Source organism: Dama dama, chromosome 15 (assembly GCF_033118175.1).
Source record: "Dama dama isolate Ldn47 chromosome 15, ASM3311817v1, whole genome shotgun sequence".
In the NCBI taxonomy this organism is placed as follows: Eukaryota; Metazoa; Chordata; class Mammalia; order Artiodactyla; family Cervidae; genus Dama; species Dama dama.
In genome coordinates this window covers 294,731-366,819 of record NC_083695.1, presented here as the reverse complement: position 1 = coordinate 366,819, position 72,089 = coordinate 294,731, and positions in this window count along the sequence as shown.

Below are 72,089 nucleotides of genomic sequence, written 5' to 3'. Positions count from 1 at the left end.
CCTATTTTTGACACGTTTTTAAGTTCTTCATATTTTTCACACCATTTCAGGTTCTTCATGTTTTTGAACGCCGTTTCATGCTCCTCATATTTTTCAGACTGTTTCATGATCCTCATATTTTTGACACCATTTGAAGCTCTTCATATATTTCACACATTTTCAGGCTCTTCATGTTTTTCACACCTTTTCAGGCTCTTCATGTTTTGCAACACCGCTTCATGCTCCTCCTATTTTTCAGACCTTTTCATGCTCCTCATATTTTTGACAATTTTGAAGCTCTTCATATATTTCACACCTTTTCAGGCTCTTCATGTTTTTCAACACCGCTTCTTACTCCTCCTATTCTTCAGACCTTTTCATGCTCCTCATATTTTTGACACCATTTGAAGCTCTTCATATATTTCACACATTTTCAGGCTCTTCATGTTTTTCACAACTTTTCAGGCTCTTCATGTTTTTCAACACCTTTCCTACTCCTCCTATTTTTCAGACCGTTTCATTCTCCTCACATTTTTTACACCTATTGAAACTCTTCATATTTTTCACACCTTTTGAAGCTCTTCATGTTTTCACACGTTTTCAGGCTCTTCATGTTTTTCAACACCGCTTCATGCTCCTCCTATTTTTCACACCATTTCATGCTCCTCATATTTTTGAAACCTTTTAAGCTTTCATATTTTTAACACATTTTCAGGCTCTTCAAGTTTTTGAACACCGCTTCATGCTACTCCTATTTTTCAGACCGTTATAGCCTCCTCATATTTTTGACACCATTTGAAGCTCTTCATATTTTTCACACCTTTTCAGGCTCTTCATGATTTTGAACAGTGTTTCATGCTCCTCTTATTTTTCAGAACGTTTCATGCTACTCCTGTTTTTGATACGTTTTGAAGCTCTTCATGTTTTTCAAACCGTTTCATGCTCTTCATGTTTTTCAACACCTCCTCATGCTCCTCCTATTTTTCAGACTGTTTCATGCTCCTCATATTTTTGACACCTTTTGAAGCTCTTCATATTTTTAACGCCTTTTAAGGCTCTTCTTGTTTTTCAACACCACTTCATGCTCCTCCTATTTTTCAGACCATTTCATGCTCCTCATATTTTTGACACCTTTTGAATCTCTTCATATTTTTCACAGCTTTTCAGGCTCTTCATGTTTTTCAACACCGCTTCATTCTCCTCCTATTTTTCAGACCGTTTCATGCTCCTCATATTTTTGACACCTTTTGAAGCTCATCATATTTTTAACACCTTTTCAGGCTCTTCATGTTTTTCAACACCGCTTCATGCTCCTCCTATTTTTCAGACTGTTTCATGCTCCTCATATTTTTTACACGTTTTGAAGCCTTTCATGATTTTCACACCTTTCAGCTCTTCATGTTTTTGAACACCTTTTCATGCTCCTCCTATTTTTCAGACCATTTCATGCTCCTCATATTTTTGACACCTTTTAAGCTCTTCATATTTTTCACACCTTTTCAGGCTCTTCAGGTTTTTGAACACCGCTTCATGCTCCTTCTATTTTTCAGACCGTTTCATACTCGTCATATTTTTGATACGTTTTGAAGCCCTTCATATTTTTCACACCTTTCAGACTCTTCATGTTTTTGAACAGCGTTTCATGCTCCTCCTATTTTTCACACCATTTCTTGCTCTTCATATTTTTGACACCTTTTAAGCTCTTCATATTTTTAACACATTTTCAGGCTCTTCAAGTTTTGGAACACCGCTTCATGCTACACCTATTTTTGACACCTTTTGAAGCTCTTCATATTTTTCACTCCTTTTCAGACTCTTCATGTTTTTCAACACCGTTTCATGCTCCTCCTATTTTTCAGACTGTTGCATGCTCCTCATATTTTTGACACCTTTTAAGCTCTTGCTATTTTCCACACCTTTTCAGGCTCTTCACATCTTTCAACACCGTTTCATGCTACTCCTATTTTTCAGACCGTTTCATGTTCCTCATATTTTTGACACCTTTTGAAGCTCTTCATATTTTTCAAAACTTTTGAAGCTCTTCATATTTTTCATACCTTTTCAGGCTCTTCATTGTTTTCAACACCACTTCATGCTCCTCCTATCTTTCAGTTCATTTCATGCTCCTCATATTTTTGACACCTTTTGAAGCTGTTCATATTTTTCACACGTTTTCAGGCTCTCCATGTGTTTCAACACTGTTTCATGCTCCTCCTATTTTTCAGATCATTTCATGATCCTCATATTTTTGACACCTTTTGAAGCTCTTCTTGTTTTTCAACACCGTTTCATGCTTCTCCTATTTTGCAGACCGTTTCATGCTCCTCATTGTTTTCAGACCGTTTCATGCTCCTCATATTTTTGTCACCTTTTGAAGCTCTTCATGATTTTAAACACCGTTTCATGTTCTATCTATTTTTCAGACCGTTTCTGCTCCTCCTACTTTTGAGACCGTTTCATGCTCCTCATATTTTTGACACCTTTTGAAGCTCTTCATATTTTTCAAAACTTTCACAGCTCTTCATGTTTTTCAACTCCGTTTCATGCTTCTCTGATTGTTCAGACCGTTTCATGCACCCCATATTTTTCAGTCCATTTCACTCTTCTCATATTTTTAACACCTTTTGACTTTCTTCATATTCTTCACACCTTTTAAGGCACTTCAGGTTTTTCAACACCGTTTCATGCTCCTCCTAATTTTCAGACCGCTTGATGCTCCTCGTATTTTTGACACATTTTGAAGCTCTTAATATTTTTCACACCTTTTCAGGCTCTTCATGTTTTTCAACACCGTTTCTTGCTCCTCCTAGTTTTCAGACCGTTTCATGCTCCTCATATTTTTAACACCTTTTGACGCTCTTCATATATTTCACCCTTATTCCTGCTTTTCATGTTTTTCAACACCGTTTCATGCTCCTCCTATTTTTCAGACAGTTTCGTGTTCCGCATATTTTTCAGAAAGTTTCATGCTCCTCATATTATTGAAACCTTTTGAAGTCCTTCATATTTTTCACACCTTTTCAGGCTCTTCATGTTTTTCAACACCACTTCATGCTGCTCCTATTTTTCAGACCGTTTCCTGCTCCTCATATTTTTGACACCTTTTGAAGCTCTTCATATATTTCAAACCTTTTCAGGCTCTTCTTGTTTTTGAACGCAGCTTCATGTTCCTCATATTTTTCAAATTCTTTCATGCTCCTCATTTTTTTGACACCTTTTGAAGCTGTTCCTATTTTTCACAAGTTTTCATGCTCATCATGTTTTTGAACACCGTTTCTTGCTCCTCCTAAATTTCAGACCGTTTCATGCTCCTCATATTTTTGACACCTTTTGAAGCTCTTCATATTTTTCACACCTTTTGAAGCTCTTCATATTTTTTACACCTTTTCAGGTTCTTCATGTTTTTCACACCTTTTCAGGCTCTTCATGTTTTTCACACCTTTTCAGGCTCTTCATGTTTTGCAACACCCCTTCATGCTCTTCCTATTTTTCGGACCCTTTGAAACTCCTCCTATTTTTGACACGTTTTTAAGTTCTTCATATTTTTCACACCTTTTCAGGCTCTTCATGTTTTTGAACACCGTTTCATGCTCCTCCTATTTTTCAGACTGTTTCATGCTCCTCATATTTTTGACACCTTTTGAAGCTCTTCATCTTTTTCACACTTTTTCAGGCTCTTCATGTTTTTGGACACCACTTCTTCCCACTGATTTTTTCACAAGGTTTCTTCCTTCTCATATTTTTGACACCTTTTGAAGCTCTTCATATTTTTCACACCTTTTCATGCTCTTCATTTTTTTCAACACCGATTCATGCTCCTCCTGTTTTGCAGATCGTTTCAGGCTCCTCATATATTTCACACCTTTTCATGCTTTTCATATGTTTCACAACTTTTCAGGCTCTTCATGTTTTTGAACAGCGTTTCATGCTGCTCCTATTTTTGAGACCGTTTCATGCTCCTCATATTTTTGACACCTTTTGAAGCTCTTCATATTTTTCACACCTTTTCAGGCTCTTCATGTTTTTGAAGACTTTTTCATGCTCCTCCTAATCTTCAGAACGTTTCATGCTCCTCATATTTTTGACACATTATGAAGCTCTACATATATTTCACAACTTTTCAGACTGTTTATGTTCTTCAACACCGCTTCATGCTGCTCCTATTTTTCAGACCGTTTCATGCTCCTCATATATTTGACACATTTTGAAGCTCTTCATATATTTCACAACTTTTCAAGCTCTTCTTTTTTTCCACACCGATTCTTGCTCCTCCTATTTTTCAGACCGTTTCATGTTCCTCATATTTTTGACACCTTTTGAACCTCTTCATATATTTCACACTTTTTCAGGCTCTTCATGTTTTTGAACACCGTTTCACGCTCCTGCTATTTTTCAGACCGTTTCATGCTCCTTATATATTTGACACCTTTTGAAGCTCTTCATATATTTCACACTTTTTCAGGCTCTTCATGTTTCTGAACACCGTTTCATACTCCTCATATTTTTACATGTTTTGAAACTCTTCATATTTTTCACACCTTTTCAGCCGCTTCAGGTTTTCAACACCGTTTCATGCTCCTAATATTTTTCAGACCGTTTCATGCTCCTCATATTTTTGACACCTTTTGAAGCTCTTCATATTTTTCACACCTTTTCAGTATCTTCAAGTTTTTGAACACCGCTTCATGCACCTCATATTTTCACACGTTTTGAAGCTCTTCAAATTTTGCACACCTTTTCAGGCTCTTCATGTTTTTGAACACCGTTTCATGCTACTCCTATTTGACACCTTTTGAAGCTCTTCATATTTTTCACACCTTTTCATGCTCTTCATGTTTTTCAACACCGTTTCCTGCTCCTCCTATTTTCAGGCTGTTTCATGCTCCTCATATTTTTGACACCTTTTCAGGCTCTTAATGATTTTGAACACCGCTTCATACTCCTCTTATTTTTCAGACAGTTTCATGCTCCTCATATATTTGACACCTTTTGAAGCTCTTCATATTTTTCACACCTTTTCGGGCTCTTCATGTTTTTGAACACCACTTCATGCTCCTCCTGTTTTTCAGACCGTTTCATGCTCCTCATATTTTTGACACCTTTTGAAGCTCTTCTTATTTTTCACACCTGTTCTGGCTTTTCATGTTTTTCAACACCGCTTCATGCTCCTCCTATTTTTCAGACCGTTTCATTCTCATTATATTATTGACAAGTTTTGAAGCTCTTCATATTTTTAACACCTTTTCAGGCTCTTCATGTTTTTGAAGACCGTTTCATGCTCCCCCTAATATTCAGAGCGTTTTATGCTCCTCATATTTTTGACACCTTATGAAGCTCTTCATATATTTCACACCTTTTCAGGCTGTTTATGTTTTTTAACACCGCTTCATGCTGCTCCTATTTTTCAGACCGTTTCATGCTCCTCATATATTTGACACTTTTTGAAGTTCTTCATATATTTCACAACTTTTCAGGCTCTTCTTTTTTTCAACACCGATTCTTGCTCCTCCTATTTTTCAGACCGTTTCATGTTCCTCATATTTTTGACAACTTTTGAAGCGCTTCATGTTTTTCACACCTTTTCAGGCTCTTCACTTTTCAACACCGCTTCATGCTCCTCCTATTTTCCAGACCGTATCATGCTCCTCATACTTTTGAAAACTTTTGAAGCTCTTCATATATTTCACACCTTTTCAGGCTCTTCATGTTTTGCAACACCGTTTCATGCTCCTCCTATTTTTCAGACCGTTTCATGCTCCTCCTATTTTTCAGACAGTTTCATGCTCCTCATATATTTGACTCCTTTTGAAGCTCTTCATATATTTCACACCTTTTCAGGCTCTTCATGTTTTTCAACACCGCTTCATGCTCCTCCTATTTTTCAGACCGTTTCATGCTCCTTATATTTTTGACTTCTTTTGAAGCTCTTCATATATTTCACTCCTTTTTAGGCTCTTCGTGTTTTTCAACACCGTTTCATGCTCCTCCTATTTTTCAGAACGCTTCATGCTCCTCATATTTTTGACACCTTTTGAAGCTCTTCATATTTTTCACTCCTTTTTAGGCTCTTCGTCTTATTCAACACCGTTTCATGCTCCTCCTATTTTTCAGAACGCTTCATGCTCCTCATATTTTTGATACCTTTTGAAGCTCTTCATATTTTTCACACCATTTCAGGCTCTTCATGTTTCTGAACACCGTTTCATGCTCCTCATATTTTTACATGTTTTGAAACTCTTCATATTTTTCACACCTTTTCAGGCTCTTCATATTTTTCAACACCGCTTCATGCTCCTCCTATTTTTCAGACCGTTTCATGCTTCTTATATTTTTGACTTCTTTTGAAGTTCTTCCTATATTTCACTCCTTTTTAGGCTCTTCATGTTTTTCAACACCGCTTCATGCTCTTCCTATTTTTAAGACAGTTTCATGCGCATCATAATTTTGAAACCTTTTGAAGCTCTTCATATTTTTCACACATTTTCAGTCTCTTCATGTTTTTCCACACCGTTTCAGGCTGCTCCTATTTTTCAGACCGTTTCATGCTCCTTATATATTTGACACCTTTTGAAGCTCCTCATATTTTTCACTCCTTTTTAGGCTCTTCGTGTTTTTCAACACCGTTTCATGCTCCTAATATTTTTCAGACCGTTTCATGCTCCTCATATTTTTGACACCTTTTGAAGCTCTTCATATTTTTCACACCTTTTCAGGCTCTTAATGATTTTGAACACCGTTTCATTTTCCTCCTATTTTTCAGACCGTTTCATGCTCCTCATATTTTTGACACCTTTTGAAGCTCTTCATATTTTTCACACCTTTTCAGTATCTTCAAGTTTTTGAACACCGCTTCATGCTCCTCATATTATTCACACCTTCTGAAGCTCTTCATATTTTTCACAACTTTTCAGGCTCTTCATGTTTTTCAACACCACTTAATGCTCCTCCTATTTTTCAGACCGTTTCATGCTCCTCATATTTTTTCACCTTTTGAAGCTCTTCATATGTTTCACACATTTTCAGACCCTTCATGTTTTTCAACACCGCTTTATGCTGCACCTATTTTTCAGAACAGTTTCATGCTCCTCATATTTTTGACACTTTTTGAACCTCTTCATATTTTTCACACCTTGTCAGGCTCTTCAGGTTTTTGAACACCGCTTCATGCTCCTTCTATTTTTCAGACCGTTTCATACTCGTGATATTTTTGATACGTTTTGAAGCCCTTCATATTTTTCACACCTTTCAGACTCTTCATGTTTTTGAACAGCGTTTCATGCTCCTCCTATTTTTCACACCATTTCTTGCTCTTCATATTTTTGACACCTTTTAAGCTCTTCATATTTTTAACACATTTTCAGGCTCTTTAAGTTTTGGAACACCGCTTCATGCTACACCTATTTTTGACACCTTTTGAAGCTCTTCATATTTTTCACTCCTTTTCAGACTCTTCATTTTTTTCAACACCGTTTCATGCTCCTCCTATTTTTCAGACTGTTGCATGCTCCTCATATTTTTGACACCTTTTAAGCTCTTGCTATTTTTCACACCTTTTCAGGCTCTTCACATCTTTCAACACCGTTTCATGCTACTCCTATTTTTCAGACCGTTTCATGTTCCTTATATTTTTGACACCTTTTGAAGCTCTTCATATTTTTCAAAACTTTTGAAGCTCTTCATATTTTTCATACCTTTTCAGGCTCTTCATTGTTTTCAACACCACTTCATGCTCCTCCTATCTTTCAGTTCATTTCATGCTCCTCATATTTTTGACACCTTTTGAAGCTGTTCATATTTTTCACACGTTTTCAGGCTCTCCATGTGTTTCAACACTGTTTCATGCTCCTCCTATTTTTCAGATCATTTCATGATCCTCATATTTTTGACACCTTTTGAAGCTCTTCTTGTTTTTCAACACCGTTTCATGCTTCTCCTATTTTGCAGACCGTTTCATGCTCCTCATTGTTTTCAGACCGTTTCATGCTCCTCATATTTTTGTCACCTTTTGAAGCTCTTCATGATTTTAAACACCGTTTCATGTTCTATCTATTTTTCAGACCGTTTCTGCTCCTCCTACTTTTGAGACCGTTTCATGCTCCTCATATTTTTGACACCTTTTGAAGCTCTTCATATTTTTCAAAACTTTCACAGCTCTTCATGTTTTTCAACTCCGTTTCATGCTTCTCTGATTGTTCAGACCGTTTCATGCACCCCATATTTTTCAGTCCATTTCACTCTTCTCATATTTTTAACACCTTTTGACTTTCTTCATATTCTTCACACCTTTTAAGGCACTTCAGGTTTTTCAACACCGTTTCATGCTCCTCCTAATTTTCAGACCGCTTGATGCTCCTCGTATTTTTGACACATTTTGAAGCTCTTAATATTTTTCACACCTTTTCAGGCTCTTCATGTTTTTCAACACCGTTTCTTGCTCCTCCTAGTTTTCAGACCGTTTCATGCTCCTCCTATTTTTCAGACAGTTTCATGCTCCTCATATATTTGACTCCTTTTGAAGCTCTTCATATTATTCACACCTTTTCAGGCTCTTCACGTTTTTCAACACCACTTCATGCTCTTCCTATTTTTCAAACTGTTTCATGCTCCTCCTATTTTTGACACCTTTTGAACCTCTTCATATATTTCACACGTTTTCAGGCTCTTCATGTTTTTCAACACCGCTTCATGCTCCTCCTATTTTTCAGACCGTTTCATGCTCCTCATATTTTTGACACCTTTTGAAGCTCTTCATATTTTTCACACCTTTTCAGGCTCTTAATGATTTTGAACACCGTTTCATTTTCCTCCTATTTTTCAGACCGTTTCATGCTCCTCATATTTTTGACACCTTTTGAAGCTCTTCATATTTTTCACACCTTTTCAGTATCTTCAAGTTTTTGAACACCGCTTCATGCTCCTCATATTATTCACACCTTCTGAAGCTCTTCATATTTTTCACAACTTTTCAGGCTCTTCATGTTTTTCAACACCACTTAATGCTCCTCCTATTTTTCAGACCGTTTCATGCTCCTCATATTTTTCACAGCTTTTCAGCCTCTTAATGATTTTGAACACCGTTTCATTTTCCTCCTATTTTTCAGACCGTTTCATGCTCCTCATATTTTTCACAGCTTTTCAGGCTCTTCATGTTTTTGAACACCGTTTCATGCTCCTCCTATTTTTCATACCGTTTCATGCTCCTCATATTTTTGCCACTTTTTGAAGCTCTTCATATTTTTCACACCTTTTCATGCTCTTCATGTTTTTCAACACCGTTTCATGCTCCTCCTATTTTCAGACTGTTTCCTGCTCCTCATATTTTTGACACCTTTTCAGGCTCTTAATGACTTTGAACACCGTTTCATACTCCTCTTATTTTTCAGACAGTTTCATGCTCCTCATATATTTGACACCTTTTGAAGCTCTTCATATTTTTAACACCTTTTCGGGCACTTCATGTTTTTGAACACTACTTCATGCGCCTCCTATTTTTCAGACCGTTTCATGCTCCTCATATTTTTTCACCTTTTGAAGCTCTTCATATGTTTCACACATTTTCAGACCCTTCATGTTTTTCAACACCGCTTTATGCTGCACCTATTTTTCAGAACAGTTTCATGCTCCTCATATTTTTGACACTTTTTGAACCTCTTCATATTTTTCACACCTTGTCAGGCTCTTCAGGTTTTTGAACACCGTTTCATGCTCCTTCTATTTTTCAGACCGTTTCATACTCGTGATATTTTTGATACGTTTTGAAGCCCTTCATATTTTTCACACCTTTCAGACTCTTCATGTTTTTGAACAGCGTTTCATGCTCCTCCTATTTTTCACACCATTTCTTGCTCTTCATATTTTTGACACCTTTTAAGCTCTTCATATTTTTAACACATTTTCAGGCTCTTTAAGTTTTGGAACACCGCTTCATGCTACACCTATTTTTGACACCTTTTGAAGCTCTTCATATTTTTCACTCCTTTTCAGACTCTTCATTTTTTTCAACACCGTTTCATGCTCCTCCTATTTTTCAGACTGTTGCATGCTCCTCATATTTTTGACACCTTTTAAGCTCTTGCTATTTTTCACACCTTTTCAGGCTCTTCACATCTTTCAACACCGTTTCATGCTACTCCTATTTTTCAGACCGTTTCATGTTCCTTATATTTTTGACACCTTTTGAAGCTCTTCATATTTTTCAAAACTTTTGAAGCTCTTCATATTTTTCATACCTTTTCAGGCTCTTCATTGTTTTCAACACCACTTCATGCTCCTCCTATCTTTCAGTTCATTTCATGCTCCTCATATTTTTGACACCTTTTGAAGCTGTTCATATTTTTCACACGTTTTCAGGCTCTCCATGTGTTTCAACACTGTTTCATGCTCCTCCTATTTTTCAGATCATTTCATGATCCTCATATTTTTGACACCTTTTGAAGCTCTTCTTGTTTTTCAACACCGTTTCATGCTTCTCCTATTTTGCAGACCGTTTCATGCTCCTCATTGTTTTCAGACCGTTTCATGCTCCTCATATTTTTGTCACCTTTTGAAGCTCTTCATGATTTTAAACACCGTTTCATGTTCTATCTATTTTTCAGACCGTTTCTGCTCCTCCTACTTTTGAGACCGTTTCATGCTCCTCATATTTTTGACACCTTTTGAAGCTCTTCATATTTTTCAAAACTTTCACAGCTCTTCATGTTTTTCAACTCCGTTTCATGCTTCTCTGATTGTTCAGACCGTTTCATGCACCCCATATTTTTCAGTCCATTTCACTCTTCTCATATTTTTAACACCTTTTGACTTTCTTCATATTCTTCACACCTTTTAAGGCACTTCAGGTTTTTCAACACCGTTTCATGCTCCTCCTAATTTTCAGACCGCTTGATGCTCCTCGTATTTTTGACACATTTTGAAGCTCTTAATATTTTTCACACCTTTTCAGGCTCTTCATGTTTTTCAACACCGTTTCTTGCTCCTCCTAGTTTTCAGACCGTTTCATGCTCCTCCTATTTTTCAGACAGTTTCATGCTCCTCATATATTTGACTCCTTTTGAAGCTCTTCATATTATTCACACCTTTTCAGGCTCTTCACGTTTTTCAACACCACTTCATGCTCTTCCTATTTTTCAAACTGTTTCATGCTCCTCCTATTTTTGACACCTTTTGAACCTCTTCATATATTTCACACGTTTTCAGGCTCTTCATGTTTTTCAACACCGCTTCATGCTCCTCCTATTTTTCAGACCGTTTCATGCTCCTTATATTTTTGACTTCTTTTGAAGCTCTTCATATATTTCACTCCTTTTTAGGATCTTCGTGTTTTTCAACACCGTTTCATGCTCCTCCTATTTTTCAGAACGCTTCATGCTCCTCATATTTTTGACACATTTTGTAGCTCTTCATATATTTCACACCTTTTCAGGCTCTTCATGTTTTTCCACACCGCTTCATGCTCTTCCTATTTTTAAGACAGTTTCATGCGCATCATAATTTTGAAACCTTATGAAGCTCTTCATATTTTTCACACATTTTCTGTCTCTTCATGTTTTTCCACACCGTTTCAGGCTGCTCCTATTTTTCAGACCGTTTCATGCTCCTTATATATTTGACACCTTTTGAAGCTCTTCATATTTTTCACTCCTTTTTAGGCTCTTCGTCTTATTCAACACCGTTTCATGCTCCTCCTATTTTTCAGAATGCTTCATGCTCCTCATATTTTTACATGTTTTGAAACTCTTCATATTTTTCACACCTTTTCAGGCTCTTCATATTTTTCAACACCGCTCATGCTCCTCCTATTTTTCAGACCGTTTCATGCTTCTTATATTTTTGACTTCTTTTGAAGCTCTTCATATATTTCACTCCTTTTTAGGCTCTTCGTGTTTTTCAACACCGTTTCATGCTCCTCCTATTTTTCAGAACGCTTCATGCTCCTCATATTTTTGACACATTTTGTAGCTCTTCATATATTTCACACCTTTTCAGGCTCTTCATGTTTTTCAACACCGCTTCATGCTCTTCCTATTTTTAAGACAGTTTCATGCGCATCATAATTTTGAAACCTTATGAAGCTCTTCATATTTTTCACACATTTTCTGTCTCTTCATGTTTTTCCACAACATTTCAGGCTGCTCCTATTTTTCAGACCGTTTCATGCTCCTTATATATTTGACACCTTTTGAAGCTCTTCATATTTTTCACTGCTTTTTAGGCTCTTCGTCTTATTCAACACCGTTTCATGCTCCTCCTATTTTTCAGAATGCTTCATGCTCCTCATATTTTTTCACCTTTTGAAGCTCTTCATATGTTTCACACATTTTCAGACCCTTCATGTTTTTCAACACCGCTTTATGCTGCACCTATTTTTCAGAACAGTTTCATGCTCCTCATATTTTTGACACTTTTTGAACCTCTTCATATTTTTCACACCTTGTCAGGCTCTTCATGTTTTTGAACACCATTTCATGCTTCTCATATTTTTGACACCTTTTGAAGTTCTTCATGTATTTCACTCCTCTTCAGGCTCTTCGTGGTTTTCAACACCATTACATGCTCCTCCTATTTTTCAGACCGTTTCATGCTCCTCATATTTTTGACACCTTTTGAAGCTCTTCATATTTTTCAAACCTTTTCAGGCTCTCCATGTTTTTCAGCACCATTTGATGCTCCTCCTATTTTTCAGACCGTTTCATGCTCCTCATATTTTTGACACCTATTGAAACTCTTCATATATTTTACACCTTTTGAGGCTCTTCATCTTTTTCACACCTTTTCAGGCTCTTCGTGTTTTTCACAACTTTTCAGGCTCTTCATGATTTTCAACACCGCTTCATGCTCCTCCTATTTTTCAGACCGTTTCATGCTCCTCATATTTTTGACACCTATTGAAGCTCTTCATATATTTCACACCTTTTCAGGCTCTTCATGGTTTTGAACACCGCTTCATGCTCCTCCTATTTTTCAGACTGTTTCATACTCCTCATATTTATGACACGTTTTGAAGCTTTTCATATATTTCACACGTTTTCAGCCTCTTCATGTATTTCAACACCACTCATGCTCTTCCTATTTTTCAGACCGTTTCATGCTCCTCATAATTTTGACACCTTTTGAAGCTCTTAATATTTTTCACACCTTTTCAGGCTCTTCATGTTTTTCAACACCGTTTCATGCTCCTCCTATTTTTCAGACCGTTTCATGCTCCTCATATTTTTTACACCTTTTGAAGCTCTTCATATTTTTCACTCCTATTCAGGCTCTTCATGTTTTTGAAGATCGTTTCATGCTACTCCTATTTTTGACACCTTTTGATGGTCTTCATATTTTCACACCTTTTCAGTCTCTTCATGTTTTTCAATACCACTTCCTTCTCCACCTATTTTTCAGATCGTTTCTTGCTCCTCATATTTTTGACAACTTTTGAAGCTCTTCAAATTTTTCACACCTTTTGAACCTCTTCATATATTTCACACCTTTTCAGGCTCTTCATGTTTGTCACACCTTTTCAGGCTCTTCATGTTTTTCAACACCGCTTCATGCTCCTCCTATTTTTCAGACCGTTTCATGCTCCTCATATTTTTGATACCATTTGAAGCTCTTCATATATTTCACACCTGTTGAGGCTCTTCATGTTTTTCACACATTTTCAGGCTCTTCATGATTTTCACAACTTTTCAGGCTCTTCATGTTTTTCAACCCCGCTTCATGCTCCTCCAATTTTTCAGAACGTTTCAGGCTCCTCATATTTTTGACAGCTATTGAAGTGCTTCATATATTTCACACCTTTTCAGGCTCTTCATGCTTTTCAACACCGCATCATGCTCCTCCTATATTTCAGAGCGTTTCATGGTCCTCAAATTTTTGACATCTTTTGAAGCTCTTCGTTTATTTCACACCTTTTCAGGAATCATGTTTTTCAAAACGGCTTCATGCTCCTCCTATTTTTCAGACCGTTTCATGCTCCTCATATTTTTCACACCTTTTGAAGCTCTTCATATTTTTCACACCTTTTCAGCCTCTTCATGTTTTTCAACACCGCCTCATGCTCCTCCTATTTTTCAGAGCGTTTCATGCTCCTCCTATTTTTGACGCCTTTTGAAGCTCTTCATATATTTCACACCTTTTCAGGCTCTTTCAAGTTTTCACACCGCTTCATGCTCCTCCTATTTTTCAGACGTTTTCATGCTCCTCATATTTTTGACACCTTTCGAAGCTCTTCATATTTTTCACACATTTTCATGCGCTTCATGTTTTTCAACACCACTTCTTGCTCCACCTATTTTTCAGATCGTTTCATGCTCCTCACATTTTTATACCTTTTGAAGCTCTTCATGTATTTCACACCTTTTGAGGCTCTTCATGTTTTTCACACCTTTTCAGGCTCTTCGTGTTTTTCACAACTTTTCAGGCTCTTCATTATTTTCAACACCGCTTCATGCTCCTCCTATTTTTCAGACCGTTTCATGCTCCTCATATTTTTGACACCTATTGAAGCTCTTCCTATATTTCACACCTTTTGAGGCTCTTCATCTTTTTCACACCTTTTGAGGCTCTTCATCTTTTTCACACCTTTTCAGGCTCTTCATGTTTTTCAACACCGTTTCATGCTCCTTCTATTTTTCAGACTGTATCATGCTCCTCATATTTTGACACCCTTGAAGCTCTTCATATATTTCACACCTTTTCAGGCTCTTCATGGTTTTGAACACCGCTTCATGCTCCTCCTATTTTTCAGACTGTTTCATACTCCTCATATTTATGACACGTTTTGAAGCTTTTCAAATATTTCACACCTTTTCAGCCTCTTCATGTATTTCAACACCACTCATGCTCTTCCTATTTTTCAGACCGTTTCATGCTCCTCATATTTTTGACACCTTTTGAAGCTCTTAATATTTTTCACACCTTTTCAGGCTCTTCATGTTTTTCAACACCGTTTCATGCTCCTCCTATTTTTCAGACCGTTTCATGCTCCTCATATTTTTTACACATTTTGAAGCTCTTCATATTTTTCACTCCTATTCAGGCTCTTCATGTTTTTGAACATCGTTTCATGATACTCCTATTTTTGACACCTTTTGATGGTCTTCATATTTTCACACCTTTTCAGTCTCTTCATGTTTTTCAACACCACTTCCTTCTCCACCTATTTTTCAGATCGTTTCTTGCTCCTCATATTTTTGACAACTTTTGAAGCTCTTCAAATTTTTCACACCTTTTGAACCTCTTCATATATTTCACACCTTTTCAGGCTCTTCATGTTTGTCACACCTTTTCAGGCTCTTCATGTTTTTCAACACCGCTTCATGCTCCTCCTATTTTTCAGACCGTTTCATGCTCCTCATATTTTTGATACCGTTTGAAGCTCTTCATATATTTCACACCTGTTGAGGCTCTTCATGTTTTTCACACCTTTTCAGGCTCTTCATGATTTTCACAACTTTTCAGGCTCTTCATGTTTTTCAACACCGCTTCATGCTCCTCCAATTTTTCAGAACATTTCAGGCTCCTCATATTTTTGATAGCTATTGAAGTGCTTCATATATTTCACACCTTTTCAGGCTCTTCATGCTTTTCAACACCGCATCATGCTCCTCCTATATTTCAGAGCGTTTCATGGTCCTCAAATTTTTGACATCTTTTGAAGCTCTTCGTTTATTTCACACCTTTTCAGGAATCATGTTTTTCAAAACGGCTTCATGCTCCTCCTATTTTTCAGACAGTTTCATGCTCCTCATATTTTTCACACCTTTTGAAGCTCTTCGTATTTTTCACACCTTTTCAGGCTCTTCATGTTTTTCAGCACCGCTTCATGCTAATCCTATTTTTCAGACCGTTTCATGCTCCTCATATTTTTGACACCTTTTGAACTCTTCATAATTTTCAGACCTTTTAAGGCTCTTCATGTTTTTTACACCGTTTCATGCTCCTCCTATTTTTCAGACCGTTTCATGCTCCTCATATTTTTGACAGCTATTGAAGTGCTTCATATATTTCACTCCTTTTCAGACTCTTCATGCTTTTCAACACCGCATCATGCTCCTCCTATATTTCAGAGCGTTTCATGGTCCTCAAATTTTGACACCTTTTGAAGCTCTTCATTTATTTCACACCTTTTCAGGCTCTTCATGTTTTTTACACCGTTTCATGCTCCTCCTATTTTTCAGATCGTTTCATGCTCCTCATATTTTTGACACCTTTTGAAGCTCTTCGTATATTTCACACCTTTTCAGGCTCTTCATGGTTTTGAACTCGACTTCATGTTCCTCCTATTTTTCAAACTGTTTCATGCTCCTCATATTTCTGACACCTTTTGAAACTCTTCATATTTTTCACACCTTTTCAGGCTCTTCGTGTTTTTCAATACCTTTTCATGCTCCTACTATTTTTTAGACTGTTTCATGCTCCTCATATTTTGACACCTTTTGAAGCTCTTCTTATTTTTCACATATTTTCAGGCTCTTCATGTTTTCAACACCGCTTCATGCACCTCCTATTTTTCAGATTGTATCATGCACCTCATATTTTTTACAGCTTTTGAAGCTCTTCATATATTTCACACCTTTTCAGGCTCTTCATGTTTTTGAACAACGCGTCATGCTTTTCCTATTTTTCAGATTGTTTCATGAACCTCATATTTTTGACACGTTTTGAAGCCCTTCATATTTTTCACACCTTTTCAGGCTCTTCATGGTTTTGAACACGGTTTCATGCTCCTTCTATTTTTCAACCGTTTCATGTCCTCATATTTTTGACACCTTTTGAAGCTCTTCATATTTTTTACACCTTTTCAGGCTCTTCATGTTTTCAACACCACTTCTTGCTCCTCCTATTTTTCAGACCGTTTCTTTCTCCTCATATTTTTGACACCTTTTGAAGCTCTTCATATTTTTCACACCTTTTGCAGCTCTTCATATTTCTCACAGCTTTTCAGGCTCTTCATTTTTTTTTAACACCAGTTCATGCTCCTCCTTTTTTTCAGACCATTTTTAGGTCCTCATATATTTGACAACTTTTGAAACTCTTCATATTTTTCACACCTTTTCAGGCTCTTCATATTTTTGATCACCGCTTCATTCTCCTCCTATTTTTCAGACCGTTTCATGCTCGTCATATTTTTGACACCTTTTGAAGCTCTTCATATATTTCACACATTTTCAGGCTCTTCATGTTTTTCAATACCACTTCATGCTCGTCTTTTTTTTTCAGACCTTTTCATGCTCCTCAAATTTTTCACACCTTTGGAAGCTCTTCATATATTTCACACCTTTTCAGGCTCTTCATGTATTTCAACACCACTCATGCTCCTCCTATTTTTCAGACCGTTTCATGCTCCTCATGTTTTGGACAGCTTTTGAAGCTCTTTATATTTTTCAAAACTTTTCACGCTCTTCATGTTTTTCAACACCGTTTCATGCTCTTCCTATTTTTCAGACCGTTTCATGCTCCTCATATTTTTGACACCTTTTGAAGCTCTTCATATACTTTACACATTTTCAGGCTCTTCATGTTTTTCAACACAACCTTATGCTCCTTTTTTTTTTTTTCAGACCGTTTCATGCCCGTCATATTTTTGACACCTTTTTAAGCTCTTCATTTATTTCACACATTTTCAGGCTCTTCATGTTTTTCAATATCACTTCATGCTCCTCTTTTTTTTTCAGACCTTTTCATGCTCCTCATATTTTTCACACCTTTTGAAGCTCTTCATATTTTTCACACGTTTTCAGGCTCTTCATGGTTTTGAACACCGCTTCCTGCTCCTCCTATTTTTCAGACTGTTTCATGCTCCTCATATTTTGACACCTTCTGAAGCTCTTCATATTTTTCACACCTTTTCAGGCTCTTCACGTTTTTCAACACCGCTTCCTGCTCCTCCTATTTTTCAGACCGTTTCATGCTCCTCATATTTTTCACACTTTTTGAAGCTCTTCATATGTTTCACACATTTTCAGGCTCTTCATGCTTTTCAACACCACTTCATGCTCCTCCTAGTTTTCAGACCGTTTCATGTTCTTCATATTTTTGACACCTTTTGAAGCTCCTCATATTTTTCACACCTTTTCAGGATCTTCATTTTTTTCAACACCGCTTCATGCTCCTCCTATATTTCAGAGCGTTTCATGGTCCTCAAATTTTGACACCTTTTGAAGCTCTTCATTTATTTCACACCTTTTCAGGCTCTTCATGTTTTTTACACCGTTTCATGCTCCTCCTATTTTTCAGATCGTTTCATTCTCCTCATATTTTTGACACCTTTTGAAGCTCTTCGTATATTTCACACCTTTTCAGGCTCTTCATGGTTTTGAACACGCCTTCATGTTCCTCCTATTTTTCAAACTGTTTCATGCTCCTCATATTTTTGACACCATTTGAAACTCTTCATATATTTCACACCGTTTCAGGCTCTTCATGTTTTTCACACCCTTTCAGACTCTTCATGTTTTTCACATCTTTTCAGGCTCTTCATGTTTTTCAACACCGCTTCATGCTCCTCCTATTTTTCAGAACGTTTCAGGCTCCTCATATTTTTGACAGCTATTGAAGTGCTTCATATATTTCACTCCTTTTCAGACTCTTCATGCTTTTCAACACCGCATCATGCTCCTCCTATATTTCAGAGCGTTTCATGGTCCTCAAATTTTGACACCTTTTGAAGCTCTTCATTTATTTCACACCTTTTCAGGCTCTTCATGTTTTTTACACCGTTTCATGCTTCTCCTATTTTTCAGATCGTTTCATTCTCCTCATATTTTTGACACCTTTTGAAGCTCTTCGTATATTTCACACCTTTTCAGGCTCTTCATGGTTTTGAACACGCCTTCATGTTCCTCCTATTTTTCAAACTGTTTCATGCTCTTCAAATTTTTGACACCTTTTGAAGCTCTTCATTTATTTCACACCTTTTCAGGCTCTTCATGTTTTTTACACCGTTTCATGCTCCTCCTATTTTTCAGATCGTTTCATGCTCCTCATATTTTTGACACCTTTTGAAGCTCTTCGTATATTTCACACCTTTTCAGGCTCTTCATGGTTTTGAACTCGACTTCATGTTCCTCCTATTTTTCAAACTGTTTCATGCTCCTCATATTTCTGACACCTTTTGAAACTCTTCATATTTTTCACACCTTTTCAGGCTCTTCGTGTTTTTCAATACCTTTTCATGCTCCTACTATTTTTTAGACTGTTTCATGCTCCTCATATTTTGACACCTTTTGAAGCTCTTCTTATTTTTCACATATTTTCAGGCTCTTCATGTTTTCAACACCGCTTCATGCACCTCCTGTTTTTCAGATTGTATCATGCACCTCATATTTTTTACAGCTTTTGAAGCTCTTCATATATTTCACACCTTTTCAGGCTCTTCATGTTTTTGAACAACGCGTCATGCTTTTCCTATTTTTCAGATTGTTTCATGAACCTCATATTTTTGACACCTTTTGAAGCTCTTCATGTTTTTTACACCGCTTCATGCTGCTCCTATTTTTCAGACCGTTTCATGCTCCTCATATTTTTGACACCTTTTGAAGCTCTTCATGTTTTTCACACCTTTTCAGGCTCCTCATGTTTTTGAACACCGCTTCATGCTCCTCCTATATTTCAGACTGTTTCATGCTCCTAATATTTTCACACCTTTTGAAGTTCTTCATATGGTCACACCTTTTGAAGCTCTTGATATTTTTCTCACCTGTTCAGTCTCTTCTTGGTTCTGAACATGGCTTCATTCTCCTCCTATTTCTCAGAACGTTTCATGCTCCTCATATTTTTGACACCCTTTGAAGCTCTTCATATTTTTCACACCTTTTCAGGCTCTTCATGTTTTTGAACACCGCTTCTTGCTCCTCCTATTTTTCAGACCGTTTCGTGCTCCTCATATATTTGACACATTTGAAGCTCTTCATATTTTTCACACATTTTTAAGGCTCTTCATGTTTTTCAACACCGCTTCATGCTCCTCCTATTTTTCAGACCGTTTCATGCTCCTCGTATTTTTGACACCTTTTGAGGCTCTTCATATTTTTGACACCTTTTGAAGCTCTTCATATTTTTCACACCTTTTCAGGCTCTCCATATTTTTCAACACTGTTTAATGCTCCTCGTATTTTTCAGACAGTTTCATGCTCCTCATATTTTTCACACCTTTTGAAGCTCTTCATATTTTTCACGCGTTTTGAATCTCTTCATATTTTTCACACATTTTTAAGGCTCTTCATGTTTTTCAACATGGCTTCATGGTCCTCCTATTTTTCAGACCGTTTCATGCTCCTCATGTATTTCACACATTTTGAAGCTCTTCATATTTTTCACACCTTTTCAGGCTCCTCATGTTTTTCAATATCACTTCATGCTCCTCTTTTTTTTTCAGACCTTTTCATGCTCCTCATATTTTTCACACCTCTTGAAGCTCTTCATATTTTTCACCCCTTTTCAGGCTCTTCATGGTTTTGAACACCGCTTCCTGCTCCTCCTATTTTTCAGCCTGTTTCATGCTCCTCATATTTTGACACCTTCTGAAGCTCTTCATATTTTTCACACCTTGTCATGCTCTTCATGTTTTTCAACACCGCTTCATGCTCCTCGTATTTTTCAGACCGTATCATGCTCCTAATATTTTCACACCTTTTGAAGCTCTTCATATTTTCACACCTTTTGAAGCTCTTCATATTTTTCACACCTTTTCAGGCTCTTCATGTTTTTCAACACAGCTTCACGCTCATTCAATTTTTCAGATCGTTTCATGCTCCTTATGTATTTCACATCTTTTGAAGCTCTTCATATTGTTCACACCTTTTCAGGTTCTTCATGTTTTTCCACACCACTTCATGCTTCTCCTATTTTTCAGACCCTTTCATTCTCCTCTTATTTTTCACACCTTTTGAAGCTCCTCATATTTTTCACACCTTTTAAAGCTGTTCATATTTTTCAGACCTGTTCAGGCTCCTCATGTTTTTCAACACCGTTTCAGGCTCCTCCTCTATTTCAGACCGTTTCATGCTCCTCATATTTTTGACACCTTTTGAAGCTCTTCATATATTTTACACATTTTCAGGCTCTTCATGTTTTTCAAAACCACTTCATCCTCCTCCAATTTTTCAGACCGTTTCATGCTCATCTCATTTTTGACACCTTTTGAAGCTTTTCATATTTTTCACATGTTTTGAAGCTCTTCATGTTTTTGAAACGTTTTCAGTCTCTTTATGTTTTTCAACACTGCTTCTTGTTCCTCCTATTTTTCAGACCGTTTCATGCTCTTCATATTTTTGACACCTTTTGAAACTCTTCTTATTTTTCACACCTTTTCAGGCTTCATGTTTTTGAACACCGCATCATGCTCCTCCTATTTTTCAGACCGTTTCATGCTCCTCATATTTTTGACACCTTTTGAAGCTCTTCATATTTCACACTTTTTCAGGCTCTTCATGTTTTTGAACACCGATTCATGCTGCTCATATTTTTGACACCTTTTGAAACTCTTCATATTTTTCACCCCTTTTCAGGCTCTTCATGTTTTTGAACACCGTTTCATGCTCCTCCTATTTTTCAGAACGTTTCATGCTCCTCCTATTTTTGACACCTTTTGAAGCTCTTCATATTTTTCACACCTTTTCAGGTTCTTCGTGTTTTTCAACACAGCTTCATGATCCTCCTATTTGTCAGACCGTTTCATGCTCCTCATGTATTTCACACCTTTTGAAGCTCTTCATATTTTTCACACCTTTTCAGGCTCTTCATGTTTTTGAACACCGCTTCATGCTCCTCCTATTTGTCAGACCGTTTCATGCTCCTCATGTATTTCACACCTTTTGAAGCTCTTCATATTTTTCACACCTTTTCAGTCTCTCATATTTTTTAACACAGCTTCATGCTCCTCCTACTTTTCAGACCTTTTCTTGTTCCTCATATTTTTGACACCTTTTGCAGCTCTTCATATTTTTCACATCTTTATAGGCTCTTCATGATTTTCAACACGACTTCATGCTCCTCTATTTTTCAGACATTTTCATGTTCCTCATATTTTTGACACCTTTTGAAGCTCTTCATATTTTTCACATCTTTATAGGCTCTTCATGATTTTCAACACCACTTCATGCTTCTCTATTTTTCAGACGGTATCAGGCTCTTCTTATTTTTGACACCTTTTGAAGCTCCTCATATATTTCACACCTTTTGAAGCTCTTCATATTTTTCACACCTTTTCAGGCTCTTCATATTTTTCAACACCACTTCATGCTCCTCCTATTTTTCAGACCGTTTCAGGCTCCTCATATTTTGACACCTTTTGAAGCTACTCATATTTTTCACACATTTTGAAGCTCTTCATATTTTTCACACCTTTTCAGGCTCTTCATGTTTTTCAACACCGCTTCATGCTCCTCCTATTTTTCAGACCTTATCATGCTCCTAATATTTTCACACCTTTTGAAGCTCTTCATATTTTTCGCACTTTTTCAGGCTCTTCATGTTTTTCAACACCGCTTCATGCTCCTCCTATTTTTCAGACCGTTTCTTGATCCTCATGTATTTCACACCTTTGAACCTCTTCATATTTTTCACACCTTTTCAGGCTCTTCATGTTTTTGAACACCGTTTCATGCTCCTCCTATTTTTCAGACCGTTTCATTCTCCTCATATTTTTGACACTTTTGAAGCTCTTCATATTTTTCACACCTTTTCAGGCTTTTCATGTTTTTGAACACCGCTTGATGCTCCTCCTTTTTTTCACACCTTTTGAAGCTCTTCATATTTTTCACACCTTTTCAGGATGTTCATGTTTTTGAACACTGCTTCATGCTCCTCCGATTTTTCAGACCGATTTATGCTCCTCATATTTTTGACAACTTTTCAAGCTCTTCATATTTTTCAAACCTTTTGAAGCTCTTCATATTTTTCACACCTTTTCAGGCTCTTCATGTTTTTCGACACCACTTCATGCTTCTCCTATTTTTCAGACCGTTTCATGCTCCTCATATTTTTGACAACTTTTGAAGCTCTTCATATTTTTCACACCTTTTCATGCTCTTCATGTTTTTGAATACCATTTCATGCTCCACTTATTTTTCAGACTGTTTCATGCTCCTCATATTTTTGACAACTTTTGAAGCTCTTCATATTTTTCACACCTTTTCAGGCTCTTCATGTTTTTCAAAACCGCTTCATGCTCCTCCTATTTTTCAGACGGTTTCATGCTCCTCATATTTTTGACACCTTTTGAAGCTCTTCATATTTCTCACACCTTTTCATGCTCTTCATGTTTTTCAACACCTCTTCATGCTCCTCCTTTTTTTCACTCATTTCATGCTTCTCATATTTTTGACACCTTTTGAAGCTCTTCATATTTTTCACACCTTTTCATGCTCTTCGTATTCTTCAAAACCATTTCATGCTCATCCTATTTTTCAGACTGTTTCATGCTCCTCATATTTTTGACACCTTGAAGCTCTTCCTAATTTTCACACCTTTTCAGACTCTTCATGTTTTTCAAAACCGTTTCATGCTGCTCCTATTTTTCAGACCATTTCATGCTACTCATATATTTGACACCTTTTGTAGCACTTCATATTTTTTACACCTTTTCAGGCTGTTCATGTTTTCAACACCGCTGCATGATTCTCCTATTTTTTAGACCGTTTCATGCTCCTCATATTTTTGACACATTTTGAAGCTCCTCATATATTTCACACCTGTTCATACTCTTCATGGTTTTCAACTCCACTTCTTGCTCCTCCTATTTTTCAGACCGTTTCATGCTCATCTCATTTTTAACATCTTTTGAAGCTCTTCATATTTTTCACATCTTTTGAAGCTCCTCATATTTTTCACATGTTATCAGGCTCTTCATATTTTCAACAACGCTTCATGCTCCTCCTATATTTCAGACCGTTTCATGCTCGCCATATTTTTGACACCTTTTGAAGCTCCTCATATATTTCACACCTTTTCAGGCTCTTCATGTTTTTCAACACAAGTTCAATCTCCTCATATTTTTCAGACCGTTTCATGCTCATCTCATTTTTGACACATTTTGAAGCTCTTCATATTTTTCACACCTTTTGAAGCTCCTCATATTTTTCACACCTTTTCAGGCCTTCATGTTTTTGAACACCGGTTCATGCTCCTAATATATATTTCAGACCGTTTCATGCTCCTCATATTTTTGACACCTTTTGAAATCTTCATATATTTCACACCATTTCAGGTTCTTCATTTTTTTGAACACAACTTCATGCTCCACCTTTTTTTCAGACCGTTTCATGCTCATCTCTTTTTTGACACCTTTTGAAGCTCTTCATATATTTCATACCTTTTGAAGCTCTTCATATTTTTCACACCTTTTCAGGCTCTTCATATTTTTCAACACTGTTTCATGCTCCTCCTATTTTTCAGACTGTTTCATGCTCCTCATAATTTTGACACCCTTTGAAGCTCTTCTTATATTTCAAACCTGTTCTGGCTCTTCATGTTTTTGAACACCGCTTCATGTTCCTCCTATTTTTCCTACCGTTTCATGCTCCTCATATACTTGACACCTTTTGAAGCTCTTCATATTTTTCACACCTTTTCAGGCTCTTCATCTTTTTCAACACCACTTCATGCTTCTCCTATTTTCCAGAGCGTTTCATTGTCCTCATATTTTTGACACCTTTAGAAGCTCTTTATATTTTTCACAACTTTTCAGGCTCTTCATGTTTTTCACAACCGCTTCATTCTCCTCCTATTTTTCAGACAGTTTCATTCCTCTCATGTATTTCACACCTTTTGAAGCTCTTCTTATTTTTCACACCTTTTCAGGCTCTTCATGTTTTTGAGCACCACTTCATGCTCCTCCTATTTAACACACAGTTTCATGCTCCTCATGTATTTCACAACTTTTGAAGCTCTTCTTATTTTTCACACCTTTTCAGGCTCTTAATTTGTTTGAACACCGTTTCATGCTCCTCCTAATTTTCAGACCGTTTCATTCTCATCTCATTTTGACAGCTTTTGAAGCTCTTCATATTTTCACTCCTTTTGAAGCTCTTCATATATTTCACACCTTTTCAGGCTCTTCATATTTTTCAAAATCACTACATGCTCCTCCTAATTTTCAGACCGTTTCATGATCATCTTATTTTGACAGCTTTTGAAGCTCTTCGTATTTTCACACCTTGTGAAGCTCTACATATTATTCACACCTTTTCAGGCTCTTCATGATTTTCAACACCGCTTCATGCTCTTCCTATTTTTCAGACCGTTTCATGCTCATCTCATTTTTGACAACTTTGGAAGCTCTTCATATTTTTTCACAAGTTTTCAGGCTCTTCAAGTTTTTCAACAACATTTCATGCTCCTCTTATTTTTCAGACCGTTTCATGCTCCTCATATTTTTGACACGTTTTGAGGCTCTTCATATTTTTCACACCTTTTCAGGCTCTTCATGTTTTTGATCAGCGTTTCATGCTCCTCCTATTTTTCAGACCGTTTCATGCTCCTCATATTTTTGACACCTTTTGAAGCTCTTCATATTTTTCACAACTTTTCAGGCTCTTCAGCTTTTTCCACACCACTTCATGCTCCTCCTATTTTTCAGACCGTTTCATGCTCCTCATGTATTTCACACCTTTTGAAGCTCTTCATATTTTTCACACCTTTTGAAGCTCTTCATATTTTTCATATTTTTGAGGCTCTTTATTTTTACACGTTTTCAGACTCTTCATGTTTTTCAACACCGCTTCATGCTCCTGCTATTTTTCAAACCGTTTCATGCTCCTCATATTTTTGACAGGTTTTGAAGCTTTTCATATTTTTCCCACCTTTTCATGCTCTTCATGTTTTTGATAACGGTTTCATGCTCATCCTATTTTTCAGACCGTTCATGCTCCTCAAATTTTTAACACCCTTTGAATCTCTTAATATTTTACCACCTTTTCAGGCTCTTCATGTTTTTGATAACTGTTTCATGCTCCTCCTATTTTTCAGACCTTTTCATGCTCCTCATATTTTTGACACCTTTTGAAGCTCTTCATATTATTCACATCTTTTTGGGCTCTTCCTGTTTTTGACGACCACTTCATGCTCCTCATATTTTTCAGATCGTTTCATGCTCCTCATATTTTTCACACCTTTAGAAGCTCTTCATATTTTTCACACCTTTTCAGGCTCTTCATGTTTTTGACGACCGCTCGATGCTCCTCATATTTTTCAGACCGTTTCCTGCTCCTCATATTTTTCAGACCTTTTGAAGCTCTTCATATATTTCACACTTTTTCAGGCTCTTCATGTTTTTCAACAACACTTCATGTTCCTCCTATTCTTCAGACCGTTTTATGCTTCTCATAACTTTGACAAATTTTGAAGCTCTACATATTTTTCACATCTTTTCATGCTCTTCGTCTTTAAAAACCGTTTCATGCTCATCCTATTTTTCAGACAGTTTCACGCTCCTCATATTTTTGACACCTTTTGAAGCTCTTCATATTTTTCACACCTTTTCAGGCTCTTCATGTTTTTCAACACCGCTTCATGCTCCTCCTATTTTTCAGACCGTTACATGCTCCTCATATTTTTGACACCTTTTGAAGCTCTTCATATTTTTCACACGTTTTCAGGCTCTTCATGTTTTTCAACACCGCTTCATGCTGCTTCTGTTTTTCAGACCGTTTCATGCTCCTCATATTTTTGACACCTTTTGAAGCTCTTCGTATTTTTCACACCTTTTCGGGCTTTTCAAGTTTTTCAACAACACTTCATGCTCCTCCTATTTTTCAGACTGTTTCATCCTCATCCTATTTTTGACACCTTTTGAAGATCTTCATATATTTCTTACCATTTCAATCTCTTCCTGTTTTTCAACACCACTTCATGCTCCATCTATTTTTCAGTCGTTTCATGCTTTTCATATTTTGACACATTTTGAAGCTCTTCATATTTTTCACACCTTTTCATGCTCTTCATCTTTTTCAGAACAGTTTCATGCTCATCCTATTTTTCAGACCGTTTCGTGCTCCTCATATTTTTCACACCTTTTGAAGCTCTTAATAATTTTCACACCTTTTCAGGCTCTTCATGTTTTTCAACACCACTTCATGATCTTCCTATTTTTCAGACGGTTTCATGCTCTTCATATTTTTGACACTTTTTGAAGCTCTTCATATTTTTCACACCTTTTCAGGTTCTTCTTGTTTTTCAACACCACTTCATGCTCCTCCTATTGTTCAGACCGTTTCATACTCCTCATATTTTTAACAATTTTTGAAGCTCCTCATATTTTTCACACTTTTTGAAGCTCTTCATATATTTCACACCTTTTCAGCCTCTTCAAGTTTTTCAATACCACTTCATGCTCCTCCTATTTTTCAGACGGTTTCATGCTCTTCATATTTTTGACACTTTTTGAAGCTCTTCATATTTTTCACACCTTTTCAGGCTCTTCATGTTTTTCAACACCACTTCATGCTCCTCCTATTGTTCAGACCGTTTCATACTCCTCATATTTTTAACAATTTTTGAAGCTCCTCATATTTTTCACACTTTTTGAAGCTCTTCATATATTTCACACCTTTTCAGACTCTTCAAGTTTTTCAATACCACTTCATGCTCCTCCTATTTTTCAGACCGTTTCATGCTAATCTCATTTTTAACACCTTTACAAGCTCTACATATTTTTCACACCTTTTGAAGCTCTTCATATTTACACACCTTTTCAGGCTCTTCATGTTTTTCAACACGACTTCATGCTCCACCTATCTTTCAGACCGTTTCATGCTCCTCATATTTTTCACACATTTTGAAGTTCTTCGTATTTTTCACATTTTTGAAGCTCTTCATATTTTTCTCACGTTTTCAGGCTCTTCATGTTTTTCAACACCGCTTCATGCTCCTGCTATTTTTCAGACCGTTTCATACTCCTCATTTTTTTGACATTTTTTGAGGCTCTTCATATTTTTCACACCTTTTCAGGCTCTTCATGTTTTTGAACACGGTTTCTTAATCCTCCTAATTTTCAGAACGTTTCATGCTCCTCATATTTTTGAAACCTTTTAAAGCTCTTCATATTTTTCACACATTTTCAGGCTCTTCATGTTTTGAACACCGCTTCACCCTCCTCCTTTTTTTCAGACCGTATCGTGCTCCTCATATTTTTGACAAATTTTGAAACTCTTCATATTTTTCACACATTTTCAGGCTTTTCATGTTTTTCAACACCGCTTCATGCTCCTCCTATTTGTCAGACCGTTTCCTGCTTCTAATATTTTTGACACCTTTTGAAGCTCTTCATATTTTGCACATCATTTCAGGCTCTTCATGGTTTTCAACACCGCTTCATGATCCTCCTATTTTTCAGACCGTTTCATGCTCCTCATATTTTTGACACCTTTTGAAGCTCTTCATATATTTCACACCTTTTCAGGCTCTTCATGTTTTTCAACACCACTTCGTGCTCCTCCTATTTTTCAGACCGATTCATGCTCTTCATATTTTTCACACCTTTTGAAGCTCTTCGTATTTTTCACACCTTTTCAGGCTCTTCATGTTTTTGAACAACGTTTCATGCTCCTCCTATTTTTCAGACCGTTTCATGCTCCTCATATTTTTGACACTTTTTGAAGATCTTCCTATTTTTCACACCTTTTAGGCTCTTCATATTTTTCAACACCGCTTCATGCTCCTCCTATTTTTCAGACCGTTTCATGCTAATCAACTATTTCACACCTTTTGAAGCTCTTCATATTCTTCACACCTTTTCAGGCTCTTCATGTTTTTGAACACCGTTTAATGCTCCTCATATTTTTCACACCGTTTCATGTGTATCTCATTTTTGACACCTTTTGAAGCTCTTCATATTTTTCACACCTTTTCAGGCTCTTCATGTTTTTCAACACCGCTTCATGCTCATCCTATTTTTCAGACCGTTTCATGCTCCTCATGTATTTCACACCTTTTGAAGCTCTTCATATTTTTCACACCTTTTCAGACTCTTCATGATTTTGAACACCGCTTCATGCTCCTCCTATTTTCAGACCGTTTCATGCTCCTCATATTTTTGATACCTTTTGAAGCTCTTCATATTTTTCACACCTTTTCATGCTCTTCATAGTGTTGAACACCGCTTCATGCTCCTCCTATTTTGTAGACCGATTCATGCTCCTCATATTTTTGAAACCTTTTGAAGCTCTTCATAATTTTCACACCTTTTCAGGCTCTTCATGTTTTTAAACAGCGCTTCATGCTCCTCCTATTTTTCAGTCGTTTCATGCTTTTCATATTTTTGACACCTTCTGAAGCTCTTCATATGTTTCACACCTTTTCAGGCTCTTCATGTTTTTGAACACTGCTTCATGATCCTCCTACTTTTCAGACCGTTTCATGCTCCTCATATTTTTGACACCTTTTGAAGCTCTTCATACTTTCACACCTTTTCAGGCTGTTCATGTTTTTCAAGACCGCTTCATGCTCCTCCTATTTTTCAGACCGTTTCCTGCTCCTCATATTTTTCACACCTTTTGAAGCTCTTCATATTTTTCACTCCTTTTCAGGCTCTTCATGTTTTTGACCACCGCTTCATGCTCCTCCTATTTTTCAGACAGTTTCATTCTCCTCATCTTTTTGACACCTTTGAACCTCTTCATATATTTCACACCTTTTCAGGCTCTTCATGTTTATCAACACCTCTTCATGCTCCTCCTATTTTTCGGTCGTTTCATGCTTCTCATATTTTTGACACTTTTTGAAGCTCTTCATAATTTTCACACCTTTTCATTCTATTCATCTTTTTCAAAACCGCTTCATGCTCCTCTTATTTTTCATACCGTTTCATGCTCCTCATATTTTTGACACCTTTTGAAGCTCTTCATATATTTCACTCCTTTTCAGGCTCCTCATGTTTTTCAACATTGCTTCATGCTCCTCCTATTTTTCAGACCGTTTTATGCTCCTCATATTTGGACACCTTTTAAAGCTCTTCATATTTTTCACATCTTTTCAGGCTCTTCATGTTTTTGACCACCGCTTCATGCTCCTCCTATTTTTCAGACCGTTTCATGCTCCTCATATATTTTACAACTTTTGAAGCTCTTCATATTTTTCACACCTTTTCAGGCTCTTCAGGTTTTTACACACCGCTTCATGCCCCTCCTAGATTTCAGACCGTTTAATGCTCTTCATATTTTTGACACCTTTTGCAGCTCTTCATATATTTCACACCTTTTCATGCTCTTCATGTTTTTCAACACCGTTTTATGCTCCTCATATTTTTCAGACTGTTTCATGCACCTCATATAATTGACACATTTTGAAGCTCTTCATATTTTTCACGCCTTTTCAGGCTCTTTATGTTTTTCAACACCCCTTCAGGCTCCTCCTATTTATCAGACCGTTTCATGCACCTCATATTTTTCACACCTTTTGAAGCTCTTCATATTTTTCACACCTTTTCAGGCTCTTCATGTTTTTGAACACCGCTTCATGCTCCTCATAGTTTCCAGACCGTTTCACTCTCCTCAAATTTTTTACACATTTTGAAGCTCTTCATATTTTTCACACCTTTTCATGCTTTTCATCTTTTAAAAAACCGTTTCATGCTCATCCTATTTTTCAGACTGTTTCATGCTCCTCATATGTTTGACACATTTTGAAGCTCTTCATATTTTTCACACCTTTTCAGGCTCTTCATGTTTTTGAGGACCGCTTCATGCTCCTCCTATTTTTCAGACCGTTTCATGCTCCTCATATGTTTGAGCCCTTTTGAAGCTCCTCATATTTTTCACACCTTTTCAGGCTCTTCATGTTTCTCAACACCGCTTCTTGGTCCTCCTATTTTTCAGAGAGTTTCATGCTCCTCATAATTTTCACAACTTTTGAAGCTCTTCAAATTTTTAACAACTTTTCATGTTCTTCATGTTTTTCTACACCTCTTCATCCTCCCCCTAATTTTCAGCCCGTTTCATGCTCCTCATGTATTTCACACCTTTTGAAGCTCTTCATATTTTGCACACGTTTTCAGGCTCTTCATGTTTTTCACAACCACTTCATGCTCCTCCTATTTTTCAGACAGTTTCATGCTCCTCATATTTTTGACACGTTTTGAGACTCTTCATATTTTTCACACCTTTTCAGGCTCTTCATGTTTTTGAACACCGTTTCATGATCCTCCTACTTTTCAAAACGTTTCATTCTCCTCATATTTTTGACACCTTTTAAAGGTATTAATATTTTTCAAACATTTTCAGGCTCTTCAAATTTTTGAACACCGTTTCATGATCCTCTTTTTTTTCCGAACGTTTCATGCTCCTCATATTTTTGACACCTTTTAAAGCTATTCATATTTTTCACACCTTTTCAGGCTCTTCATGTTTTTGAACTTCGTTTCATGATCCTCCTATTTTTCAGAACGTTTCATGCTCCTCAAATTTTTGACACCTTTTAAAGCTATTCATATTTTTCACACCTTTTCAGGCTCTTCATGTATTTGAACTCCGTTTCATGATCCGCCTATTTTTCAGACCGCTTCGTGCTCCTCATAGTTTTCACACCTTTTGAAGCTCTTCATATATTTCACACCTTTTCAGGCTCTTCATTTTTTTCAACACTACTTCATGCTCCTCCTATTTTTTAGACCGTTTCATGCTCATCTCTTTTTTGACACCTTTTGAAGCTCTTCATATTTTTCACACCTTTTGAAGCTCTTCATATTTTTCACAAGATTTCAGTCTCTGCATGTTTTTGAACACCGCTTCATGCTCCTCCTATTTTATAGACCGTTTCATGCTCCTCATGAATTTCACACCTTTTGAAGCTCTTCATATTTTTCACACCTTTTCAGGCTCTTCATGTTTTTGAACACCATTTCATGCTGCTTCTATTTTTCAGACCGTTTCATGCTCCTCATATTTTTCACACCTTTTGAAGCTCTTCATATTTTTCACACCTTTTCAGCTCTTCATGTTTTTGAACTTCGTTTCATGATCCTCCTATTTTTCAGACCGTATAATGCTCCTCATGTATTTGACAACTTTTGAAGCTCTTCATATTTTTCACACTTTTTCAGGCTCTTCATTATTCTGAACACCGCTTCTTGCTCCTCCTATTTTTTAGATCGTTTCATGCTCCTCATATTTCTGACACCTTTTGAAGCTCTTCATATTTTTCACACCTTTTCAGCTCTTCATATTTTTGAACACCGTTTCATGCTCCTCCTATTTTTCAGACCGTTTCATGCTCCACTTGTATTTCACCCATTTTGAAGCTCTTCATATATTTCACTCCTTTTCAGGCTCCTCATGTTTTTGAACAGCGTTTCATGCTCCTTCTATTCTTCATACCGTTTCATGCTCTTCATATTTTTGACACCTTTTGAAGCTCTTCAATTTTTTCACACCTTTTCAGGTTCTTCATGTTTTTCAACACCACTTCATGCTCCTCCTATTTTTCATACTGTTTCTTGCTTCTCTTGACTTTCACACCTTTTGAAGCTCTTCATATTTTTCACACATTTTCAGGCTCTTCATGTTTTTCAACACCGCTTCATGCTCCTCCTATTTTTCAGACCATTTCATGCTCCTCATATTTTTGACACGTTTTGAGTCTCTTCATATTTTTCACTCCTTTTCAGGCTCTTCATATTTTTGAACACCGTTTCATGCTCTTCCTATTTTTCAGACCGTTTCATGCTCCACATTTTTTTGACACCTTTTGAAGCTCTTCATATTTCACACTTTTTAAGGCTCTTCATGTTTTTGACACCGCTTCATGCTCCTCATATTTTTGACACCTTTTGAAACTCTTCATATATTTCACACCATTTCAGGCTCTTCATTTCTTTGAACACCACTTCATGCTCCTACTATTTTTCAGACCGTTTCATGCTCATCTCATTTTTGACACCTTTTGAAGCTCTTCATATTTTTCACACCTTTTGTAGTTCTTCATATTTTTCACACCTTTTCAGGCTCTTCATGTTTTTCAACACCGCTTCATGCTCCTCCTATTTTTCAGACCATTTCATGCTCCTCATATTTTACACACCTTTTGAAGCACTTCATATATTTCACACCTTTTCATGCTCTTCAGGTTTTCAACACCACTTCATGCTCCTCCTATTTTTCAGACCATTTCATGCTCCTCATATTTTTGACACGTTTTGAAGCTCCTCATATTTTCCCACCTTTTGAAGTTCTTCATATTTTTCACACGTTTTCAGGTTCTCATGTTTTTCAACACCGCTTCATGCTCCTCCTATTTTTCAAACAGTTTCATGCTGCTCATGTATTTCACACCTTTTGAAGCTCTTCATATTTATCACACGTTTTCAGGCTCTTCATATTTTTGAACACCGCTTCATGCTCCTCCTATTTTTCAGACCGTTTTATGCTCCTCATATTTTTCACACCTTTTGAAAGTCTTCATATTTTTCACATCTTTTCAGGCTCTTCCTGTTTTTGAACAAGGTTTCATGCTCCTTCTAATTTTCTGATCGTTTCATGCTCCTCATATTTTTGACATCTTTTGAAGGTTTTCATATTTTTCACACCTTTTCTGGCTGTTCATGTTTTTTAACAACTCTTCATGCTCCTCCTATTTTTCTGACCGTTTCATGCTCCTCATGTATTTCACACATTTTGAAGCTCTTCATATTTTTCACATGATTTCAGGCTCTTCATGTTTTTCAACTTCGCTTCATGTTTCTCCTATTTTTCAAACCATTTCATGCTCCTCATATTTTTGACACCTTTTGAAGTTCTTCATATTTTTCACACCTTTTCAGGCTTTTCATGTTTTTGAAGACCGCTTCATGTGCCTCCTATTTTTCAGACCGTTTCATGCTCCGCATATTTTTGACACCTTTTGAAGCTCTTTATATTTTTCACACGTTTTCAGGCTGTTCATGTTTTTGAACACCTCTACATGCTCCTCCTATATTTCACACCTTTTGAAGCTCTTCATATTTTTCAAACCTTTTCAGGCTCTTCATGTTTTTGAACACCGCTTCATGCTCCTCCTATTTTTCAGACCGTTTAATGCTCCTCCTGTATTTCATACCTTTTGAAGCTCTTCATATTTTTCACACCTTTTCAGGCTCTTCATGTTTTTGAACACCGCTTCATGCTCCTCCTATTTTTCAGACCGTTTAATGCTCCTCATGTATTTCTCACCTTTTGAAGCTCTTCATATTTTCACACCTTTTCAGGCTCTTCATGTTATTCAACAACACTTTATGTTCCTCTTATATTTCAGACCGCTTCATCCTGATCTCATTTTTGACACTTTTTGAAGCTGTTCATATTTTTCACACCTTTTGAAGCTCTTCATAATTGTCACAAGTTTTCATGCTCTTTATGTTTTTCAACACCGGTTCATGCCTCTCCTATTTTTCACACCTTTTGAAGCTCTTCATATTTTTCACACCTTTTCAGGCTCTTCATGTTTTTGAACACCGCTTCTTGATCCTCCTATTTTTCAGACCGTTTCTTGCTCCTCATGTATTTCACACCTTTTGAAGCTCTTCATGTTTTTCACACCATTTAAAATCTTCATGATTTTCAACACAGCTTCATACTGCTCCTATTTTTCAGACCGTTTCATGCTCCGCATATTTTTGACACCTTTTGAAACTCTTCATATTTTTCACACCTTTTCAGGCTGTTCATGTTTCTGAACACCGTTTCATCCTCCTCATATTTTTGACATGTTTTGAACCTCTTCATATTTTTCACACCTTTTCAGGCACTTCAGGTATTCAACACCGTTTCATGCTCCTCCTATTTTTCAGACCGTTTCATGCTCCTCATATTTTTGATACCTTTTGAAGCTCTTCATATTTTTCACAACTTTTCAGACCTTTCATGTTTTCAACACAGTTTCATGCTCCGTCTATTTTTCAGGACTTTTCATGCTCCTCGTATTTTTCACCACTTTTGAAGCTCTTCATATATTTCACACTTTTTCAGGCTCTTCATGTTTTGGAACACCGCTTCTTGCTTCTCCTATATTTCACACCGTTTCATAATCTTCATATTTTTGACACCTTTTGAAGCTCTTCGTATTTTTCACACCTTTTCAGGCTCTTCATGTTTATGAACAAATTTTCATGCTCCTCCTATTTTTCAAACTGTTTCAAGCTTCTCATATTTTTGACACCTTTTGAAGCTCTTCATATTTTTCACACCTTTTCAGGCTCTTCATGTTGTTGAACACGGTTTCATGCTTCTCCTATGTTTCAGACTGTTTCATGCTCCTCATATTTTTGACACCTTTTGAAGCTCTTCATATTTTTCACACCTTTTGAAACTCTTCATATTTTTCACACCTTTTCAGCCTCTTCATGTTTTTCAACAGCGTTTCATGCTCCTCCAATTTTTCAGAACGTTTCCTGCTCCTCATATTTTTGACACCTTTTGAAGCTCTTCATATTTTTCACACCTTTTCAGGCTCTTCATGTTTTTGAACACCGTTTCATGCTCCTCCTATTTTTCAGACTGTTTCATGCTCCTCATATTTTTCACACCTTTTGAAGCTCTTCATATTTTTCACACCTTTTCAGGCTCTTAATGTTTTTCAACACAGTTTCATGCTCCTCCTATTTTTCAAACCGTTTCAAGCTTCTCATATTTTTGACACCTTTTGAAGCTCTTCATATTTTTCACACATTTTCAGGCTCTTCATGTTTTTGAACATGGTTTCATGCTCCTCCTATTTTTCAGACCGTTTCATGCTCCTCATATTTTTGACTCGTTTTGAAACTCTTTATATTTTTCACACCTTTTCAGGCTCTTCATGTTTTTCAACAGTGCCTCATGCTCCTCGTAATTTTCAGACCGTTTCATGCTCCTCATATTTTTGACACATTTTGAAGCTCTTCATATTTTTGACACCTTTTCACGCTCTTTATGTTTTTGAACACTTCTTCATGCTCCTCCTATTTTTCAGACCGTTTCATGCCCCTCATATTTTTGATACCATTTGAACCTCTTCATATTTTTGACATCTTTTCAGGTTCTTCATGTTTTTGAACACCGCTTCTTGCTCCTCCTATTTTTCAGACCGTTTCATGCTCCTCATATTTTTGACACCTTTTGAAGCTCTTCGTATTTTTCACAAGTTTTCAAGCTCTTCATGTTTTGAACACCACTTCATGCTCCTCTTATTTTTGAGATCGTATCATGCTCCTCATATTTTTCACAACTTTTGAAGCTCTTCATATTTTTAACACCTTTTCAGCCTCTTCATGTTTTTCAACACCGCTTCATGCTCCTCCTGATTTTCAGATCGTTTCATGCTCCTCATCTTTTGACACCTTTTGAAGGTCTTCATATTTTTCACACCTTTTCAGTATTCAAGTTTTTGAACACCGCTTCATGCTCCTCATATTTGTCACAGCTTCTGAAGCTCTTCACATTTTTCTCACCTTTTCAGGCTCTTAATATTTTTGAACACCGTTTCATGCTCCTCTTATTTTCAGAACGTTTCATGCTCCTCATATTTTTGACACCTTTTGCAGTCTTCATATATTTCACACCTTTTCAGGCTGTTTATGTTTTTCAACACCGCTTCATTCTGCTCCTATTTTTCAGACTGTTTCATGCTCCTCATATATTTTACACATTTTGAAGCTCTTCATATATTTCACAACTTTTCAGGCTCTTCATGTTTTTCAACACTGCTTCTTGCCACTCCTATTTTTGAGACCGTTTCTTGCACCGCATATTTTTGACAGCTTTTGAAGCTCTTCCTGTTTTTCACACCTTTTCAGGCTCTTCATTTTTCAACACCGCTTCATGCTCCTCCTATTTTTCAGACCGTTTCATGCTCATCAAATTTTTGACACATTTTGAAGCTCTTCATATTTTTCACATCTTTTTAAGCTCTTCATATTTTTCACACTTTTTCAGGGTCTTCATGTTTTTGAACACCGCTTCATGCTCCTCCTATATTTCAGAACGTTTTATGCTCATCTCATTTTTGACACCTTTTGAAGCTCTTCATATTTTTCACACCTTTTGAAGCTCTTCATATTTTTCACACCATTTCAGGCTCTTCATGTTTTTCAACACCTTTTCATGCTGCTTCTATTTTTCAGACCGTTTCATGCTCCTCATATTTTTCACACCTTATGAAGCTCTTCATATTTTTCACACCTTTTCAGGCTCTTTTTTTTTCTACACCACTTAATGCTTCTCCTATTTTTCAGACCGTTTCATGCTCCTCATGTATTTCACACCTTTTGAAGCTCTTCATATTTTTCACACCTTTTCAGGCTCTTCATGTTTTTCAACACCATTTCATGCTGCTTCTATTTTTCAGAACGTTTCATGCTCCTCATATTTTTCACACCTTTTGAAGCTCTTCATATTTTTCACACCTTTTCAGGCTCTTCATGTTTTTCTACACCACTTCATGCTTCTCCTATTTTTCAGCCGGTTCCATGCTCCTCATGTATTTCACACCATTTGAAGCTCTTCATATTTTTCACACCTTTTCAGGCTCTTCATGTTTTTAACACCGCTTCATGCTCCTCCTATTTTGCAGACCGTTTCATGCTCCTCATATTTTTGATACCTTTTGATGCTCTTCATATTTTTCACACCTTTTCAGGCTCTTCATTTTTTCAACACCGCTTCATGCTCCTCCTATTTTTCAGACCGTTTCATGCTCATCTCATTTTTGACACCTTTTGAAGCTTTTCATATTTTTCACAACTTTTCAGGCTCTTCATGTTTTTGAACACCGCTTCATGCTCCTCCTATTTTTCAGACCGTTTCATGCTCCTCATATTTCACACCTTTTGAAGCTCTTCATATTTTTCACACCTTTTCAGGCTCTTCATGTTTTTGATCACCGTTACATTCTCCTCCTATTATTCAGACCGTTTCATGCTCCTCATATTTTTGACACTTTTTGAAGCTCTTTATATATTTCACACCTTTTCAGGCTCTTCATGTTTTTGATCACCGTTACATTCTCCTCCTATTATTCAGACCGTTTCATGCTCCTCATATTTTTGACACTTTTTGAAGCTCTTTATATATTTCACACATTTTCAGGCTCTTCATGTTTTGAACACAGCTTCATGCTCCTCCTATTTTTCAGACCGTTTCATGCTCCTCTTGTATTTCACACCTTTTGAAGCTCTTCATATTTATCACAACTTTTCAGGCTCTTCATGTTTTTGAACACCGCTTCATGCTCCTCCTATTTTTCAGACCGTTTCATGCTCCTCATATTTTTCACACCTTTTGAAGCTCTTCACATTTTTCACAACTTTTCAGGATCTTCATGTTTTTGAACACCGCTTCATGCTCCTCCTATTTTTCAGACCATTTCATGCTCCTCCTATTTTTCACACCTTTTGAAGCTCTTTATATTTTTCACACCTTTGAAGCTCTTCATATTTTTCACACGTTTTCAAACTCTTCATGTTTTTCAACACCGCTTCTTGCTCCTCCTGTTTTTCATTCGGTTTCAGCTCCTCATGTTTTTGACACCTTTTGAGGCTCTTCATATTTTTCACACCTTTTCAGGCTGTTCATGTTTTTCAACACAACTTCATACTCCTCCTATTTTTCAGACCATTTCATTCTCCTCATATTTTTAACACCTTTTGAAGCTCTTCATATATTTCACACCTTTTCAGGCTTTTCATTATTTTCAACACCACTTCATGCTCCTCTTATTTTTCAGACCGTTTCATGCTCATCTCATTTTGACACCTTTTGAAGCTCTTCATATTTTTCACACCTTTTGAAGCTCTTCATATTTTTCATATTTTTGAAGTTCTTCATAATTTCACACGTTTTCAGACTCTTCATGTTTTTCAACACCGCTTCATGCTCCTCCTATTTTTCAAACCGTATCATCTTCCTCATATTTTTCACACCTTTTGAAGCTCTTCGTATTTTTCACACTTTTTCAGGCTCTTCATGTTTTTGAACACCACATCATGCTCCTCCTATTTTTCAGACCGTTTCTTGCTCCTCATGTATTTCACACCTTTTGAAGCTCTTCATGTTTTTCACACCATTTAAAATCTTCATGATTTTCAACACAGCTTCATACTGCTCCTATTTTTCAGACCGTTTCATGCTCCGCATATTTTTGACACCTTTTGAAACTCTTCATATTTTTCACACCTTTTCAGGCTGTTCATGTTTCTGAACACCGTTTCATCCTCCTCATATTTTTGACATGTTTTGAACCTCTTCATATTTTTCACACCTTTTCAGGCACTTCAGGTATTCAACACCGTTTCATGCTCCTCCTATTTTTCAGACCGTTTCATGCTCCTCATATTTTTGATACCTTTTGAAGCTCTTCATATTTTTCACAACTTTTCAGACCTTTCATGTTTTCAACACAGTTTCATGCTCCGTCTATTTTTCAGGACTTTTCATGCTCCTCGTATTTTTCACCACTTTTGAAGCTCTTCATATATTTCACACTTTTTCAGGCTCTTCATGTTTTGGAACACCGCTTCTTGCTTCTCCTATATTTCACACCGTTTCATAATCTTCATATTTTTGACACCTTTTGAAGCTCTTCGTATTTTTCACACCTTTTCAGGCTCTTCATGTTTATGAACAAATTTTCATGCTCCTCCTATTTTTCAAACTGTTTCAAGCTTCTCATATTTTTGACACCTTTTGAAGCTCTTCATATTTTTCACACCTTTTCAGGCTCTTCATGTTGTTGAACACGGTTTCATGCTTCTCCTATGTTTCAGACTGTTTCATGCTCCTCATATTTTTGACACCTTTTGAAGCTCTTCATATTTTTCACACCTTTTGAAACTCTTCATATTTTTCACACCTTTTCAGCCTCTTCATGTTTTTCAACAGCGTTTCATGCTCCTCCAATTTTTCAGAACGTTTCCTGCTCCTCATATTTTTGACACCTTTTGAAGCTCTTCATATTTTTCACACCTTTTCAGGCTCTTCATGTTTTTGAACACCGTTTCATGCTCCTCCTATTTTTCAGACTGTTTCATGCTCCTCATATTTTTCACACCTTTTGAAGCTCTTCATATTTTTCACACCTTTTCAGGCTCTTAATGTTTTTCAACACAGTTTCATGCTCCTCCTATTTTTCAAACCGTTTCAAGCTTCTCATATTTTTGACACCTTTTGAAGCTCTTCATATTTTTCACACATTTTCAGGCTCTTCATGTTTTTGAACATGGTTTCATGCTCCTCCTATTTTTCAGACCGTTTCATGCTCCTCATATTTTTGACTCGTTTTGAAACTCTTTATATTTTTCACACCTTTTCAGGCTCTTCATGTTTTTCAACAGTGCCTCATGCTCCTCGTAATTTTCAGACCGTTTCATGCTCCTCATATTTTTGACACATTTTGAAGCTCTTCATATTTTTGACACCTTTTCACGCTCTTTATGTTTTTGAACACTTCTTCATGCTCCTCCTATTTTTCAGACCGTTTCATGCCCCTCATATTTTTGATACCATTTGAACCTCTTCATATTTTTGACATCTTTTCAGGTTCTTCATGTTTTTGAACACCGCTTCTTGCTCCTCCTATTTTTCAGACCGTTTCATGCTCCTCATATTTTTGATACCTTTTGATGCTCTTCATATTTTTCACACCTTTTCAGGCTCTTCATTTTTTCAACACCGCTTCATGCTCCTCCTATTTTTCAGACCGTTTCATGCTCATCTCATTTTTGACACCTTTTGAAGCTTTTCATATTTTTCACAACTTTTCAGGCTCTTCATGTTTTTGAACACCGCTTCATGCTCCTCCTATTTTTCAGACCGTTTCATGCTCCTCATATTTCACACCTTTTGAAGCTCTTCATATTTTTCACACCTTTTCAGGCTCTTCATGTTTTTGATCACCGTTACATTCTCCTCCTATTATTCAGACCGTTTCATGCTCCTCATATTTTTGACACTTTTTGAAGCTCTTTATATATTTCACACCTTTTCAGGCTCTTCATGTTTTTGATCACCGTTACATTCTCCTCCTATTATTCAGACCGTTTCATGCTCCTCATATTTTTGATACTTTTTGAAGCTCTTTATATATTTCACACATTTTCAGGCTCTTCATGTTTTGAACACAGCTTCATGCTCCTCCTATTTTTCAGACCGTTTCATGCTCCTCTTGTATTTCACACCTTTTGAAGCTCTTCATATTTATCACAACTTTTCAGGCTCTTCATGTTTTTGAACACCGCTTCATGCTCCTCCTATTTTTCAGACCGTTTCATGCTCCTCATATTTTTCACACCTTTTGAAGCTCTTCACATTTTTCACAACTTTTCAGGATCTTCATGTTTTTGAACACCGCTTCATGCTCCTCCTATTTTTCAGACCATTTCATGCTCCTCCTATTTTTCACACCTTTTGAAGCTCTTTATATTTTTCACACCTTTGAAGCTCTTCATATTTTTCACACGTTTTCAAACTCTTCATGTTTTTCAACACCGCTTCTTGCTCCTCCTGTTTTTCATTCGGTTTCAGCTCCTCATGTTTTTGACACCTTTTGAGGCTCTTCATATTTTTCACACCTTTTCAGGCTGTTCATGTTTTTCAACACAACTTCATACTCCTCCTATTTTTCAGACCATTTCATTCTCCTCATATTTTTGACACGTTTTGAGTCTCTTCATATTTTTCACTCCTTTTCAGGCTCTTCATATTTTTCAACACCGTTTCATGCTCTTCCTATTTTTCAGACCGTTTCATGCTCCACATTTTTTTGACACCTTTTGAAGCTCTTCATATTTCACACTTTTTAAGGCTCTTCATGTTTTTGACACCGCTTCATGCTCCTCATATTTTTGACACCTTTTGAAACTCTTCATATATTTCACACCTTTTCATGCTCTTCATTTCTTTGAACACCACTTCATGCTCCTACTATTTTTCAGACCTTTTCATGCTCATCTCATTTTTGACACCTTTTGAAGCTCTTCATATTTTTCACACCTTTTGTAGTTCTTCATATTTTTCACACCTTTTCAGGCTCTTCATGTTTTTCAACACCGCTTCATGCTCCTCCTATTTTTCAGACCATTTCATGCTCCTCATAATTTTCACACCTTTTGAAGCTCTTCATATATTTCACACCTTTTCATGCTCTTCATGTTTTCAACACCACTTCATGCTCCTCCTATTTTTCAGACCATTTCATGCTCCTCATATTTTTCACACCTTTTGAAGCTGTTCATATTTTTCACACCTTTTCAGGCTCTTCATGTTTTTCAACACTGCTTCATGCTCCTCCTATTTTCCAGAACCTTTCATGCTCCTCATACTTTTGACACCTCTTGAAGCTCTTCATATTTTTCACATCTTTTCAGGCTCTTCGTGTTTTTCAACACCGCTTCATGCTCCTCCTATTTTTCCGACCGTTTCTTGCACCTCATATATTTCACACCTTTTGAAGCTCTTCATATTTTTCACATCTTTTCAGGCTCTTCATGTTTTTCAACACCACTTCATGCTCCTCTTATTTTTAAAACCGTTCCATGCTCCTCATATTTTTGACACCTTTTGAAGCTCTTCATATTTTTCACACCTTTTCAGGCTCTTCATGTTTTTGAACAGCGTTTCATAGTCCTCCTATTTTTCAGACCGTTTCATGCTCCTCATATTTTTGACACCTTTTGAAGCTCTTCATATTTTTCACTACTTTTCAGGGTCTTCCTGTTTTTGAACACCGCTTCATGCTCCTCCTATTTTTCAGAACTTTTCATGCTCCTCATATTTTTGACACCTTTTGAAGCTCTTCATATTTTTCACACCTCTTCAGGCTCTTCATGTTTTTAAACACCATTTCATGCTCCTCCTATTTTACAGACCGTTTCATTCTCCTCATATTTTTAACACCTTTTGAAGCTCTTCATATATTTCACACCTTTTCAGGCTTTTCATTATTTTCAACACCACTTCATGCTCCTCTTATTTTTCAGACCGTTTCATGCTCATCTCATTTTGACACCTTTTGAAGCTCTTCATATTTTTCACACCTTTTGAAGCTCTTCATATTTTTCATATTTTTGAAGTTCTTCATAATTTCACACGTTTTCAGACTCTTCATGTTTTTCAACACCGCTTCATGCTCCTCCTATTTTTCAAACCGTATCATCTTCCTCATATTTTTCACACCTTTTGAAGCTCTTCGTATTTTTCACACTTTTTCAGGCTCTTCATGTTTTTGAACACCACATCATGCTCCTTCTATTTTTCAGAGAGTTTCATGCTCTTCATGTATTTCACACCTTTTGAAGCTCTTCATATTTTTCACACCTTTTCAGGCTCTTCATGTTTTTGAACACTTCTTCTTGCTCCTCCTATTTTTCAGACCGTTTCATGCTCCTCATATTTTTGACAACTTTTGAAGCTCTTCATATTTTTCACAACTTTTCAAGCTCTTCCTGTTTTTGAACCCCTCTTCATGCTTCTCCTCTTTTTCAGACCGTTTAATGGTCCTCATGTATTTCACACCTTTTGAAGCTCTTCATATTTTTCACACGTTTTCAGGCTCTTCATGTTTTTGAACACCGCTTCATGCTTCTCCTATTTTTCAGACCGTTTAATGCTCCTCATGTATTTCACACTTTTTGAAGCTCTTCATATATTTCACACCTTTTCAGTCTCTTATTTGTTTTCAACACCACATCATGCTCCTTCTATTTTTCAGAGAGTTTCATGCTCCTCATGTATTTCACACCTTTTGAAGCTCTTCATATTTTTCACACCTTTTCAGGCTCTTCATGTTTTTGAACACTTCTTCATGCTCCTCCTATTTTTCAGACCGTTTCATGCCCCTCATATTTTTGATACCATTTGAACCTCTTCATATTTTTGACATCTTTTCAGGTTCTTCATGTTTTTGAACACCGCTTCTTGCTCCTCCTATTTTTCAGACCGTTTCATGCTCCTCATATTTTTGACACCTTTTGAAGCTCTTCGTATTTTTCACAAGTTTTCAAGCTCTTCATATTTTGAACACCACTTCATGCTCCTCTTATTTTTGAGATCGTATCATGCTCCTCATATTTTTCACACCTTTTGAAGCTCTTCATATTTTTAACACCTTTTCAGCCTCTTCATGTTTTTCAACACCGCTTCATGCTCCTCCTGATTTTCAGATCGTTTCATGCTCCTCATCTTTTAACACCTTTTGAAGGTTATCATATTTTTCACACCTTTTCAGTATTCAAGTTTTTGAACACCGCTTCATGCTCCTCATATTTTTCACAGCTTCTGAAGCTCTTCATATTTTTCTCACCTTTTCAGGCTCTTAATATTTTTGAACACCGTTTCATGCTCCTCTTATTTTCAGAACGTTTCATGCTCCTCATATTTTTGACACCTTTTGCAGTCTTCATATATTTCACACCTTTTCAGGCTGTTTATGTTTTTCAACACCGCTTCATTCTGCTCCTATTTTTCAGACTGTTTCATGCTCCTCATATATTTTACACATTTTGAAGCTCTTCATATATTTCACAACTTTTCAGGCTCTTCATGTTTTTCAACACTGTTTCTTGCCACTCCTATTTTTGAGACCGTTTCTTGCACCTCATATTTTTGACAGCTTTTGAAGCTCTTCCTGTTTTTCACACCTTTTCAGGCTGTTCATTTTTCAACACCGGTTCATGCTCCTCCTATTTTTCAGACCGTATCATGCTCCTCATACTTTTAAAAACTTTTGAAGCTCTTCATATATTTCACACCTTTTCAGGATCTTCATATTTTTCAACACCGCTTCATGCTTCTCCTATTTTTCAGACCGTTTCATGCTCCTCATATTTTTGACACCTTTTGATGCTCTTCATATATTTAAAACCTTTTGAGGCTCCTCATGTATTTCAACGCCAATTCATGCTCCTCCTATTTTTCAAACCGTTTCATGCTCCTCCTATTTTTGACACCTTTTGAAATTCTTCATTTATTTCACACCTTTTCAGGCTCTTCATGTTTTTCAACACCGCTTCATGCTCTTCCTATTTTTAAGACCGTTTCATGCACCTCATAATTTTGAAACCTTTTGAAGCTCTTCATATTTTTCACAACTTTTCAGTCTCTTCATGTTTTTGAACACAGTTTCATGCTTCTCCTATTTTTCAGACCGTTTCATGCTCCTCATATTTTTGAAACCTTTTGAAGCTCTTCATATATTTTACACCTTTTCAGGCTCTTCATGTTTTTGAACACCGTTTCATGCTCCTCATATTTTTGACATGTTTTGAAACTCTTCATATTTTTCACACCTTTTCATTTGCTTCAGGGTTTCAACACCGTTTCATACTCCTCCTATTTTTCAGGCCGTTTCATACTCCTCATAATTTTTACACCTTTTGAAGCTCTTCATATTTTTCACACCTTTTCAGGCTCTTCATGTTTTTGATCACCGTTACATTCTCCTCCTATTATTCAGACCGTTTCATGCTCCTCATATTTTTGACACTTTTTGAAGCTCTTTATATATTTCACACATTTTCAGGCTCTTCATGTTTTGAACACAGCTTCATGCTCCTCCTATTTTTCAGACCGTTTCATGCTCCTCTTGTATTTCACACCTTTTGAAGCTCTTCATATTTATCACAACTTTTCAGGCTCTTCATGTTTTTGAACACCGCTTCATGCTCCTCCTATTTTTCAGACCGTTTCATGCTCCTCATATTTTTCACACCTTTTGAAGCTCTTCACATTGTTCACAACTTTTCAGGATCTTCATGTTTTTGAACACCGCTTCATGCTCCTCCTATTTTTCAGACCATTTCATGCTCCTCCTATTTTTCACACCTTTTGAAGCTCTTTATATTTTTCACACCATTGAAGCTCTTCATATTTTTCACACGTTTTCAAACTCTTCATGTTTTTCAACACCGCTTCTTGCTCCTCCTGTTTTTCATTCGGTTTCAGCTCCTCATGTTTTTGACACCTTTTGAGGCTCTTCATATTTTTCACACCTTTTCAGGCTGTTCATGTTTTTCAACACAACTTCATACTCCTCCAATTTTCAGACCGTTTCATGCTCCTCATATTTTTGACACGATTTGAAGGTCTTCATATTTTTCACACCTTTTTAGGGACTTCATGTTTTTCTACACCTCTTCATGCTCCTCCTATTTTTCAGACCTTTTAATTCTCCTCATATTCTCCACACATTTTGAAGCTCTTCATATATTTCACATCTTTTCAGGCTCCTCATGTTATAGAGCACCGCTTCATGCTCCTCATATTTTCAGACCGTTTCATGCTCCTCATATATTTGACACCTTTCTAGCTCTTCATATTTTTCACACCTTTTCATGCTCTTCATGTTTTTCAGCACCGCTTCTTGCTCTTCCTATTTTTCACACCGTTTCATGCTGCTCATATATTTGACACCTTTGGAAGCTCTTCATATTTTTACCTCTTTTCAGGCTCTTCATATTTTTGAACACGGCTTCATGCTCCTCATATTTTTCACACCTATTGAAGCTCTTCATATTTTTCACACCTTTTAAGGCTCTTCATGTTTTTGAACACCGTTTCATGCTCCTCCTATTTTTCAGACCGTTTCATGCTCCTCATATTTTTGACACCTTTTGAAGGTCTTCATATTTTTCACACCTTTTCAGGGTCTTCATGTTTTTCAACACTGCTTCATGCTCCTCCAATTTTCAGACCGTTTCATGCTCCTCATATTTTTGACACGATTTGAAGGTCTTCATATTTTTCACACCTTTTTAGGGACTTCATGTTTTTCTACACCTCTTCATGCTCCTCCTATTTTTCAGACCTTTTAATTCTCCTCATATTCTCCACACATTTTGAAGCTCTTCATATATTTCACATCTTTTCAGGCTCCTCATGTTATAGAGCACCGCTTCATGCTCCTCATATTTTCAGACCGTTTCATGCTCCTCATATATTTGACACCTTTCTAGCTCTTCATATTTTTCACACCTTTTCATGCTCTTCATGTTTTTCAGCACCGCTTCTTGCTCTTCCTATTTTTCACACCGTTTCATGCTCCTCATATATTTGACACCTTTGGAAGCTCTTCATATTTTTACCTCTTTTCAGGCTCTTCATATTTTTGAACACGGCTTCATGCTCCTCATATTTTTCACACCTTGAAGCTCTTCATATTTTTCACACCTTTTAAGGCTCTTCATGTTTTTGAACACCGTTTCATGCTCCTCATATTTTTCACACCTATTGAAGCTCTTCATATTTTTCACACCTTTTCAGGCTTTTCATGTTTTTGAACACCGCTTCATGCTCCTCCTATTTTTCACACCTTTTGTACCTCTTCATATTTTTTACACCTTTTTAGGCTCCTCAGGTTTTTGAACACCGCTTCATGCTCCTCCTATTTTTCAGACCGTTTCATGCTCCTCATGTATTTCACACCTTTTGAAACTCTTCATTTTTTGACACAATTTCAGCCTCTTCATGTTTCTGACCACCGTTTCATGCTCCTCCTATTTTTCAGACCGTTTCATGCTCATCTCTTTTTTGACACCTTTTGAAGCTCTTCGTATTTTTCACACCTTGTGAAGCTCTTCATATTTTTCACACCTTTTCAGGCTCTTCATGTTTTTGAACACCTTTTAATGCTCCTCCTGTTTTTCAGATCGTTTCATGCTCCTCATATTTTTGACACCTTTGAATCTCTTCATATTTTTCACACCTTTTGAAACTCTTCTTATTTTTCACACCTTTTCAGTCTCTAAATGTTTTTCAACACCGCTTCATGCTCCTCCTATTTTTCAGACCGTTTCATGCTCCTCATATTTTTGACACGTTTTGAGGATCTTCATATATTTCACAACATTTCAGGCTCTTCATGTTTTTGAACACCGTTTCATGCTCTTCCAATTTGTCAAACCGTTTCATGCTCCTCATATTTTTGACACCTTTTGAAGCTCTTCATATTTTTGACATCTTTTCAGGCTCTTCATGTTTTTGAACACCACTTCTTGCTCCTTATTTTTTGCAGATCGTTTCATACTCCTCATATTTTTGTCACCTTTTGAAGCTCTTCATATTTCTCACACCTTTGCAGGCTCTTCATGTTTTTCAGCACCGATTCATGCTGCTCCTATTTTTCAGACCGTTTCAAGCTCATCTCTTTTTTGACACCTTTTGAAGCTTTGCATATTTTTCACACTTTTCAGGCTCTTCATGTATTTGAACACCGCTTCAGGCTAATCCTATTTTTCAAAACATATCATGTTCATCATATTTTTCACACTTTTGAGGCTCTTCATATTTTTCACACCTTTTCATGGTCTTCATGTTTTTGAACACCACTTCATGCTCCTCCTATTTTTCAGACCGTTTAATCCTCCTCATGTATTTCACACCTTTTGAAGCTCTTCATAATTTTCACATCTTTTCATGCTCTTCATGTTTTTGAACACCATTTCATGCTCCTCCTGTTTTGCAGACGGTTTCATGCTCCTCATATTTTTACACCTTTTCAAGCTCTTCATATATTTCACACCTTTTCAGGCTCTTCATGTTTTTGAACACCGCTTCATGCTCCTCCTATTTTTCAGACCGTTTCTTGCTCATCTCATTTTTTACACCTTTTGAAGCTCTTCATATTTTGCACACCTTTCCAGGCTCTTCATGTTTTTCAGCTCCACTTCATGCTCCTCCTATTTTTCAGACCGTTTCATGCTCCTCATATTTTTCACACCGTGTGAAGCTCTTCATATTTTTCAAACCTTTTCAGGCTCTTCATGTTTTTCAGCACCGCTTCATGCTCCTCCTATTTTTCAGACCGTTTCATGCTCATCTCATTTTTTACACTTTTTGAAGCTCTTCATATTTTTCACACCTTTTCTGGCTCTTCATGTTTTTGAACACAGCTTCATACTCCTCCTATTTTTCAGACCGTTTCATGCTTCTCATGTTTTTGACACCTGTTGAAGCTCTTCACATTTTTCACACCTTTTCAGGCTCTTCACGATTTTCAACACCGCTTCATGATCCTCCTATTTTTCAGACCGTTTCATGCTCTTCCTATTTTTGAGACTGTTTCAGGCTCCTCATATTTTTGACAGGTTTTGAAGCTCTTCATATTTTTCACACTTTTTCAGGCTCTTCATGTTTTTCAACACCGCTTCATGCTCCTCCTATTTTACAGACCGTTTCATGCTCCTCTCATTATTCATACCTTTTGAAGCTCTTCATATTTTTCACACCTTTTCAGGCTCTTCATGTTTTTGAACACCGCTTCATGCTCCTCCTATTTATCAGACCGTTTCATGTTACTCTTATTTTTCAGACCGTTTCAAGCTCCTCATATATTTGACACCTTTTGAAGCTCTTCATATTTTTCACAGCTTTTCAGGATCTTCATGTTTTTCAACACTGTTTCATGCTCCTCCTATTTTTCAGACCGTTTCATGCTCCTCCTATTTTTCAGACCGTTTCATGCTCCTCATGTATTTCACACCTTTTGAAGCTCTTCATGTTTTTGACACGTTTTCAGACTCTTCATGTTTTTCAACACCGTTACATGCTCCTCCTATTTTTCAGACCGTTTCCTGCTCCTCATAATTTTGACACCTTTTGAAGCTCTTCATATTTTTCACACCTTTTCAGGCTCTTCATGTTTTTGAGCCCAGCTTCATGCTCTTCCTATTTTTCAGGCCATTTCATGCTCCTCATGTATTTCACACCTTTTTAAGCTCTTCATATTTTTCACAGCTTTTCACGCTCTTCATGTTTTTGATCACCGTTTTATGCTGCATTTATTTTTCACACCGTTTCCTGCTCCTAATATTTTTGACACCTTTTTAAGCTGTTCATATTTTTCACACCTTTTCAGGCTCTTCATGTTTTTCAACACCGCTTCATGTTCCTCGTATTTTTCAGATCATTTCATGCTCCTCATATTTTTGACACTTTTTGAAGCTCTTCATATATTTCACACCTTTTCAGGCTCTTCATGTTTTTCAACACCACTTCGTGCTCCTCCTATTTTTCAGACCGTTTCTTGCTCATCTCATTTTTGACAACTTTTGAAGATCTTCATATTTTTCACAGCTTTTGAAGCTCTTTATATTTTTCACACTTTTTCAGGCTCTTCATGTTTTTAACACCGTTTCATGCTTCTCCTTTTTTTCAGACCGTTTCATGCTCCTCATATTTTTGACACCTTTTGAAGCTTCATATTTTTCACACTTTTCAGGCTCTTCATATTTTTGAACACCGCTTGATGCTCCTCCTATTTCAGACCGTTTCATGCTCATCTAATTTTTGACACCTTTTGAAGCTCTTCATATTTTTCACATTTTTGAAGCTCTTCATATTTTTCACACCTTTTCAGGCTCGTTATGATTTTCAACACAGCTTAATGCTCCTCCTATTTTTCAGACCGTTTCATGCTCATCTCATTTTTGACACCTTTTGAAGCTCTTCATATATTTCACATCTTTTGAAGCTCTTCATATTTTTCACACATTTTCAGGCTCTTCATGTTTTTCAACACCGCTTCTTGCTCCTCCTATTTTTCAGACCATTTCATACTCCTCATATTTTTGACATTTTTTAAGGCTCTTCATATTTTTCACACCTTTTCAGGCTCTTCATGTTTTTGAACACGGTTTCATGATCCTCCTATTTTTCAGAAAGTTTCATGCTCCTCATAATTTTGACACCTTTTAAACTCTTCATATTTTTCACACCTTTTCAGGCTCTTCCTGTTTTTCAACACCATTTCATGCTCCTCTTATTTTTCAGACCGTTTCATGCTGCTCCTATTTTTCAGACCGTTTCATGATCCTCATATTTTTGAAACCTTTTGAAGCTCTTCATATTTTTCACACCTTTTCAAGCTCTTCAAGATTTTCAACAACGCTTCATTCTCCTCCTTTTTTTCAGACCGTTTCGTGCTCCTCATATATTTGACATCTTTTGAAGCTCTTCATATTTTTCCACACCTTTTCAGGCTCTTCATGTTTTTCAACACAGCTTCATGCTCCTCCTATTTTTCAGACCGTTTCATTCTCTTCAAGTTTTTGACACCTTTTGTAGCTCTTCACATTTTTCACACCTTTTCAGGCTCTTCACGATTTTCAACACCGCTTCATGATCCTCCTATTTTTCAGACCGTTTCATGCTCTTCCTATTTTTCAGACCATTTCTTGCTCCTCCTATTTTTCAGACCGTTTCATTCTCCTCATATATTTGACACATTTTGAAGCTCTTCCTATTTTTCCACACCTTTTCAGGCTCTTCATGTTTTTCCACACCGTTTAATGCTCCTCCTATTTTTCAGACCGTTTCATTCTCCTCATATATTTGACACATTTTAAAGCTCTTCCTATTTTTCCACAACTTTTCAGGCTCTTCATGATTTTCAACACCGCTTAATGCTCCTCCTATTTTTCAGACCGTTTCATGCTCATTTCTTTTTTGACACCTTTTGAAGCTCTTCATATTTTTCATACCTTTTCAGGCTCTTCATATTTTTCGCACCTTTTCAGGCTCTTCATGTTGTTGAACACAGCTTCATGCTCCTCCCATTTTTCAGACCTTTTAATGCTCCTCATAAATTTGACAACTTTTGAAGCTCTTCATATTTTTCACCCCTTTTCAGGATCTTCATGTTTTTGAACACCTCTTCATGCTCCTGCTATTTTTCAGACCGTTTCATGCTCATCTCATTTGACAGCTTTTGAAGCTCTTCATATTTTTCACATCTTTTGAAGCTCTTCATATTTTTCACACCTTTTCAGGCTCTTCATGTTTTTGAATACCGTTTCATGCTCCGCCTATTTTTCAGACCATTTCATTCTCCTCATATTTTTGACACCTTTTGAAGCTCTTCATATTTTTCACACCTTTTGAAGCTCTTCATATTTTTCACACATTTTCAGGCTCTTCATGTTTTTCAACACCGCTTCTTGCTCCTCCTATTTTTCAGACCGTTTCATGCTCATCTCATTTGACAGCTTTTGAAGCTCTTCATATTTTTCACATCTTTTGAAGCTCTTCATATTTTTCACACCTTTTCAGGCTCTTCATGTTTTTGAATACCGTTTCATGCTCCGCCTATTTTTCAGACCATTTCATTCTCCTCATATTTTTGACACCTTTTGAAGCTCTTCATATTTTTCACACCTTTTGAAGCTCTTCATATTTTTCACACATTTTCAGGCTCTTCATGTTTTTCAACACCGCTTCTTGCTCCTCCTATTTTTCAGACCGTTTCATGCTCATCTCATTTGACAGCTTTTGAAGCTCTTCATATTTTTCACATCTTTTGAAGCTCTTCATATTTTTCACACCTTTTCAGGCTCTTCATGTTTTTGAATACCGTTTCATGCTCCGCCTATTTTTCAGACCATTTCATTCTCCTCATATTTTTGACACCTTTTGAAGCTCTTCATATTTTTCACACCTTTTGAAGCTCTTCATATTTTTCACACATTTTCAGGCTCTTCATGTTTTTCAACACCGCTTCATGCTCCTGCTATTTTTCAGACCGTTTCATACTCCTCATAATTTTGACATTTTTTAAGGCTCTTCATATTTTTCACACCTTTTCAGGCTCTTCATGTTTTTGAACACGGTTTCATGATCCTCCTATTTTTCAGAAAGTTTCATGCTCCTCATATTTTTGACACCTTTTAAACCTCTTCATATTTTTCACACCTTTTCAAGCTCTTCAAGATTTTCAACAACGCTTCGTGCTCCTCCTTTTTTTCAGACCGTTTCATGCTCATCTCATTTTTGACAGCTTTTGAAGCTCTTCATATTTTTCACACCTTTTCAGGCTCTTCATGTTTTTGAACACCGCTTCATGCTCCTCCTTTTTTTCAGACCGTTTCTTTCTCCTCTTATATTTGACACTTTTTGAAGCTCTTCATATTTTTCACACCTTTTCAGGCTCTTCATGTTTTTGAACACCGATCCATGCTCCTCCTATTTTTCAGACCGTTTCATGCTCCTCATATTTTTCACACCTTTTGAAGCTCTTCATATTTTTCACACCTTTTCAGGCTCTTCATGTTTTTGAACACAGCTTCATGCTCCTCCTATTTTTCAGATCGTTTCATGCTCCTCCTATTTTCCGACCGTTTCTTGCTCCTCATATTTTTGACACTTTTTGAAGCTCTTCATATTTTTCACACCTTTTCTGGCTCTTCATGTTTTTGAACACAGCTTCATGCTCCTCCTATTTTTCAGACCGTTTCAAGCTCATTTCATTTTTGACACCTTTTGAAGCTCCTCATATTTTTCATACCTTTTCAGGCTCTTCATATTTTTCGCACCTTTTCAGGCTCTTCATGTTGTTGAACACAGCTTCATGCTCCTCCCATTTTTCAGACCTTTTAATGCTCCTCATAATTTTGACACCTTTTGAAGCTCTTCATATTTTTCACCCCTTTTCAGGATCTTCATGTTTTTGAACACCTCTTCATGCTCCTGCTATTTTTCAGACCGTTTCATGCTCATCTCATTTGACAGCTTTTGAAGCTCTTCATATTTTTCACATCTTTTGAAGCTCTTCATATTTTTCACACCTTTTCAGGCTCTTCATGTTTTTGAAAACCGTTTCATGCTCCGCCTATTTTTCAGACCATTTCATTCTCCTCATATTTTTGACACCTTTTGAAGCTCTTCATATTTTTCACACCTTTTGAAGCTCTTCATATTTTTCACACATTTTCAGGCTCTTCATGTTTTTGAATACCGTTTCATGCTCCGCCTATTTTTCAGACCATTTCATTCTCCTCATATTTTTGACACCTTTTGAAGCTCTTCATATTTTTCACACCTTTTGAAGCTCTTCATATTTTTCACACCTTTTCAGGCTCTTCATGTTTTTGAATACCGTTTCATGCTCCGCCTATTTTTCAGACCATTTCATTCTCCTCATATTTTTGACACCTTTTGAAGCTCTTCATATTTTTCACACCTTTTGAAGCTCTTCATATTTTTCACACATTTTCAGGCTCTTCATGTTTTTCAACACCGCTTCATGCTCCTGCTATTTTTCAGACCGTTTCATACTCCTCATAATTTTGACATTTTTTAAGGCTCTTCATATTTTTCACACCTTTTCAGGCTCTTCATGTTTTTGAACACGGTTTCATGATCCTCCTATTTTTCAGAAAGTTTCATGCTCCTCATATTTTTGACACCTTTTAAACCTCTTCATATTTTTCACACCTTTTCAAGCTCTTCAAGATTTTCAACAACGCTTCGTGCTCCTCCTTTTTTTCAGACCGTTTCATGCTCATCTCATTTTTGACAGCTTTTGAAGCTCTTCATATTTTTCACACCTTTTCAGGCTCTTCATGTTTTTGAACACCGCTTCATTCTCCTCCTTTTTTTCAGACCGTTTCTTTCTCCTCATATATTTGACACTTTTTGAAGCTCTTCATATTTTTCACACCTTTTCAGGCTCTTCATGTTTTTGAACACTGATCCATGCTCCTCATATTTTTCACACCTTTTGAAGCTCTTCATATTTTTCACACCTTTTCAGGCTCTTCATGTTTTTGAACACAGCTTCATGCTCTTCCTATTTTTCAGATCGTTTCATGCTCCTCCTATTTTCCGACAGTTTCTTGCTCCTCATATTTTTGACACTTTTTGAAGCTCTTCATATTTTTCACACCTTTTAAAGCTCTTCATATTTTTCACACCTTTTCAGGCTCTTCATGTTTTTCAGCACCAGTTCATGCTCCTCATATTTTTCAGAACGTTTCATGCTCATCTCATTTTTTACACCTTTTGAAGCTCTTCATATTTTGCACACCTTTTCAGGCACTTCATGTTTTTCAGCTCCACTTCATGCTCCTGCTATTTTTCAGACCGTTTCATGCTGCTCTCATTTTTTACACCTTTTGATGCTCTTCATATTTTTCACACCTTTTCAGGCTCTTCATGTTTTTCAACACAGCTTCATGCTCCTCCTATTTTTCAGACCGTTTCATGCTACTCCTGTTTTTCAGACCGTTTCTTGCTCCTCATGTTTTTGACACTTTTTGAAGCTCTTCATATTTTTCACACCTTGTCTGGCTCTTCATGTTTTTCAACACAGCTTCATGCTCCTCCTATTTTTCAGACCGTTTCATTCTCCTCAAGTTTTTGACACCTGTTGAAGCTCTTCACATTTTTCACACCATTTCAGGCTCTTCAGGATTTTCAACACCGCTTCATGATCCTCCTATTTTTTAGTCCGTTTCATGCTCTTCCTATTTTTCAGACCGTTTCATGCTCCTCCTATTTTTCAGACCGTTTCGTTCTCCTCATATATTTGACACATTTTGAAGCTCTTCCTATTTTTCCACACCTTTTCAGTCTCTTCATGTTTTTCCACACCGTTTAATGCTCCTCCTATTTTTCAGACCGTTTAATGCTCCTCATAATTTTGACACCTTTTTAAGCTCTTCATATTTTTCACCCCTTTTCAGGCTCTTCATGTTTTTGAACACCGCTTCATGCTCCTGCTATTTTTCAGACCGTTTCATGCTCATCTCCTTTGACAGCTTTTGTAGCTCTTCATATTTTTCACACCTTTTTAAGCTATTCATATTTTTCACACATTTTCAGGCTCTTCATGTTTTTCAACACCGCTTCTTGCTCCTCCTATTTTTCAGACCGTTTCATGCTCCTCATATTTTGACACGTTTTGAAGCTCTTCATATTTTTTACACCTTTTCAGGCTCTTCATGTTTTTGAACACCGTTTCATGCTCCGCCTATTTTTCAGACCGTTTCATGCTCCTCATATTTTTCACACGTATAGGGGCTCTTCATATTTTTCACACCATTCCAGGCTCTTCATATTTTTGAACACCGTTTCATTCTCCTCCAATTTTTCAGACCATTTCGTGCTCCTCATATTTTTGACAGCTTTTGAAGCTCTTCATCTTTTTCACACCTTTTCAGGCTCTTCATGTTTTTGAACATCGCTTCATGCTCCTCCTATTTTTCAGATGGTTTCATGCTCCTCATGTATTTCACACCTTTTGAAGCTCTTCGTATTTTTCACACCTTTTCAGGATCTTCATGTTTTTGAACACCGCTTCATGCCCCTCCTATTTTTCCGACCGTTTCATTCTCCTCATATTTTTCATACCTTTTGAAGCTCTTCATATATTTCACACCTTTTCAGGCTCTTCATGTTTTTATCACCATTTCATGGTCTCCTATTTTTTAGACCATTTCCTGCTCATCGATTTTTGACACTTTGAAGGTCTTCATATTTTTCACACCTTTTGAAGCTCTTAATATTTTTCACACGTTTTCAGGCTCTTCAGGTTTTTCAACACCGCTTCATGCTCCTCCTATTTTTCAGACCGTTTCATGCTCCTCATATATTTGACACGTTTTGAAGCTCTTCATATTTTTCACCACTTTTCAGTCTCTTCATGTTTTTGAACACCGTTTCATGCTCTTTCAATTTGTCAAACCGTTTCATCTCCTCATATTTTTGACACCTTTTGAAGCTCTTCATATTTTTGACATCTTTTCAGGCTCTTCATGTTTTTGAACACCACTTCTTGCTCCTTATTTTTTGCAGATCGTTTCATACTCCTCATATTTTTGACACCTTTTGAAGCTCTTCATATTTCTCACACCTTTTCAGGCTCTTCATGTTTTTCAGCACCGATTCATGCTGCTCCTATTTTTCAGACCGTTTCATGCTCATCTCTTTTTTGACACCTTTTGAAGCTTTGCATATTTTTCACAACTTTTCAGGCTCTTCATGTATTTGAACACCGCTTCAGGCTAATCCTATTTTTCAAAACATATCATGTTCATCATATTTTTCACACTTTTGAGGCTCTTCATATTTTTCACACCTTTTCATGGTCTTCATGTTTTTGAACACCACTTCATGCTCCTCCTATTTTTCAGACCGTTTAATCCTCCTCATGTATTTCACACCTTTTGAAGCTCTTCATATTTTTCACACCTTTTCAGGCTCTTCATGATTTTGAACACCGCTTCATGCTCCTCCTATTTTTCAGACCGTTTCATGCTCATCTCATTTTTTACACCTTTTGAAGCTCTTCATATTTTGCACACCTTTCCAGGCTCTTCATGTTTTTCAGCTCCACTTCATGCTCCTCCTATTTTTCAGACCGTTTCATGCTCCTCATATTTTTCACACCGTGTGAAGCTCTTCATATTTTTCAAACCTTTTCAGGCTCTTCATGTTTTTCAGCACCGCTTCATGCTCCTCCTATTTTTCAGACCGTTTCATGCTCATCTCATTTTTTACACTTTTTGAAGCTCTTCATATTTTTCACACCTTTTCTGGCTCTTCATGTTTTTGAACACAGCTTCATACTCCTCCTATTTTTCAGACCGTTTCATGCTTCTCATGTTTTTGACACCTGTTGAAGCTCTTCACATTTTTCACTCCTTTTCAGGCTCTTCACGATTTTCAACACCGCTTCATGATCCTCCTATTTTTCAGACCGTTTCATGCTCTTCCTATTTTTGAGACTGTTTCAGGCTCCTCATATTTTTGACAGGTTTTGAAGCTCTTCATATTTTTCACACCTTTTCCGGCTCTTCATGTTTTTCAACACCGCTTCATGCTCCTCCTATTTTACAGACAGTTTCATGCTCCTCTCATTATTCATACCTTTTGAAGCTCTTCATATTTTTCACACCTTTTCAGGCTCTTCATGTTTTTGAACACCGCTTCATGCTCCTCCTATTTATCAGACCGTTTCATGTTACTCTTATTTTTCAGACCGTTTCAAGCTCCTCATATATTTGACACCTTTTGAAGCTCTTCATATTTTTCACAGCTTTTCAGGATCTTCATGTTTTTCAACACTGTTTCATGCTCCTCCTATTTTTCAGACCGTTTCATGCTCCTCCTATTTTTCAGACCGTTTCATGCTCCTCATGTATTTCACACCTTTTGAAGCTCTTCATGTTTTTGACACGTTTTCAGACTCTTCATGTTTTTCAACACCGTTACATGCTGCTCCTATTTTTCAGACCGTTTCCTGCTCCTCATAATTTTGACACCTTTTGAAGCTCTTCATATTTTTCACACCTTTTCAGGCTCTTCATGTTTTTGAGCCCAGCTTCATGCTCTTCCTATTTTTCAGGCCGTTTCATGCTCCTCATGTATTTCACACCTTTTTAAGCTCTTCATATTTTTCACAGCTTTTCACGCTCTTCATGTTTTTGATCACCGTTTTATGCTGCATTTATTTTTCACATCGTTTCCTGCTCCTAATATTTTTGACACCTTTTTAAGCTGTTCATATTTTTCACACCTTTTCAGGCTCTTCATGTTTTTCAACACCGCTTCATGTTCCTCGTATTTTTCAGATCATTTCATGCTCCTCATATTTTTGACACTTTTTGAAGCTCTTCATATATTTCACACCTTTTCAGGCTCTTCATGTTTTTCAACACCACTTCGTGCTCCTCCTATTTTTCAGACCGTTTCTTGCTCATCTCATTTTTGACAACTTTTGAAGATCTTCATATTTTTCACAGCTTTTGAAGCTCTTTATATTTTTCACACTTTTTCAGGCTCTTCATGTTTTTAACACCGTTTCATGCTTCTCCTTTTTTTCAGACCGTTTCATGCTCCTCATATTTTTGACACCTTTTGAAGCTTCATATTTTTCACACTTTTCAGGCTCTTCATATTTTTGAACACCACTTCATGCTCCTCCTATTTTTCAGGCCGTTTCATGCTCATCTCATTTTTGACACCTTTTGAAGCTCTTCATATTTTTCACACCTTTAGAAGCTCTTCATATTTTTCACACGTTCTCAGGCTCTTCATGTTTTTCAACACCGCTTCATGCACCTCCTTTTTTTCAGACCGTTTCATGCTCATCTCATTTTTGACACGTTTTGAAGGTCTTCATATTTTTCACAAATTTTCATGCTCTTCATGTTTTCGAACACCGTTTCAAGCTCCTCCTATTTTTCAGACCGTTTCATGCTCCTAATATTTTTGACACCTTATGAAGCTCTTAATATTTTCCACACCTTTTCAGACTCTTCATGCTTTTCAAAACCGCTTCATGCTCCACCTATTTTTCAGACCGGTTCATGCTCCTCATATTTTTCACATCTTTTGATGCTCTTCATATTTTTCACACCTTTTCAGGCTCTTCATGTTTTTAAACATCACTTCTTGCTCCTTCTATTTTTCAGACCATTTCATGCTCCTCATATTTTTGACACATTTTGAAGATCTTCATATTTCTCACACCTTTTCAGGCTCTTCATGTTTTTCAACACCGCTTCATGCCCCTCCTATCTTTCAGACCATTTCATGCTCATCTCATTTTTGATACCTTTTGAAGCTCTTCATATATTTCACACCTTTTGAAACTCTTCATAATTTTCACACGTTTTCAGGCTCTTCATGGTTTTCAACAAGATTTCATGCTCCTCCTATTTTTCAGACCGTTTCAAGCTCCTCATATATTTAACACCATTTGAAGCTCTTCATATTTTTCACACCTTTTCAGGGTCTTCATGTTTTTCTACACCACTTCAAGCTCCTCCTATATTTCAGACCATTTCCTGCTCCTCATATTTTTGACACCTTTTGAAGCTCTTCATATTTTTCACACCTTTTCAGGGTATTCATGTTTTTCTACACCACTTCATGCTCCTCCTATTTTTCAGACCGTTTCCTGCTCCTCATATTTTTGACACTTTTTGAAGCTCTTCATATATTACACACCTTTTCAGGCTCTTCATGTTCTTTAACACCGTTTCATGCTTCTACTATTTTTCAGACCGTTTCCTGCTCCTCATATTTTTCACACCTTTTGAAGCTTGACATAATATCACAGCTTTTCAGGCTCTTCATGTTTTTGAATACCGCTTCATGCTCCTCCTATTTTTCAGACCGTTTCATGCTCCTCATATATATGGCACATTTTGAAGCTCTTCATATTTTTCACACCTTTTCAGGCTCTTCATGTTTTTGAACTCCGTTTCTTGCTCCTCCGATATTTCAGACCGTTTCATTCTCCTCATATTTTTGACACCTTTTGAAGCTCTTCATATTTTTCACACATTTTCAGGCTCTTCATGTTTTTCTACACCGCTTCATGCTCCTCCTATTTTTCAGACCGTTTCATGCTCCTCATATTTTTGACACCTTTTGCACCTCTTCATATTTTTCACACCTTTTCAGGTTCTTCATGTTTTTCAACACAACTTCATGCTCCTCCTATTTTTCAGACCGTTTCATGCTCCTCATATTTTTGAAAACTTTTGAAGCTCTTCATATATTTCACACCTTTTGAAACTCTTCATAATTTTCACACGTTTTCAGGCTCTTCATGTTTTTCAACAAGATTTAATGCTCCTCCTATTTTTCAGACCATTTCCTTCTCCTCATATTTTTGACACCATTTGAAGCTCTTTATATGTTTCACACCTTTTGAAGCTCTTCATGTTTTTTAACACCATTTCATGCTCCTCCTATTTTTCAGACCGTTTCATGCCCCTCATATTTTTGACACCTTTTGAAGCTCTTCATATATTTCACACCTTTTCAGGCTCTTCATGTTTTTCAACACCGCTTCATGCTCCTCCTATTTTTCAGACAGTTTCATGCTCCTCATATTTTTCACACCTTTTGAAGCTTGACATAATTGCACACCTTTTCAGGCTCTTCATGTTCTTTATCACCGCTTCATGCTCCTACTATTTTTCAGACCGTTTCCTGCTCCTCATATTTTTCGCACCTTTTGAAGCTTGACATAATTTCTCAGCTTTTCAGGCTCTTCATGTTTTTGAATACCGCTTCATGCTCCTCCTATTTTTCAGACCGTTTCATGCTCCTTATATTTTTGACACCTTTTGAAACTCTTCGTATTTTTCACACCTTTTCTGGCTCTTCATGTTTTTGAATACCACTTCATGCTCCTCCTATTTTTCAGACCGTTTCATGCTCCTCATATATACGACACCTTTTGAAGCTCTTCATATTTTTCACACCTTTTCAGGCTCTTCATCTTTTTGAACTCCGTTTCTTGCTCCTCCGATATTTCAGACCGTTTCATGCTCCTGATATTTTTGACACCTTTTGAAGCTCTTCATATATTTCACACCATTTCAGGCTCTTCATGTTTTTTAACACCGCTTTATACTCCTCCTATTTTTCAGACCGTTTCATGCTCCTCATATTTTTCACATCTTTTGAAGCTTGTCATAATTTCACAGCTTTTCAGGCACATCCTGTTTTTCAACACCGATTAATGCTCCTCCTATTTTTCAGACCGTTTCATGCTCCTCATATTTTTGACACCTTTTGAAGCTCTTCATGTTTTTCTCACCTCTTCAGGCTCTTCATGTATTTCAACACCGCTTCATGTTCCTACTATTTTTCAGACCGTTTCATGATCCTCATATTTTTACACCTTTTGAAGCTCTTCATATTTTTCACACCTTTTAAGGCTCTTCATGTTTTTGAACCCCGCTTCATGCTCCTCCTGTTTTTGAGACCGTTTCATGCTCCTCATATTTTTGACAACTTTTGAAGCTCTTCATATTTTTCACACCTTTTCAGGCTCTCCATATTTTTGAACACCGCTTCATGCTCCTCCTGTTTTTGAGACCGTTTCATGCTCCTCATATTTTTGACAACTTTTGAAGCTCTTAATATTTGTCACACCTTTTCAGGCTCTTCATGTTTTTGAACATCGCTTTATCCTCCACCTATTTTTCAGACCATTCCCTGCTCTTCATATTTTTCAAACCTTTTGAAGCTCTTCATATTTTTCACACCTTTTCAGGCTCTTCATATTTTTAAACACCGCTTCATGCTCCTTCTTTTTTTCAGACCGTTTCATGTTCCTCATATTTTTGACACCTTTTGAAGCCCTTCATATTTTTCATACCTTTTCAGGCTCTCCATATTTTTGAACACCGCTTCATGCTCCTCCTATTTTTGAGACCGTTTCATTCTCCTCATATTTTTGACACCTTTTGAAGCTCTTCATATTTGTCACACCTTTTCAGGCTCTTCATGTTTTAGAACTCGGCCTTATCTTCCTCCTATTTTTCAGACCGTTCCATGCTCTTCATATTTTTCAAACCTTTTGAAGCTCTTCATATTTTTCACACCTTTTCAGGCTCTTCATATTTTTAAACACCGCTTCATGCTCCTTCTTTTTTTCAGACCGTTTCATGTTCCTCATATTTTTGACACCTTTTGAAGCTCTTCATATTTTTCACACTTTTTCAGGCTCTTCATGTTTTTAAACACCGCTTCATGCTCTTCCTATTTTTCAGACCGTTTCATGCTCCTCATATTTTTCACACCTTTTGAAGCTCTTCATATTTTTCACACCTTTTCATGCTCTTCATTTTTTTCACACCGTTTCATGCTCCTCCTATTTTTCAGACCGTTTCATGCTCCTCATATATATGGCACATTTTGAAGCTCTTCATATTTTTCACACCTTTTCAGGCTCTTCATGTTTTTGGACTCCGTTTCTTGCTCCTCCGATATTTCAGACCATTTCATTCTCCTCATATTTTTGACACCTTTTGAAGCTCTTCATATTTTTCACACATTTTTAGGCTCTTCATGTTTTTCTACACCGCTTCATGCTCCTCCTATTTTTCAGACCGTTTCATGCTCCTCATATTTTTGACACCTTTTGAACCTCTTCATATTTTTCACACCTTTTCAGGTTCTTCATGTTTTTCAACACAACTTCATGCTCCTCCTATTTTTCAGACCGTTTCATGCTCCTCATATTTTTGAAAACTTTTGAAGCTCTTCATATATTTCACACCTTTTGAAACTCTTCATAATTTTCACACGTTTTCAGGCTCTTCATGTTTTTCAACAAGATTTCATGCTCCTCCTATTTTTCAGACCGTTTCAAGCTCCTCATATATTTCACACCATTTGAAGCTCTTCATATTTTTCACACCTTTTCAGGGTCTTCATGTTTTTCTACACCACTTCAAGCTCCTCCTATTTTACAGACCATTTCCTGCTCCTCATATTTTTGACACCTTTTGAAGCTCTTCATATTTTTCACACCTTTTCAGGGTCTTCATGTTTTTCTACACCACTTCTTGCTCCTCCTATTTTTCAGACCGTTTCCTGCTCCTCATATTTTTGACACTTTTTGAAGCTCTTCATATATTACACACCTTTTCAGGCTCTTCATGTTCTTTAACACCGTTTCATGCTTCTACTATTTTTTAGACCGTTTCCTGCTCCTCATATTTTTCACACCTTTTGAAGCTTGACATAATTTCACAGCTTTTCAGGCTCTTCATGTTTTTGAATACCGCTTCATGCTCCTCCTATTTTTCAGACCGTTTCATGCTCCTCATATATATGGCACATTTTGAAGCTCTTCATATTTTTCACACCTTTTCAGGCTCTTCATGTTTTTGAACTCCGTTTCTTGCTCCTCCGATATTTCAGACTGTTTCATTCTCATCATATTTTTGACACTTTTGAAGCTCTTTATGTTTTTCTACACCGCTTCATGCTCCTCCTATTTTTCAGACCGTTTCATGCTCCTCATATTTTTGACACCTTTTGAACCTCTTCATATTTTTCACACCTTTTCAGGTTCTTCATGTTTTTCAACACAACTTCATGCTCCTCCTATTTTTCAGACCGTTTCATGCTCCTCATATTTTTGAAACCTTTTGAAGCTCTTCATATATTTCACACATTTTCAGGCTCTTCTTGTTTTTCAACACCACTTCATGCTCCTCCTATTTTTCATACCGTTTCATGCTCCTCATATTTTTGACACCTTTTGAAGCTCTTCATATGTTTCACACCTTTTAAAGCTCTTCATGTTTTTTAACACCGTTTCATGCTCCTCCTATATTTCAGACAGTTTCATGCTCCTCATATTTTGACACCTTTTGAAGCTCTTCATATTTTTCACACATTTTCAGGGTCTTCATGTTTTTCTACACCACTTCATGCTCCTCATATTTTTCAGACCATTTCCTGCTCTGCATATTTTTGACACCATTTGAAGCTCTTCATATGTTTCACACCTTTTGAAGCTCTTCATGTTTTTTAACACCATTTCATGCTCCTCCTATTTTTCAGACCATTTCCTGCTCCTCATATTTTTGACACCTTTTGAAGCTCTTCATATGTTTCACACCTTTTGAAGCTCTTCATGTTTTTTAACACCATTTCATGCTCCTCCTATTTTTCAGACCGTTTCATGCCCCTCATATTTTTGACACCTTTTGAAGCTCTTCATATATTTCACACCTTTTCAGGCTCTTCATGTTTTTCAGCACCGCTTCATGCTCCTCCTATTTTTCAGACAATTTCATGCTCCTCATATTTTTCACACCTTTTGAAGCTTGACATAATTGCACACCTTTTCAGGCTCTTCATGTTCTTTATCACCGCTTCATGCTCCTACTATTTTTCAGACCGTTTCCTGCTCCTTATATTTTTCGCACCTTTTGAAGCTTGACATAATTTCTCAGCTTTTCAGGCTCTTCATGTTTTTGAATACCGCTTCATGCTCCTCCTATTTTTCAGACCGTTTCATGCTCCTTATATTTGTGACACCTTTTGAAACTCTTCGTATTTTTCACACCTTTTCTGGCTCTTCATGTTTTTGAATACCACTTCATGCTCCTCCTATTTTTCAGACCGTTTCATGCTCCTCATATATACGACACCTTTTGAAGCTCTTCATATTTTTCACACCTTTTGAAGCTCTTCATATTTTTCACACCTTTTCAGGCTCTTCATGTTTTTCAACACTGCTTCATAATCCTCCTATTTTTACGACCGTTTCATGTTGCTCCTATTTTTCAGACCGTTTCATGATCCTCATATTTTTGAAAACTTTTGAAGCTTTTCATATTTTTCACACCTTTTGAAGCTCTTCAAGATTTTCAACAACGCTTCATGCTCCTGCTTTTTTTCAGACCGTTTCATGCTCATCTCATTTTTCACACCTTTTAAAGCTCTTCATATTTTTCACACCTTTTCAGGCTCTTCATGTTTTCAGCACCAGTTCATGCTCCTCCTATTTTTCAGACCGTTTCATGCTCATCTCATTTTTTACACCTTTTGAAGCTCTTCATATTTTACACACCTTTTCATGCTCTTCATGTTTTTCAACACAGCTTCATGCTCCTCCTATTTTTCAGACCGTTTCATTCTCCTCAAGTTTTTGACACCTGTTGAAGCTCTTCACATTTTTCACACCATTTCAGGCTCTTCACGATTTTCAACACCGCTTCATGATTCTCCTATTTTTCAGAACGTTTCATGCTCTTCTTATTTTTCAGACCGTTTCATGCTCCTCCTATTTTTCAGACCGTTTCATTCTCCTCATATATTTGACACATTTTGAAGCTCCTCCTATTTTTCCACACCTTTTCCGGCTCTTCATGTTTCTCCACGCCGTTTAATGCTCCTCCTATTTTTCAGACCGTTTCATGCTCATCTAATTTTTGACACCTTTTGAAGCTCTTCATATTTTTCACACCTTTTCAGGATCTTCATATTTTTCGCACCTTTTCAGTCTCTTCATGTTGTTGAACACAGCTTCATGCTCTTCCTATTTTTCAGACCGTTTAATGCTCCTCATAATTTTGACACCTTTTGAAGCTCTTCATATTTTTCACACCTTTTCAGGCTCTTCATATTTTTCACACATTTTCAGGCTCTTCATGTTTTTCAACACCGCTTCTTGCTCCTCCTATTTTTCAGACCGTTTCATGCTCCTCATATTTTGACACGTTTTGACGCTCTTCATATTTTTCACACCTTTTTAGGCTCTTCATGTTTTTGAACACCATTTCATGCTCCGCCTATTTTTCAGACCGTTTCATTCTCCTCATATTTTTGACACCTTTTGAAGCTCTTCATATTTTTCACACCTTTTGACGCTCTTCATATTTTTCACACCTTTTCAGGCTCTTCATGTTTTTCAACACCGCTTCATGCTCCTGCTATTTTTCAGACCGTTTCATACTCCTAATATTTTTGACGTTTTTTAAGGCTCTTCATATTTTTCACACCTTTTCAGGCTCTTCATGTTTTTGAACACCACTTCATGCTCCTCCTATTTTTCAAACCGTTTCATGCTCCTCATATTTTTCACACCTTTTGAAGCTCTTCATATTTTTCACACCTTTTCAGGCTCTTCATGTTTTTCAGCACCAGTTCATGCTCCTCCTATTTTTCAGACGGTTTCATGCTCATCTCATTTTTACACCTTTTGAAACTCTTCATATTTTGCACACCTTTTCAGGCACTTCATGTTTTTCAGTTCCACTTCATGCTCCTCCTATTTTTCAGACCGTTTCATGCTGCTCAAGTTTTTTACACCTTTTGAAGCTCTTCATATTTTTCACACCTTTTCAGGCTCTTCATGTTTTTGAACACAGCTTCCTGCTCCTCCTATTTTTCAGATCATTTCATGCTCCTCCTATTTTCCGACCGTTTCTTGCTCCTCATATTTTTGACACTTTTTGAAGCTCTTCATATTTTTCACACCTTTTCTGGCTCTTCATGTTTTTGAACACAGCTTCATACTCCTCCTATTTTTCAGACCGTTTCATGCTCGTTATATTTTTCACACCTTTTAAAGCTCTTCATATTTTTCACACCTTTTCAGGCTCTTCATGTTTTTCCACACCACTTCATGCTTCTCCTATTTTTCAGACCGTTTCATGATCCTCATGAATTTCACACCTTTTGAAGCTCTTCATATTTTTCACACCTTTTCACGCTCCTCATGTTTGTGATCACCGCTTCATGATCCTCCTATTTTTCAGACCGTTTCATGCTCTTCATATTTTTGACACCTCTTGAAGCTCTTCATATTTTTCACACCTTTTCAGGCTCTTCATGTTTTTCCACACCACTTCATTCTTGTCCTATTTTTCAGACCATTTCATGCTCCTCATGAATTTCACACCTTTTGAAGCTCTTCATATTTTTCACACTTTTTCAGGCTCTTCATGTTTTTTATCACTGTTTCATGCTCCTATTTTTCAGACCGTTTCATGCTCATCTCATTTTTGACCCCTTGTGAATCTCTTCATATTTCCCACAACTTTTTAGGCTCTTCATGTTTCTCAACACCGCTTCATGTTCCTCCTATTTTTCAGACCGTTTCATGCTCATCTCATTTTTGACACCTTTTAAAGCTCTTCATATTTCTCACAACTTTTTAGGCTCTTCATGTTTTTGACACTGCTTCATGCTCCTCTTATTTTTCAGAGAGTTTCATGCTCCTCATGTATTTCACATCTTTTGAAGCTCTTCATATTTCTCACAACTTTTTAGGCTCTTCATGTTTTTCCACACCACTTCATGCTTCTCCTATTTTCGGCCTGTTTCATGCTCCTCATGTATTTCACACCTTTTGAATCTCTTCATATTTTTCACACCTTTTCAGGCTCTTCATGTTTTTAATCACCATTTCATGCTCCTCCTATTTTTCAGACCGTTTCATGCTCCTCATATATTTGACACATTTTGAAGCTCTGAATATTTTTCACACATTTTCAGGCTCTTCCTGTTTTTGAACACTGCTTCATGATCCTCCTATTTTTCAGACCGTTTCATGTTCTTCATATGTTTGACACCTTTTGAAGCTCTTCATATTTTTCACTCCTTTTCAGGCTCTTCATGTTTTTCAACACCACTTCATGCTTCTCCTATTTTTCAGACCGTTTCATGCTCCTCATGTATTTCACACCTTTTGAAGCTCTTCATAATTTTCACACCTTTTCAGGCTCTTCATGTTTTGAACACCATTTCATGCCGCTTCTATTTTTCAGACCGTTTCATGCTCCTCATATTTTTCACACATTTTCAGGCTATTCATGTTTTTCAACATCACTTCATGCTCCTCATATTTTTGACACCTTTTGAAGCTCTTCATATTTTTCACACATTTTCAGGCTCTTCATATTTTTGAACACCGCTTCATGCTCCTCGTATTTTTCAGACCGTTTCATGCTCCTCATATATTTCACACATTTTCAGGCTATTCATGTTTTTCAACATCACTTCATGCTCCTCATATTTTTGACACCTTTTGAAGCTCTTCATATTTTTCAAACATTTTCAGGCTCTTCATGTTTTTGAACACAGCTTCATGCTCTTCCTATTTTTCAGACCGTTACATGCTACTCATATTTTTGACACCTTTAGAAGCTCTTCATATTTTTCACTACTTTTCAGGTTCTTCATGTTTTTCAACACCGCTTCATGCTCCTCCTCTTTTTCAGAGCGTTTCATGCTCCTCATATTTTTGACACCTATTGAAGCTCTTCATATTTCTCACAACTTTTCAGGTTCTTCATCTTTTTCAACACCGCTTCATGCTCCTCCTATTTTTCAAACCGTTTCTTGCTCATCTCATTTTTGACACCTTTTGAAGCTCTTCATATTTTTCACATCTTTTGAAGCTCTTTATATTTTTCACACATTTTCAGGCTCTTCATGTTTTTCAACACTCCTTCTTGCTCCACCTATTTTTCACACCGTTTCATGCTCCTCATATTTTTGACACCTTTTGAAGCTCTTCATATTTTTCACTCCTTTTCAGGCTCTTCATGTTTTTCAACACCGCTTCCTGGTCCTCCTATTTTTCAGACCGTTTCATGCTCACATATTTTGACACCTTTGAAGCTCTTCATATTTTTCACACCTTTTCTGTTTCGTCATGTTTTTCAACACCGCTTCATGCTCCTCATATTTTTCAGGCTGTTTCATGCTCCTCTTGTATTTCACACCTTTGGAAGCTCTTCATATTTTTCACACCATTTCAGGCTCTTCATATTTTTCAACACCGCTTCATGCTCCTCCGTTTTTTAAGACCGTTTCATGCTCCTCATATTTTTGACACATTTTGAAGCTCCTCATATTTTTCACACTTTTTGAAGCTCTTCATATATTTCACACTTTTTCAGTATCTTCATGTTTTCAACACCACTTCATGCTCCTATTTTTCAGACCGTTTCATGCTCCTCATAATTTTGACACCTTTTAAAGCTCTTCATATTTTACACACCTTTTCAGGCTCTTCATATTTTTGAACATCGTTTCATGCACCTCCTATTTTTCAGACCATTTCATGCTCCTCATATTTTTGACACCTTTTGAAGCTCTTCATATTTTACACACCTTTTCAGGCTCTTCATGTTTTTCAACACTGCTTCATTATCCTCCTATTTTTAAGACAGTTTCATGCTCCTCTCACTTCTGAAACCTTTTGAAGCGCTTCATATATTTCAAACATTTTCAGGCTCTTCATGTTTTTCAACACTACTTCATATGAGCTCCTCATATTTTTCAGACCGTTTCATGCTCCTCATATTTTTGACACCTTTTGAAGCTCTTCATATTATTCACACCTTTTCCTGCTCTTCATGTTTTTGAACAACGCTACAATCCTCCTCCTATTCTTCAGACCGTTTCATGCTCCACATATTTTTCACACCTTTTGAGCTCTTCATATTTTTCACACATTTTCAGTCTCTTCATGTTTTTGAACATCGTTTCATGCTCCTCCTATTTTTCAGACCGTTTCATGCTCCTCATATTTTGGACCCCTTTGAATCTCTTCATATTTTGCACACCTTTTGAAGCACTTCATATTTTTCACACCTTTTCTGTTTCGTCATGTTTTTCAACACCGCTTCATGCTCCTCCAATTTTTCGGACCGTTTCATGCTCCTCATATTTTTGACACCTTTTGAAGCTCTTCATATTTTTCACACGTTTACAGGCTCTTCATGTTTTTCCACACCACTTCATGCTTCTCCTATTTTTCAGACCGTTTCATGATCCTCATGAATTTCACACCTTTTGAAGCTCTTCATATTTTTCACACCTTTTCACGCTCCTCATGTTTGTGATCACCGCTTCATGATCCTCCTATTTTTCAGACCGTTTCATGCTCTTCATATTTTTGACACCTCTTGAAGCTCTTCATATTTTTCACACCTTTTCAGGCTCTTCATGTTTTTCCACACCACTTCATTCTTGTCCTATTTTTCAGACCATTTCATGCTCCTCATGAATTTCACACCTTTTGAAGCTCTTCATATTTTTCACACTTTTTCAGGCTCTTCATGTTTTTTATCACTGTTTCATGCTCCTATTTTTCAGACCGTTTCATGCTCATCTCATTTTTGACCCCTTGTGAATCTCTTCATATTTCTCACAACTTTTTAGGCTCTTCATGTTTCTCAACACCGCTTCATGTTCCTCCTATTTTTCAGACCGTTTCATGCTCATCTCATTTTTGACACCTTTTAAAGCTCTTCATATTTCTCACAACTTTTTAGGCTCTTCATGTTTTTGACACTGCTTCATGCTCCTCTTATTTTTCAGAGAGTTTCATGCTCCTCATGTATTTCACATCTTTTGAAACTCTTCATATTTCTCACAACTTTTTAGGCTCTTCATGTTTTTCCACACCACTTCATGCTTCTCCTATTTTTGGCCTGTTTCATGCTCCTCATGTATTTCACACCTTTTGAATCTCTTCATATTTTTCACACCTTTTCAGGCTCTTCATGTTTTTAATCACCATTTCATGCTCCTCCTATTTTTCAGACCGTTTCAAGCTCCTCATATATTTGACACATTTTGAAGCTCTGAATATTTTTCACACATTTTCAGGCTCTTCCTGTTTTTGAACACTGCTTCATGATCCTCCTATTTTTCAGACCGTTTCATGTTCTTCATATGTTTGACACCTTTTGAAGCTCTTCATATTTTTCACTCCTTTTCAGGCTCTTCATGTTTTTCAACACCACTTCATGCTTCTCCTATTTTTCAGACCGTTTCATGCTCCTCATGTATTTCACACCTTTTGAAGCTCTTCATAATTTTCACACCTTTTCAGGCTCTTCATGTTTTGAACACCATTTCATGCCGCTTCTATTTTTCAGACCGTTTCATGCTCCTCATATTTTTCACACATTTTCAGGCTATTCATGTTTTTCAACATCACTTCATGCTCCTCATATTTTTGACACCTTTTGAAGCTCTTCATATTTTTCACACATTTTCAGGCTCTTCATATTTTTGATCACCGCTTCATACTCCTCCTATTTTTCAGACCGTATCATGCTCCTCATATTTTTGACACCCTTTGAAGCTCTTCATATTTTTCACCCTTTTCAGACTCTTCATGTTTTTGAACACCGCTTCATGCTCCTCCTATTTTTTCAGACCGTTACATGCTCCTCATATTTTTGACTCCTTTTGAAGCTCTTCATATTTTTCACACCTTTTCAGACTCTTCATGATTCTCAACACCACTTCATGCTCCTCCTATTTTTCAGACCGTTTCATGTTCCTCATGTATTTCACACATTTTGAAGCTCTTCATATTTTACAAACCTTTTCAGGCTCTTCATGAATTTCAACACCACTTCTTGCTCCTCCTATTTTTCAGACCATTTCATGCTCCTCATATTTTTCACACCTTTTGAAGCTCTTCATATTTTTCACACCTGTTCAGGCTCTTCATGTTTTTCTACACCGCTTCATGATCCTCCTATTTTTCAGACCGTTTCATGCTCCTGCTATTTTTGACAATTTTAGAAGCTCTTTATATTTTTCAACACCACTTCAAGCTCCTCCTATTTTTCAGACCGTTTCATTCTCCTCATAATTTTCACACCTTTTTCAGGCTCTTCATTTTTTTCAACACCACTTCATGCTCCTCTTATTTTTCAGACCGTTTCATGCTCCTCATATTTTTGACACCTTTTGAAGCTCTTCATATTTTTCACACCTTTCCAGGCTCTTCATGTTTTTGAACACCGTTTAATGCTCCTCTTATTTTTCAGACCGTTTCTTGCTCCTCATATTTTTGAACACCGTTTAATGCTCCTCCTATTTTTCAGGCCGTTTCTTGCTCCTCATATTTTTGACACCTTCTGAAGCTATTCATATATTTCACACATTTTCAGGCTCTTCATATTATTGAACACCGCTTCATGCTCCTATTTTTCAGACCTTTTCATGCTCCTCATATTTTTGACAACTTTGGAAGCTCGTCATATTTTTCATACCTTTCCAGGCTCTTCATATTATTGAACACCGCTTCATGCTCCTCCTATTTTTCAGAGAGTTTCATGCTCGTCATGTATTTCACACCTTTTGAAGCTCTTCATATTTTTCACAGCTTTTGAAGCT